The sequence below is a fragment of the Poecilia reticulata genome, chromosome 10, assembly GCF_904066995.2.
Source record: "Poecilia reticulata chromosome 10, P_reticulata-male-v2, whole genome shotgun sequence".
NCBI lineage: Eukaryota > Metazoa > Chordata > Actinopteri > Cyprinodontiformes > Poeciliidae > Poecilia > Poecilia reticulata.
This window is the reverse complement of record NC_088839.1, coordinates 15,598,056-15,670,144: the sequence shown is the minus strand read 5'-3', so window position 1 is coordinate 15,670,144 and position 72,089 is coordinate 15,598,056. Positions and strand designations below refer to the sequence as shown.

At 38.3% G+C, this 72,089-nt stretch overlaps 3 protein-coding genes across 5 annotated transcripts in view; 2 read left to right on the top strand and 1 right to left on the bottom strand.

Annotated features, from left to right (window-relative positions):
• adra2db (adrenergic, alpha-2D-, receptor b) overlaps nucleotides 1-1,635 on the bottom strand; it is a 2,958-nt gene extending 1,323 nt beyond the window's left edge. The window contains exon 1 of the mRNA XM_017307279.2: nucleotides 1-1,635. This exon is cut by the window's left edge and continues 1,323 nt beyond it. Within this exon, the coding sequence (XP_017162768.2) occupies nucleotides 1-1,174 (1,174 nt within the window). The 5' untranslated portion in view covers nucleotides 1,175-1,635.
• A 17,347-nt stretch (nucleotides 1,636-18,982) lies between these two features.
• Nucleotides 18,983-31,393, top strand: simc1 (SUMO interacting motifs containing 1). Of its 3 annotated transcripts, XM_008420145.3 has the most exons (12): nucleotides 20,209-20,465; nucleotides 20,714-20,852; nucleotides 22,225-23,475; nucleotides 24,034-24,075; nucleotides 24,171-24,418; nucleotides 24,521-24,614; nucleotides 24,790-24,950; nucleotides 26,831-26,923; nucleotides 27,014-27,145; nucleotides 27,393-27,549; nucleotides 28,880-28,964; nucleotides 31,007-31,393. In XM_008420145.3, exons 2-12 carry the CDS (start codon nucleotides 20,826-20,828, stop codon nucleotides 31,216-31,218), a joined length of 2,502 nt encoding a protein of 833 aa, XP_008418367.2. In that variant the 5' UTR covers nucleotides 20,209-20,465; nucleotides 20,714-20,825; the 3' UTR covers nucleotides 31,219-31,393. The 3 variants fall into 3 exon arrangements, with proteins under 3 accessions (XP_008418364.2, XP_008418365.2, XP_008418367.2); XM_008420142.3 differs by lacking the exons at nucleotides 20,209-20,465; nucleotides 20,714-20,852 and adding an exon at nucleotides 18,983-19,486; XM_008420143.3 differs by lacking the exons at nucleotides 20,209-20,465; nucleotides 20,714-20,852; nucleotides 24,034-24,075 and adding an exon at nucleotides 18,983-19,486.
• A 199-nt stretch (nucleotides 31,394-31,592) lies between these two features.
• On the top strand, nucleotides 31,593-48,422 carry cnot6a (CCR4-NOT transcription complex, subunit 6a). The gene is made up of 12 exons (XM_008420141.3): nucleotides 31,593-31,751; nucleotides 32,796-32,917; nucleotides 35,185-35,371; nucleotides 35,600-35,685; nucleotides 35,792-35,896; nucleotides 36,072-36,140; nucleotides 36,576-36,733; nucleotides 38,691-38,845; nucleotides 41,416-41,570; nucleotides 41,799-42,029; nucleotides 43,400-43,602; nucleotides 43,807-48,422. Exons 2-12 carry the CDS (start codon nucleotides 32,806-32,808, stop codon nucleotides 44,020-44,022), a joined length of 1,677 nt encoding a protein of 558 aa, XP_008418363.2. The 5' UTR covers nucleotides 31,593-31,751; nucleotides 32,796-32,805; the 3' UTR covers nucleotides 44,023-48,422.
• The last annotated feature ends 23,667 nt before the right edge of the window (nucleotides 48,423-72,089 follow it).

Here is a 72,089-nt window from a genome sequence, read left to right as displayed (position 1 = left end):
AGTAGCCAAACCAAAAGAAAAGTTTGAAAAGTGCGTCAGGGATGGTGCAGCTGTTTCTGCAGATCGCGTGGAGGCTGTAGGTGAAGAAAAAGGGGAACCAGCAGAGCACGAACACCCCCATCACCACCGCCAGCACGAAGGTAAAACGCTTCTCCCGCATCTGGGCCACTTTGGTCTTGTTAGCCGCGGCCAGCTGCTGTCGCTCGGCGGGGTTCTTCTGCTCCGGGTATGGCTGTGACGCCCGGGCCGAAGCCCACGAGAGGCGGCAGCTCTGCGGCGGGCAGCATTCCGACCCCTCCACCTTCCTGCGCTTGGTGAAGCGGTGATGGCGGGGCTTGGTGTCCGAGGAGTAACAGCTCTCTTCCAGGTCGATGTCGTCCAACTCCCCTTGCTTCTGCTGATGGCTGCCGGAGCTCAGGCTGCTGGGGCTCTCCACCTCGAACCGGTCCTTCCTGACGAAACAGGTCTCCGACTGGGAAGGTTCTCTCTCCAGGCCGTTCTTGGCCACAAACACGGAGGACGAGCGCTGCTTGGCCACTTTGTAGATCTTACAGTAAACCAGAATCATGATGAGACCCGGCGCGAAGAAGGACACCAGGCAGGACGAGAGGATGTACCAGGTCTCATCGTTCAGCTCGCACTTCCTCTCGTCGTGCTTGGTCATGAGAAGAGGGGGGAAGGAGATGATGGTAGATATCACCCACACCACAGTGATCATGGACTTGATGCGCTTCGGCGTTCGCTTCAGGTTGTAGCTCACAGCCTTCGTCACTGACCAGTAGCGGTCCAGACTGATGGCGCACAGGTGCACGATGGATGAGGTGCAAAACAACACGTCCAAAGCCAGGTAGAAGGCGCACCAAGTACTTCCAAAGAACCAGTAACCCATCACCTCATTGACTAAGGAGAACGGGATGACCAGCGTGGCAACCAGGATGTCCGCCGACGCCAGGGAGACCAAAAAAAGGTTCTGAGGCGCACGGAGTGCCCTGCTGGTCAAAACCGCAACAATAACTAACACATTGCCTACAATAGTCACAGAAATCATGACAATAACCACAAGTATGATGAGTGCCGTGGCTGCCTCCGGGTACGGCAGTGAGAGCGGCGCGTCGGTGGTGTTGCCATCCCTGGAAACGTTTTCCAGCAACACATTTAAATCCATCAAATCCATTCTGGCTGAAATCTGTTCTTTCGGATCATTTTTTAAAAATATATATATATATTTCCTCCCTCTTAAAAGAACTGAGGCCGGGCACGCTGTGCTGAGTCGCTACAGATCGGTGCTCCTCTGTGCGCAACGCTCCTGATCAGAGCAAACGCAGCGCATCACACAGAAGACTCCAAAGCTGCAAACACCACCGATTTCCTGAAATAGCATGGTTTGCATGAAAGTTCGTGAACACAGTTCTAGCACTCCCACCCGATCCCGAACGTAAAGGAAACATGTGAACAAAGTCGGTCCCTTGTTGTCACATTGCCCTGCGTAACGCTGGCTGCCTCTGTTTCCCTTTGGAGAGGAGCGGGGGAGCCACGCTGGGGGTGGAATGAACGTTCTCACAAGAGTGGGGTGACATCACAGCAAGTACCAGCCCATCTTCAAAACTACAGCACAGAGACAGAGACAGAGAGACAGAGACAGAGACAGAGACAGAGAGAGAGAGAGAGAGAGAGAGAGAGAGAGAGAGAGAGAGAGCAGATAACATTCTCTGCATGCCATTTCTCATGGGGTTGTTGTGTTTCATCTGTCCCCGCGGTGTTGTTTTTTGAAATATTTCGCAAAGTAAAAAAAAAAAAAAGTATAAGTTACAAAGTAAAGTTTGCCACACTCATTTTAAGTCGTGTGTATTTTTTCTTGTTTTCATTGGGCGTATTTCTTATTTTTATTTTATTTATTTGTTTATTGCTGGTTGCGCAACTGAACTCATAACTACCCCAACCCGACAGTTCTTTATATACACTGTTTAAAATGAATTTAGAAGAAGAGATAACAGTTTGTAACAAACATGAATTTGCCTATTTTATAGATTATTAGTCAATTTTTTGTGTGTTTTAAGTACGATTTTGCTCTTGATATGCCAACCCAAGATTATGGCCTTCATCAGAGCAGAACACCCCGCCCTTGGAAAGCTGATCTCATCTCATATGCTTAAAGTCAAATTGTTAACTTATTGCTGCGCATTAGGACCAGTTAAATAGACGTAATTCCTTGTATACTGCAACGTTTATGAGAGTAGATTTGTAGATAAACGAGTTATAGATTTTTGAGACATTTGTAAGCTTGCATATCAAGAGGACGTGTAAACCATTAACACAACTTTATCTAATTAACCAAGATGATGACAGATACTTTTTTAGTATCAGAATAATACAGACAACCTTTTTTAAAACCTCTCTGTCGCTAGAGGACCCAATGTTGGGTCCTCGGCGCTTGCCGCAACAAGATCAATTAAAAACACATGCTATACATTTATCAATATAGGCATATTGCATATCCACGTAAAGGGAAAAAGCTCTTCTAAATGATAGGATCGATATTTTCTTCCTCAACAACACCCAGAATGAACACTAAGCAGATTGAAAAAAGAAACGCAATTAGACCTAACGAGGCTAACGAGGCACACCGGTAAAAACGCAATAGTAAAAGAGCAAGGAGGCCCGATGTACAAAAACTATTAATCAGAGTAAAGCCGAAGCTCTGAGTTTTTAACAATACCAGAGTCACCAGCTACGTGCAAAACTCAATGAACCAGCAGCTAAAGAAGAAAAACAGAAATGGCTCATTTCACGAAGCTAAAATCAAAAATCCAGTCCTACCTTTGCCGTTCGTGGTCATAATCCATATTAGAGTAAATATTTCCACCTGGTCCGATAATCCCTTTTCCCTGAGTACATCTCAAATGGTTTTTGGTTAGGCGCAAAGGCATTTCCGTGTTTATGTGGATTCGCAAATGCCGGGTGAAACATGGTCAATTTACGTCACATGCCTTTTTTTCGCTGTAATTGGTGAATAACTTAGTTTCCGTATTAATGTCAACGCCCTCAGATTCTATTGGCTCTGACGGTTCGAACGACATGTCAATCGTCAAAATTGACCAATGGGTTCCCGAGAAACTGCCCCGCGTAGTTTTGAAAAAATGAATGGGGAATTGGGAGGTTTTACGCACAGAGCGCAGAGCGCAGCTATTGTAATGTAATTATGAGATATATTAGTTTTTACTTTGATCATATCATTTGACAACTTAGTTTTCATTGCTATTGCATTTCATTGTTGTATAATTCTATTTGAAGTGTTATTGTGAGTTAATCTGTTCCATTTTCAGTCTATTACAAATTGTCTATTTTTTCTCTTTTTATGAATGAATGCAATGTGGATTTTTCAAAAGAACCCCCAAAACAATTATTAGATGTAATTACTTATTTATGATAATAATAATTTATTATATGAAAAGAATAAATGATTAAAACAGACCCTACACAATAAAAACTAAGAAAGTTCAAATGGCACAAATTGTGCCAAAATGGCTCATTTGGAAGGTCCGCCTAGATTTTTATCTAGTAGTACCTCTCTAAAACTCATATGATTGACTTTTTTTTCATGAAACTTGGCACAGTAAAAGGTGAGATTGTGTACTGTTGTTGCTACTTTTTTTGGCTTTCACTGCATGTTTTGAAAGGAGCATTCATAGATTGAAGTGGTTTTTTTTAGGCGGAAATTGATTTTTTTCTTAATTTCTGCTGTTTATCATATTAATTCATTTTCCTCAGTAACAGGCAGGGTGGTTTTTAGAGCTGTAACATGTTCTCTAGGGTCTTGCCTTTGTTTTGATACCAAAACAATTAAAATAAACTCTGTAGTTCTTGAGATACATTCAATTCATTTTGGGCATGTTATTTTCAGCCATATTGCTCAAAAGGAGGCCTAGAGTCGAAGAGGTTAACTTGAAGCATTATGACTGAAAATGTCAACACAGAAAGAATATATATTATTCATGTGATTCATTCAATCATAGAATCATTCATTCTCATTGTTTCCACAACTGATCAATAAAAATTACTGTTCAAAAAATAAATTAAGGTTCAGTTCAGTCACCAACTCGTCTAGTCTCACATTTTGTTTTTACAATTGCAATTTTAGGGAACAGTCGTCCAGGTTTCTATCTCAAGGCGAAGCCCACTGTTGTTTATATGCACAATCGCTCTTCCATTATTCATGCAGTGTAATCTGGGGTCACTCTCTGCAGCCACACTGAAGCCGACTGTTATACCTGTTGCGGTTTTATCCGTTTGCTCTCAGTTATATCAGATGTGTGCTGCTGGGACAGATAGCTAGAGGGATATGTACTTGGATACAAATTGCAGGGGACTTAAAAAAAAATCACCATGTTTGGAGAGAAAAAAACAACAAAAAAAACATTACAGCTGATAAGAAAGAGACTCCCTGAAACACGCAGATCGCTAGTTCTGAGTTGAATATATATATATATATATATATATATATATAATTTTTTTTTTTACATAAACAGCATCTGCTGCGAGGCTATTGGGCTGGGATTTGTAACCCATCTGAAGATGCATGAAAGGGGTTCATTTGCAGAAATGTGCACGGTTGCATTCACTCTTGAGAGTGAGTTATGTGGAGGCTCAAGAAGAACATTGGCTGCTGTGAGATGAAACCTTAGAAAGCAGTTCCAGGGAATTTGATAGTGAAAGAGGAGGCGGATTCACTTTATCAAGCCTTTTTTTCTCTCTCTCTCTCCACTTTTTGCTGTGAAAATAAAACAATAACAAAATAAATTGTGTAAAGGTCATAAGCAGGCTCATGTCACATCACTAGCATGTGGACACCTGCCTTGAGGGTTTATCTCCGTTGTAAAATCAGGAAAACGCTGCCTCAGGTAACCAGCGTCCTCTAACACATGAATCATCTAAAGCAATGTCGTTTTTATAATTTTTTCCCATTATTTTATTACCCGAGGAACCAAGATATTGTGTCCAGTCATAACAAGCAGGTTGCACATATGATGAAAGATAGCCAGCTATTAAAACGGGTTCTTTCGTTGCTTTGTTTGAGCATTAAAGGGCAGCTGCAGATGAAAATTAGCTCAGAGCTGGAAGGGATGACACAAAATATATGAAATAGGATATTTTTGTAGGTAATTGTCAAATTTCATCTTCACAGTCGTTCCACCTTTTGTCTGTTTTATGGTACCCGTAGTTTTCCAAAGATGTAAATCCTTTTACATGCATTCATTACAACAGTGGCTATTATAGATGAGGCATTATTCAAAGGGGCTCAGCATGTTTATTGATAACAAATGCGAAGAGTTGAAACTGGCTCAACATCTGAACCCTGAAATAAATAAACACCTAGTTTACCTCTCAAAAAGAAGTCATAAAACACTTTGTCTAATTTCTTTTTGTGTACGTACATGCAAAGAAATGACCCAATTCAAATTCCTGAACTTTCTTCAAAGTTCTTGTGCAAAGTCCAGAGGCAGAAGACGTGAAAGAGAAGCTAAGCAGAAAATGTGTTAACTACAGCATGTCATCATGAAGAATCACCTCTGATCTCATCCTGGAAAATTACCATGTTGCTTAAAGCAGTTCAAACATGAAAATGGAAATTGGATACAAGTTTATTTGATTTATTCTCAGGGTCTGCTTCTTGAAATACAACTTTGACTCCCACATCTGTTTAGCTAAAAAAAAAAAACATCACACCGAATGAAGCGAGTACAGCACAAATCAAGGCATCCCACAAATGAAATACCATCCAAGAACACATTTTAATAGAAACTACAGCCATTTTGTTTAAGCAGAGAAAGTTGATGAGCTATTTGCCAGGCTGCATGTCGGATATCTTTGAGACACACATGACCCCGGAGTGACGCACATGCCAGATCCATTTTACCGTCACATTTTTTAAATATTATCAGTGGAGAGGCGTCGGAAGCAGCACAAATAGACACTCAATCAGCTTTAAACACGTCGACTCATCAATCATTAGATATGCGCAGTCATTTGACAACTTGTCCAACTGCCAGCAGGTAATGTTTTGAGTCATGTGGTTCTAGTGATAATTGCTGCCCTCAGAAATTATTCATTAGCTAGCTGAGAGCTGCATATTAGTATGCGACCCGAACATCCTGTTAAAGCAGAGCGACTCCAGCACATGTAGGTTCTCAGACTTTCTGAGGTCTCTGTGGAGCTGGTTGCGTTGTGTACAGGACTGCAGGACGTTAACAAGAATTGTAGACATTTCTGATCAGCCTGTATGGGGAGAAAGGGTTTTAAAAATATGTAGTTACGCTGACACTGGATGAAGCAGATAACACTGTTGTTTGGCAATACTAGACAGACTGGGTCAAGTTCACACAATATGCAGGCCTGTAACAAACCCACAAATATTGCACAAATATTCATTGATGATTTCTAAGCCTGCCTTGTGATGGGCTGACGACCCATCCACGGTGTACCCCTCTCACCCATTGATAGGCAGCTGGTTATAAGCAATATATTAATGGCTGGATTTTTAAGCAACAATCAATATTCATCCAATGCAGCAACTGTATTTGTATAATTTTGTTTACAAGAGTTCACATTCATATTGTGGCTTGAAATCACGACTACAGCTTAAATCCCAAAACTGAAAGGATAACAGAAGTTTGCGCTTTAATTTCACAGCAACAGATGCTGTTACAGGTGAAAGAAAAGAATGGACTGCAAATGTACCAGAAGGCTCTGCTTCAAAATGTTTGTGTGCTAAAAATGTTATTCCTACACTTTAATGTTCATATATTTGGCAAAAAAAAATGTCTACAGTGCTTAGAAAAAAAAAAACAATCCCAGATTACAGATTTCATTTTATTTTGTAAAATTCAAATGCTTCAAATTAATTTTAGTAACACAGATGACCAATTAAAAAAAATTATCAAAATTACAACACGACAGTGTTAAAGACTTATTGCAAGTCACCACAAATACCTAATAGCAGTTTTTGAAACCACGCATTGAACATGCATTAAGTTTGGGACGATGGAACAGATGGGTTTGATTATTTTATTTTTTTCCCCTAAATGCATGAAGCCAGAGCCGTGCAGAGACCACTTAGGGGGCAGGTGCTCAAAAAAAAGGGCGCATCTAACCGCATTCTAGGACAGACTATCAAAGCCACACAGCTTTCAGAGTTTAATAAACAATGATAAATTACAAAATTGTGATATACAATCAAAGCTAAGGAAAATATAGAGCATACAACTATGCATATGTAAGATATTTTATTAGTAATTTCTTTCTGCAGTTTTGTTATAGGAAAGTATTGCAATACTCAAACCTGCAATTTGGCAAGATATGTAAATCAGAGCTAGACCACCAGACATATTTTGTCTTTACAGAATTACACTATTAAAAATATAAACAAGGGCACAATGCAACCTTTTAGTGTACTGTACTGCACCCCCAGTCCCCCCTCTGCACGTGCCTGCATGAAACCATCAATTAAAACTGAATGTTGTAATTACTGAATCGTTCAATACTTGACAAAGAAGCAAAATAGTAATAAAAACAAATCTAACTTTATTTCTTCTATTAAACGCTCCTCTTCTTGATTGTGGATGTTAAAAGTTGAAAGGGTTTACCACTGAAAGAGGAAGAAGATCAGAGGTGACTTTGTTTTTCGTTCAAGAAATTATAACATTTGATTTTCTTGGTGGAAAATATTTTACCCAAAGAATTTGTTAGTAAGTTGAGAAAAATGCTGATATTTGTATGTTCTTGACTGCAAGGTTTTTGCAACCTTTGACAGAAAATCACATTTTGAAGGTCTCAGAATGAATGTCAGTATCAATCAACGGTCTGAAACCTTTAAGTCCATTTTAGATGGGACTGGTCTTCATTTTTACATCTTTTCACAGGATGTAGGAGCCAGGGAGTCAATGAGCCAATTATTTATGTAGAATCGTCTGCTAGAGTTGCATGTCTTTTTCCCCCTATTGCACATGAGTAACTATAAAATGCAGATAAGTGAATATAACTTCACTTTCTTCAAGGTTTTGCTAACAAAAGTCTGGTGAATTCTTGGGTGTACGGATTGTAATCAAGTGAATTAAGTGGATTTAACTTTTTTTCAGGTATAATTTGCATGTAATTTAAATAAGTTGACAGCCTTTTGAGGTAAAAAGTCTTTCAAAAATGTATTTGGTTCATTTGAACTAATGTATATTGAGTGATACCGAGGAGTGGCCTGCAAGGTATCCCACACTGCAGTAATAAACGGAGAATGTGACTGCAGAAAGTTTACATTTTTTGAAACAACTATTTCATTTATTCTAAAATTTAGCTTTAAGATATTTAGGGTGAGATAGTTGGTTAATAATCAGACATTATGTGGAGCACATTTCTAATTTGAAATGTGCTTCAGAGTTTTCGGAGCAGTGCACATTCACTAGTTTTACTAGCTATATTTTGGCAGGTATATTTATAGTAATAAAGCATTTTAATACAAATCAGAGTAAACCTAAGTCAGTGCAGTGTAAGCATATCATTATTTTGCATAAGGATAAGTATGAGATGGCACTGTGGACTAAAAAATATTTCTCTGCACTTTTAAAGTTAGGCAGGGTCAAATTAAAAATCTTCAAAAATCTTACTGAGTTTAAAAAATAAAAACTTTTCATTGTCAATTTAGGGAATTACAGCATGTTTATCAAGTTAAATTAATTTAACAAGTTACTGTTACTCAAACACTTCATGTACTGGACACTTTATTTCTTTAGGCAGGTTTTTATATGATTTTTTTTTAAATAAGGGAAACTAGATTTTACAATGTGGCAATTTGAATAGCATAAAAATACACTATGGTGCAAATGTGTCTGTTTTTGTGCCAGTGCACAACTGTAGTGCAATCATTATTGCACTAATGAAAACACAATTTCGACACACTACAAACAAGACTCTGTAGAGTGTCATGTAACAGATTTGAGAAAAACCCAATTCCTTTTGCAAGAAATGTTTTCCTGTTCATTAATTTACTCAAGGCAAAGCTTCTTAGCCATTGACGTACAGCTCTACTTCAGTATCTTTGCATTCTGCAATACAATACGTGTCAGTAGATAAACCAGATATATCCTGAGAGGGCACCTTGTTTGGTACAATTTGTTTTTTTTTTTACTGCTTTAATCCTCTCACCTCTCTGTCTTGTATTTTTCCTTCCAAAGGAGGCTATTTGGCTGGATGTGAACTGAACCCACTGCTGCCTTATGTAAGATTCCAGGAATAAACAACCTGCGGTGGTGTGTGGAAACCTTAGCTCAGGTTTCAGGTGATCTGCTATTGTGAACAATTTTTTAGTGCGATCAAGCTGACAAAATTCACCCAGGCTCAGTACGGCAGCTTACACACTGTAAAGACATCTTTATTTGCATTTGTGATTTAAAAGGTTCTTGGCTCAGGTTTGTCTGTTTACTTTTTGGAGTGGGAAGGAGTCTGTGAATCTGTGAGTTAGCCACACTGTGATTCTTTTTTTAAGTAATCTCGCTCTTCTGTATCTCCCACCTTCTCCCACTACTGCTGTCCGTGTTAGTGGCCTTGGCAGTTCAAAAGAAATACATGACACGACCTTTATTGTGCCCCCAAACAAACAAGATTTTCTTCAGATGTTTGTCACATGTGGGACCAAACTACACTGGAATGTGAACGTGTGACGAGCTTAATAAATCCCCAAAGGTCAGATTTGAGCTTTGAGTGTGATGTAGTCAAATAAATTTATTAACAATTACATTTAATTAATGATAAAACAATCAATTGTTTCATCTTTACATTTGAATGCCAAAAGCAAATACAAACAGGACAAGAAAGCTGGCTACGGTACTTCTCTCCTGATATTTGCTTATTTTTGCAAATACATGAATATAGTTTTGATGTTTAAAGCCTCAAAACTGTATTTTAAAGAATCTTTGGCTTACATGAGGTATCAGACTCGTCAGCTAAAACAGCTAACTGAGACAATAATTTACAGTCTTGGACAATGATAAACAGTAAAAGGTTGCCTTGCTCAAAGTATAGCAACTGTTACATTCAGGTAGTAGGGTCATACTTTGGTTTTTTTAAACAATATGGATGCTTGGATAGATCCTGAATTGAATTAATGATTGGGCCGCTAGTGGAAGTGATGCCTTGGACTACCAACCAAGTTTTGTTTGGATGCCACGTCCCACCTGAGCATTGTTTCGGAACACGTCGATTATGGATGATGTAAAACAGGAGATTCACATCATAGATGTGCAGCTGATAAATTTGCTGCAACTAAGTGATTCTGTAATATCAGTTTGGGCTAAATATTCAGAGGATGTTTCTGACGTATTGCTTAATGCTTGTAAATATGAGGTTATTCTTCATGGCAGAGATTTAACAAGATGTCAGAAATATTTCTGTGAGACTTTGGTCCACACTGGCATCATGCTGAGTCTGTGCCAGTAAGAATTAAGGCAACTCCGAGGGCTAAAAGTGGTTCCACACAGTACTTGCAATATGCAGAGGCAGGTATAACTTTTTTTTACAGTGCTTGCACTGAAGTAATACAATTCCTTTTTATTATCAGGTGTGCATTAAATGTGAACATGTTAATGTATGGAGAGCCTTTAAGTCGCCTTAGTGACAAAATAAAAGACATCACTTGAGTGAAAGAGGATGAAGCAAAGTGAGTCTTGTTTTGGCACCAGCTGTTTGATCAGTTTATGTAGGATGTGCCAGTGCATCATTTTACCCAAGATACCTTTAAAATATATCCATTCACTTCTCCATGAAGACACAGAAGAGTTAAAGCAGTGACTCAGTATTCAATAATAATTATAGTTGAGTTGTGCAGTCCAAAGATCAGAGGAAACATAATTACCAGTTTAATAGGATTTAATTGCATAACATTTTAGATGGCGTATGAAGGCTTTGACTGTGATCAATTGGGTATGAAGAGATTTTTAGGTAGAGGAAAGAGTTAAAGCTATATCCATTTATAAGTTATTTTACACCCTGGGATCTTAAAATGTGTAAAAAGAAAAAAAAGTGGATTAATTTGTACAAAAATCAAATTTGTACGTTTTCAAAGATCAGGTCACAATTTAAGGACAGGCCAGGGATAACTTCTAGCTGGAGGTGCCAGAGGATAGAAGAGGAACAAATCATGTCCTTACAATACATCAGTGACTGATGACTAACAGGCCCGCCAGCTACGTGACCAGGAAATGTCACAGTTGTAATGTGATTTGTTGAAGAGCAACAACAAATTCTCAGATTAAAAATTGTGAAGCCCTAATTTTGTTACAGGTCAGATAACAGATGACTGCACTCACACTTACATCAAAATATACAACAATAAGTGAAAAGCTGTATGTACCACAGGCTAGATGTAAGTCCTTACTCCATGACTAGGCCTTAATTTTACTCAAACAAAAACTGCACAACCTCAAGTAAATTGTTGTAAAAAAGTGTTTTGTGTATAAATCCTAAGGTGTTGTTATGTTTCAGCGGTGAGTATTTTACTATACTAATTGGTATGAGACACTTTGACTGCTTTAACAAAAGAAAAAAATATCCTCTGGTATGAAATGTATTGTGTAACTTTGCAAAATGTTGAGCAAAATATGACCTTAAGAGAGGTTCAATATCTTTTCAAAGTGCTGCATGCTTTCTTTTTGTTTCCTTTGGTTATTGCTTCTGTGTTTTCCAGTGACTGTTTGCATTTCTCCTTTTCTTGGTGTATATAGATATTTATTTACCCTTACTTCTGCTGGTTCCATTCAAGGAACAAGGAGGAGAGGAGGGCGTTAACAATTCTAAAATGAATTTTCAGTAAGATTTTTAAGTTCTTGCCCTGCGGTAGACTGGCGACCTGTCCAGGGTGACCCCGCCTCTCGCCCGGAACGTTAGCTGGAGATAGGCACCAGCAACCCTCCCGACCCCACCAGGGGACAAGGGTGTAAAGAAAATGGATGGATGGATTTTTAAGTTCTGTGAATGTAAAGTGAATTTCGTTCACACACCGTCACACGCTTTTAACCGTTTTAGTTTGAAATGTGTCTAATTTCTCCACATTAGGAGTCTGTGAATTAGATTTATTTGACCAATGTCCAGCAGTGACGGCTTTGAAAGCGAAGTAATTTCTCTCGAAACAACTATTGTTAGGTCTTAATCTACACAGTCCTCTGACTGCTGTATGCCTGACTTTAAAAAGACTGCTTAGTATTCGAGCCTGCTCTTTAAATCCTGCTGCCAACTCAACCATGAAGCCCTGATTTCTGAGTGGGACTTTGGTCTCAGTTCATGTTAATTCTGCCTCATCCTCTGTTTTCCAATTCCCTTTTCATTTTCACATTTGTCTTTGAGACAGCATTTCATCTTTAAAACTTTTTCTTCTTTTTCTTGTGTTGAAGAATAGAGTTAAGGCTTACATAAAGTTACATAAATTAAACTGAATTGAACTGGAATGATTCAGTTTGATCCAATGTTATTTAAATGTATCATAATACATAATATATATATATATTAAAGCCTCAACCGTTTAAAGCCTCAAAACTATATATAGTTTTCACATATATATATAAATATGTTAATTGAATGGAATTGAGTTAATTTTCTTGAAGTATAGATCTAAAGTATATTTTTTTAATGTATCTTTTAAAACTGAGTACTTAGACATTTTTTTTACTTCTTTATCTATGCTTACAATCTTGATCGCATAAAATCTTTAGAATATTTTTATTATAATTTAAACAGACTGGATTACCTTTACTCACTGTTTACACGTTTGACTACAATAGATTGCAAGTTTCTTTGAGTTACCGTTATAGCATTTAGTTGATCGTCGCTGTCATGTAAAGGATCCTGGTATGACACTCGTCACCCTCCGAGGTCACAGATTGCGGAGTGAGTCACTGGGCTCTGGTCCACGGTTAGCCTCTCCTGTCTCCCAATCTGGCATGCTCTGCCATTCAAATAAACCCTGTTAGGTGTGCTGAGCTGCTGCAAAGGCGCAAAAAAATGGGCCATACTGACATGCTTCTAGATTTGTGTGGCAAGCATGCCCTAAAGATCTTACTAGCGTGATGGGGCTCCAAGTAGCAATACAGGAATGTGAGAATGTGGCAGCTGGATAGTATCACCGGTGTTCTTTGCTTCACGACAGCTGGCACCTGATGCCTCTGGAAGTTGCTTTTTCACTTCGCCTCTCTCTACCTGCAGATCTATCTCACTATCCCTCTCGTGTTTTTCTTTTCTCACATCCCTGACCATCTGCTGGGGCGTTTTGGGATCCTCTGCCAGTCCTTTTTTGTGCTGCCCTGTGGCAACAAACAACAGCTACACATAATTCACCAGACACCCCATGAATGCACTATGAGCATCCGTGCACGAAGCTGCGTTCTGGTTTCAAACTGTCAGCCAACAGTGTCTTTTGGCATCGGATTTATTTTGATACTTGCTGTTTGGTAGAGGTTGTGTGTTTTTCGTTTTTGTTGTTGTTTGTTTCATTGATTTTATTTTTACCATAATCTCTGATCAAGCATCAGAAAGGTTTAAAGAAATTTGATGAAATGCGAAAACCATATCACAGCACTGACTGATTAAATGCATGAAGCTTAAATGCTTAACTGAAGCATTAGTGCACAAAGCAATCAACATGATGTGTTAGCTTAAATGGGAGCACACAGTTTAGTATACCAATTCGAGCCAGAGGTATGTTTTTAACAAAAATGAACTAGCTTCATGCAAACCGATGCTGTTGTCAGGTCATTAAATTCACAATATCCAACAAGCTCTTTTTTGGGGCCCAAAATGGGAGCCCATCAATTTGCTCTGTTTTGAGCAAACAGAGGAATGCAAAGAAGGCATAATGAATGAGGGGTTTCGGTAGCCTAATGATGCTGCAGAGTGTCTAGGGTTTGTCTGTGACATGATGGGACAAGCACAATTAATCCAGTGTGGAATAGACACTTTCTAAACTATTTTTGGTCTTACTTGCTCATCCCTTTATCTTGAGAAGAATGAAAGTAATCCTCTTTAAATTAAATTGGGCATCTCATCTGTTCATGTAAAACCTTCCCTTTCCTGCTTTAGAGTTTATTCAACTCTAGCTACAAAGCAGAGGCAGTTCTTGAATGAGGCAGTGATATGTCAAATTGACTTATTTTTTATTTTTTTAGCTGTACTTCATGTTATAATGTTACTCATCAAAAATATATCAGGAGTGTTGCTTTGATTCTTTCGTGCATGTTTGAGAAATCCTTTAATCTCGCTCTTTCTCTGGGTGCAGAGAAAGAGTGGCGTAACCAAGCGCCGCATTTTCGACAAGCTCCTCCCCCGAAGCTGCAGTCAGACAGAGGTCCAATTTCAAGGTGTAACATTGTGAAATTTCTTTAAAGTCATGTTTGATATGTACAGCATTTTTAGAACAACTGAAGGCAACATAGTCACTTGATTATGCTATAAAACTTTTCATGTTTAACTCAATATAGCATATCCAAGTGACCTTTTACTGTGTATAAATTCCAAGCAAATTTTGGTGTCATCATCCATGACAATATTCTCTTTTGTGCGAACCACAAAGGAGCACCTAGTCTGATTGATACACCATTAATGGAAACTAAAACCCTGGTTAGAAATCCATATTACTTACTTGATTATTTTTTTTTGTTGTTGTTAAATCTTTCAAAGTTAAAAAGCCTAAAGTAGTTAGGTTTGCAGAATTGCAAGTTGGATGCAGAATTTAGAAATGATAAATCCTTGTTGTAACAATATGAACATGTGCAATGCAGATAACATAACTCAACACAACTCAACTCAACTCAATGCAATGCAACATAATACAGGCTGACAGGATGATGCAACTCGTTGTTTTAAAGGTCAAGAAAAGATTGACTGTTTCAAACTATCTCTGTCCTAATTGTAGATTTAATAAGTGTTATTGTTTGATCAATAACTGTTTTTCTAACAGTTTACTGATTGCCAGAGTATTGTTTTGTTGAATGTGGTACTGTGAAATGTCAGGATGAATACTACATTATGCAACCATCTTCAAAAACACCTGACCTCCAGAAGAGGGGAGAGAAGAGGAGTTGAGTAGATCATATTGAGTGTAGGATATCTGCAAAAACAGCAGGCTCTATAAGGACTATATTCTATAATTCTGTCATGTTTTGGCCATTTCACATGTCATTCTATTTATTTCATTTTTTTGAGAAGAAGGCAAGATATGTCTCCTCCAAACAACCTGTCTTTTTTTCTTGTTTACGGAATCTTTTAGAAAGATTTCTAAATCTACCTTTTTCAGACGAAACATTAACAATGTACAACATATCCACCCATTGATAAGCACCAACATACCTTTGTTTACCTCTAAAACAGTATCCTATGATGGATGTTACGTATTTCCTCTTCAATGTGTGTTAATGTGTGCAAAACTGAGCATTTTAATGGGTTGTAAAGCTACTGTCATACTGTCTCTTATCTCAGCATGGATGCAGATGTACCTATGAACCTGTTTTACATGGGTTTAGACATGAATAAATTAAGCCCATTTTGTGAAATGTCAGTTCTTTGGATGTATATGACATTTATGTGACAGTAATGACAAACTCCTGATGTGATTTATCTTTTTCAAATGTAATGATTGCCTTACCAAGTGAATATCAAAGTTTAATTTTAGTCTATACAGTACAGAAGTCCCCCAAAGTGGTCAAATAGTTATTATTTGAATTTATTAGACAATAGGTCAGGCTGCCCTGCTGTTGAAGTCACATGAATGGTTTTGTATGGAAGTATGTTGTCATATTGCAACATGAGATTATAGGTTTTCTCTCAGCAATTGCTTTCACCAAAAACACAAATATAAAATTTTCATAATTTTTTTTACGTTTGTTTGCCAGAATTTTGTGTTGCTAGGTTTTGTAGGAACATAGTGCATACATACCAACCAACCAGAATCTCTTCTGAGGCTGAAGCGACTCCTCTGTTTCCAAAGTTGACAGCACAGAGACTGGCTGAAAATCCTTGTTATGCATACAGAAAAGCTATAGGTACATTGGTAGGAGTAAACAATGAGTCCTGTTTTCCCCTGAATAATAATTAAATAGCAAGGAATGAAAGAGTGGGTGACACAAGAAAAAAAAAGAGCTATAGTTGTCAGGTCTGGTGGCTAACGGTTATATTATCCAATAAATTGATTTACCCTGTTAAGTCTGAATGACAGTAATCGTGCTCAGCAAAGGTCAATATAAGTGTCCATAAAAATGATCAGTTAAAATAATACTGAAGTCTCAAACCTAAAGACACTGTAGACACAATTCTCAGCTGAACACCCACAAAATGCTCATCTCAACTCACATGATAACAGAAATTACTATAAATGACAAACATATTAATTTGGTCTGTCAAGGCTTGAGCTGCTCACAGTTCCAAGAACCCACTGTTGAATCCCAAGCATGTATTGTTCCAACTCTTCATGTGTCCAGACGATAGTATTATGAATTTTAACACTCCAAATCTGTCTCCAAAAGAATCCACTGTGATTTTCTGTTGACCTCCTTTCAATCTTCTGATCAGAAAACCTATTATGCTGACAAGTTTACAGCTGTTTACAACTGCTTGCTACGATGCCTTGTCGGCCATTTCATATCCATGTCAACACACAAAGTCTATAGATAGTGTCAAAAGGGGATTCATAGGTCGGAAGTACAATAAATATTAAAAAGAGGTGCACATACGGCCTTTTAAGGCACACTATTCTCAGGTGATTGCCTCACAATTTACATATCATTTGCATAAAATATGTAGCTGTAGCAATAGTATGTAGTATGCATGGTCTCTGAAAGTAGTGTGGCTCGAGCAGAAATGAAATTACATGTGCTACAGTATTAGATATGTAGAAAAAGAGTGAATTTCTTTAAACCCACAGAAACACAAGAACATGTAGAGCAATTTGGTTAGATGATTGCAGTTTTCTCCACAGCTCTAATGATCAAGCAAATGTAGTGCTAGCACTCACTCCCATTTATGTTGGATTTAAATTTTCTCATTTTTTTCATGTTCTTATGTCAAATAAACTGATCCAAATGACTCTGGACGGAAAACACTGCTGTGCAATTCATATAATTTTCCTCAATTTACACGTTGTTATATTAGTCTTACATTTTAGGCTAATTTTACGATGCAAAATTTGTACTGCAATTTTGTGATGCTAAAAAGGCTAAAGATGATTCCGAAGGCACACGCAATATGCAGATATAAACACAGCCTTTATGTATTAACCACCCTAATAAAGTCTTCACACTGCTGAATGGATGTCAGGAGGGTTGTGTGTGTGTGTGACGGCAGTGACTCATCCTGCCTGATATTTCCTCACAGCGTGAAATGGTTGGAGACATCTGAGGTTAATAACCCTTTTCATCCAATTACATGAGAGGCTGAAATCAAAATGTAAATTTCTTTGAAAAAAAGAATGACACGCAAAATCATTGTGTTTCTACAAACCAAGTGGGATTTAACAATGCGTGTAAGAAGAAATAGAATTCAAATAATAGTTAAATCAACAATTTGAAAACATGAAACCTCCAAGGCGGCAGTAATTTTGTGGGTGCAGGAGTTACAGCTTGAATTCTGGAGTTCACCTTCTTGATATTTGCCTGACAATTACATAAATGCGATTAATTTGTGAAATATTCGAGAAAAAGAGTCTTTTTTTTAACAGATAGCTACCATGGAGACAAATTAAAGAGAAAATTGAAGGGAGAATATTCACAGAAGTGCTTGAGAAAAGTTAGGAAAAGCAAAAGAAAAAGTGAAAGTCAGATTGGAGGAAGGGTTTTACGCTAAACTTGATATTTCTAAAAGGAGCATTATGTGCATGCATAAGACCTGCGGACGTTATTTCTCCATCTTTTGAACATCACGAGTGCCATCCAGTGGTGACAAATGAGACTACATATTCACTCAGAATAGAATAGAATAGAATAGAATAGAATAGAATAGAATAGAATAGAATATGTTGTATTGTCCCTTAGAGAAGAAAATTACGTGTACCAGCAGCAAAGTGACAGAAAAATTGATCACACAAATAATAGCAACGAAGAAGAAGAAGAAGAAGAAGAAGAAGAAGAAGAAGAAGAAGAAGAAATATGAGACTGTGAAATAACTGTGAATGACTGTGAAGTAATTTTGCAACATAAGAAAAAAAGAAATATGAGACTGTGAAATAACTGTGAATGACTGTGAAGTAATTTTGCAACATAAGAAAAAATAATAAAATACTGGGGGGGCATAGTATTATAACCATGTCTAGGAGCTGCTAGGAGGAATCACCTGAGATAATGCTCTTTTGTCTACCTAGAAGTAGTTTATTTCTGTAGGAGCTGTCTAGTTCTGCAGTTGTTTCATGTATGGTGTGGAGTGAAGTTGGGCTAGATTCCCTCTGTCTTCCACCACCCTTTGTGAAGGGGGCATTCTAGCACAGAAAAAAAAAATCGTTATAGCTTCCAGTCCATTGAGAAGAACTGATGGAATAATGATGATTTATTATCATTATACCATCATTATCTCATCAAGAAAAATGAAAATTACAGACCTTGTTCCCTTACTTTACAGCATTGAATGCTGTTAACTTTTTCAAGTAGAACTGCACTCTGTTACCATAGTTACCGTCACAAAAATGAAACCACAGAATTTTAACGGCAGTTACATTAAACACAAAATAACTGCACTCCCTTGGCCTTTACAGTGATATTTTTTACTAATGGGTAAATGTTTAATGATTGCTGAGGTCTTAAATATGAATGAATACTGTTTCTAAGCCCGGTGTTATGTATACCTGCATTGAATGGAAGGCTGACAAAAGCAGGGTATGCCTTTGCATTCCTGTACAGCAGGTGGAGGTAGCTGCAACTATAAAGTTTCATTTGACGCGTCATACAAAAGAGGAAAAAAAAAATGACAGAGGAAAACAAGGAAGCGGTAAAACGATACCTATCATTTTCGTGCTGCTGTTATGAGATTACAGCTTGCTAAAAAACGTTTTGAGGTGGTTTATTTGAACGCTGGAAATGCCCGACAACATTATGAGTGTGGCGTGGAATTCTAATCAGGAAATGCTAACTGTTTGACGCCTCGGCAGAGAAGTTGTCATGTGTTTTGTGAAAAACATGATGGGCATTTTCCCCATTCACGATAGATCGTCTTTGTTCGGGACAGTGCCAGGTGCCGCGGGTCTGCATGACAAGGTGAAGCTTGCGTGAGCGGCGGCCCTCCTGCTCCCGTAGGACCTTCTGCTTCGTGTGAGGCGCTGGATGACGTGGAAGAGATGGAAGAAGTGATCTCCCTCAGCTCAGACGACTCCGATCTAGAGATCGTCGGCTCTTACGGTGGCTTCACCAAGTCTGAGCCCCCGCCGCCGCTGTCAGAGGTTCGAGTGGATGTCGAAGCGGTAAACGTCAACATCCCACGGGTAAGCTAACATAGAACGTTGTTGCTATAGAAACTAGGGCGCGGAACCTTTAAACTAACACTGCGTTGGCGTTCGTTTGAAAAATCACACCACACCGGTGCTGAATGGGTAAGAACTTGTCTATAACGCAATACTTGTTCTTAATTTCTAAAAAAATAACTGCGCGTACTTCTTTATCTTGGGTCACAAAATGTTAGAAGCTGAAATTTACATAACAGCACGTATTGTAACTCGTTTGTCTGGCAAAGCACATTGTTTGAATTAGCAGGCTTGTTTTATTATATAAAGAGTCCGCAGCTCATGAGTTTACATCTCCTCTGTATTTAACTCCGCCCATCTTTCTATTAGATCTGTCCTATTGCAGACAGGTATTCCTCAGACAGGCATGGAGCTTCCACCACCATGTTTCACCATTGTTTGTTCAGGGTGATGTACAGTATTAGTGCTCCTCCACACATACAGTTGTTTTTCTGCCAAAAGCCTCAGAGCTCCTTTTTTCACATGTTTGTGTGGCCAGCCCCTACATACTTTGTAGGAACTCTATCCACCTTATTCCTGGGAGGCTGTAGAAACGATTATGGGTCTTACTTCCGGTGTCCACCGGAAGTAGCAGTCTGATTTTTTTAGATAGGGGGGAATGTTTCTACCATTATCCAAGAGCAGGATTTCATGTATATTGTTCTCAAAACTTTTAATACTTTTTGCTTACACGTTTATTTTGAAAGCAGGACTTCATGTCTTTCTTCTCAAAACTTGTAACGCTTGTACTCAAAACTTCTCGAGCTCGCCTTTTTGACAGATGCCTAGCGACCTCTCAGCCAATAGAATGAAAGCGTTGTGCTTGGGTGCGTTTGTTTCATTCAAGCCGGTGTGTCTGAGTGGCTACTATCGATTGTAGCAGAACCCTCAGCACCGCCGGATATTTTTGTTCATATCGACGGACTATTGACGTGAGATCTCGGGGGATAACGTTTCACAAGTAAGATGGACATATTACCGTTTATATTTTGTGAATAGAGTATTATTACACTGTATTTATGTCCACTGGCAAAATCCCAGTTAATATTGTGCTTGGTTTAATACCGGGGTTGAGCCCCCGCTATGAAGGCTAACCCCGATTTTGTAAATCTTAAAAAGTTTTAATTATACAAGGTGGCAAAGACTGTTATTTTTATGCAATTATTTCACTCTGTCTAAAGTAAGATAGCTTCCGTTTTTGTTTTGAAGGTTCCATAAAGACACGATGTGAGGAAGAGGTGGGAAATGTCCGAGCAGATACTAAGTGTGAGCGCGAGGAGAAGTTTTCAGTACAAGCGTTTCAAGTTTTGAGAAGACAGACATGAAGTCTTGCTTTCAAAATGAGCATGTAAGCAAAAGTATTACAGGTTTTGAGAACAAGACACCTGAAATCCTGCTCTCAGTCGGAAAATGTGTGCTCTTGGATAATGGCGGTAAAATTCCCCCATAATTTCACTGTAATTTGTAGAGATTTTTTTGTTTTTGTTTTTGCTCATCTTTATTCATGATAGAAGTGTTGCATATCTCTCTTTTCGGTTATTGAATTCAATTAGAAGATCGTAATTGTGAGTTTAATCGCGGGGACTGGAACATGAGCGTTAAGTTTTGTAATAGAATGAGCGTGAGTTAGCAGCGCTGCTAGCAGCTCGTTTCTCTGAAGAACTGATTAATAAAGAGAAAAGCAGAGAAGATGGTCAGAGTTTTGAGCTGCCGTTTTGCGCCGACAGTGTAAAACAGCAGAACTGCATAATATTAGCTTGGTGTGATGTGAATATTATTTTTCATGATCTGAGTCTTTATCATTATGCTTGGGTCAACAATAAATTTTTATAAGACTCAATAAAATATCTGGGTTTATTTAGTCCATCACAACCAGAACCTCGAGGTTCTCCTTCGACACTCTCCAGACCGCAATATGGAGAATCTCCCCACTGAACTAGAACCGAGAGCTACTTGCCACTGGGAAATGTGGCAAGATGCCCTTGCGGAGCTCGGGTAACTGTTGTGTTGTTCGTGGCTGTACTCTAATAATCAGACCAAGTTTAGTTTGTGGCTGCAGCAAGTGTGTTTTGAACGTTCTCCCAACACAAAAGCGGTAGTTTTCATCGCCTACCGACAGATGAGGAAACAAAAAGAGTTTGGCTAAAAATTCTAAACTTGGAGAGAACCCAAAATGCTTTATGTGTGCTCGTTTCATTGTGTGGACAAAAAGCCAACAGAAGAAAACTTGCATCTGCGTCCGAAGCAACTGAGTCAGTGTAGTAGTTAGATATGCTAGTGCGGGTTATTGCGGCCATTTCTTCAAGCCACCATCCCAACCCGCAGTAACTGTAGGTAGCGGTAAAACAATATTGCCACATTTAAGCTGTGATTGTTGGTGTTCCCACATATTTTATAGCGTAAAACTAAAGCGGTTATTGAGTTGCTAACATGTAAACAAATGGCGGTTCCGGTTTGCAGCGGAAGTCGCACCCATAAATCACGCAAAGCCTCATGGGGGCTAGGAATAATGTTGATGCACCAAATAGGTGACTTCTGAAGGTAGTGGCGGCACTGGGGTTTATTTAGAAGAGACTAAAATGGGCTATATACATAAGAGGGGCACATGTTTATTACACATTAGTTTTTTCATATGCCCATCTGTCCATTTGTTTTTCTTTTCTGTCACATTTTGCAAGTATTCTGCTCATTTTGGTGACATTTCCCCTCTTTTTCCCCAGCATTACATTGACCTCACTGATCCAAGATGGGCTTGTCCAGAGCTCAAGCTGCGCCCAAGGTTTAACATCCCAGGCTCACCAGTTATAGACTTGACCGCAAATGAGACAAAGCCAGAGACAAAGAGCTCTCTTGCCTTGACTGAGACAAGAGTGACAAAGCCAGAAATAAAGGGCTGCTTTGAAGTTGGTGACATTCAGTATAACCAAAGCCTTTTGAATAAAAATAATGTCTTAAATGGCCAAGGTCTTAAACTTCAAGAAAACTCTTCCGGACACTCCCACATCTTCCCTCTGCAGCAGGACTATGGCACTCAAAGTCCAAAGCAGAGACGATTGAATTCGCCGATGCAACCACAGAAGCAAAACCTTGCAATACAGCCCTCTCAGGATGCACCTGATGTGGAACTAGATCAATTGCCTTTTATCAAATCACATAGCAAGAATCTGAAAACATCAGGCAGTTGTGTTCAGCTAACCAAAGATTCTCCACAGATGTCACAGTGTTTTAAACCAAACAATCGCTTTGAAGCACAAGAATCTGCAACTAGTTCAGAAATATTTTCTTCTACATTGTATGTTTCTCTTACAGAACCTGCGGTCCCTAAGTGTCTTCCTATCATGTTGAAATCTACGACAAAAGAACATGAAACCCCCCAGGAATATACAAACAACTTGTTGCAAGATCAAGCAATGCAGGACCCACAAATTCCAACTGACTGTCCTAATGCGGGACATGATGATGCAAACTTAAAGCAGCACAAAACTATGGAAAATAAGCTAGATGGCTTTCATTCATCTGACATGATTCCATCATCAACTTCCTATCAAGATAAAATGCAAAAAGAAGCTATTTGCTCCAATTTGGAAAAGCTTGATTTAGATCATTTGGATTCTGGACAAAGATCTCCCGATCATCCTTCCTCTCATTATTCTCAAAGTTCTAAGGCTGACTTTGTCTCATACCCAAGTTCCAGTCCTCTCAATCATACAAACCGAGGTGGCCTATCACCCAGGTCTCCCTACATGCCTAGTGAAAAGTTGCATGAGTGGGAGCTGGAGTCACAGACCTATGAAGAGGATACCGGAGGTGATAGTCCGATGTCCTTGCCTTGGCAAGGAGAAAGCGATAGAGAAGACATGAATGAAGAGAGCAGATGTTGCACAGATTTCCGAGAGGCCAGTAGAGAGGATCGTAGACATGTGAGCCCAATCGCTCTTAAGAAATTAATGGCTGGACACCACCAAGTCCTGGTAGGAAACGCCATGTTTATGCTTTATTCTCTATAGCTCTCAAAGCTTCTTAATACAGATGCAAACAAATGTATTGGCTGCTTGTTAAAGGTGTAGAACGTTTTTCTCATTTTAGTTCAGTACCATATTCTTGCAATGATTTTGTTGAGAACAAAAAGAACCTTTAATTTCAGTTCATGATTTCAGTAGGAACCAAATCACATATTGAAGTGTATATTTCAAATAAAATCTCAAGTAATAAATTATTGGTTTATACGTCTGAGTTAGGCCTCGAGGGCCGGTCTCCTGCAGCTTTTAGGTGCATCTCTACTTCAACACACCTGAGTCAAATAATGAGGTCGTTAGCAGGACTCTGGAGAACTTGACTGCACTTAGGAGGTGATTCAGCTATTGGATTCAAGTGTGTTGGACCAGGGAGAATCTAAGAGTTCTAGGACACCAGCCCTCGAGGACCAGGATAGTCCACCCCTGGTGAAGTGTTTCTGTAATTTATACTTTTTAAGTTCGTCAGTGTTTTGATGAACTTACGCATTCTTTTTTGCTTCCCTTGGCTGTAAGAATGACATTTCTCTCTGTCACCTGCCACCAGTCGGAATGGAGGCAAGTTTATTTTCCTATCACACACACAGTGGACAGGGTTGCTTAAAAAGAAGATGAAACAAAGTAATTATTTTTAAAATATGTTTCTTTCGTAGATCGATAAAGATAATTTAAACCCTAAAGCTCCTGAGGTGCTGTGTCGTCAGAGCCTAAGTCTGGTCTATAGTACAATCGAGGAGAACTACCCAGAAGGCACTTTGCAGCTGCTGTCTGACCTATTGCAGCCTGGACACTATCCTCCCAAAGATATAACCACCCACCTTCTTCGTGGTATCCTGCTTGACCCACACTGTCCCTATCACCTCAGCATGCAGGCTTATAATCTTCTTATGAGGACTCAAAGGTCAGAGAAAAGCACAAGAAACGTTATTTTTCGAAACATTTAATATCTTTGTGTCAGAATTTTACTCTCAGCCTTTGATTTAAATGTGTTTTTTTATTCCAGACACCACCGGGCTAATAGATCCTCTGTTCCGTGGGATTGGGAGTTGCTTACCTTGGTTATGTCCAATCAGCTTGAGCAGAGCAAGCAACAAGATGTGAGAATATGTAGTCCATTAATATCACAGAGCAAAAATAAATGTAACATTCTATAATAAATTAATCTCAGATTTCATATTTATATTTAAATAGATTGTACTATTTCGTTGATATTTCTAATATGAAGTAAAAAAAAAATAAGCAGGTTTCTTTGTTGCCTTCTTTCACTGTTAGGATGGCAAAAAGGAACATCAATGGGACATTATCTGCCTGCTTTTGGAGTACTGTGTGCAGACGTTAGAGGATGACTTTACTGCCAGATGCTCTTCATCTTCCCTCAGCCATTCCATCGCAAAGGCAACTCTGTCATGTGATCGGCAGTTTTCTCGGGTCAGGTAAGATGAACAAGCCGAGGTCTGCATTTTAGAGAGGGTGTAGGCCCTGCCTTAAGTTCTGCATTTCTACTTCTGCTGCTGTTTTCACACCTAAGCAGCTGAAATGTTTACTGTGCAGTAAGAACTGCCCAGAGGGCACATTACAGCCATTGTGTTAACTTCTGCAGCCTGATTACCATCATTCCAAACATAAAACCATCCAACTGCTAACTTAGGGTAAGGCTGTCATTGATGGGTATTTTTTCTCAACCTACATAAAAGAACCACTGACAATGTATATCAATTTTCAACCAGGCTTTTGCAAAAGGAGAAAGTACAGTAAACCTCTTCTCCAAGCTGTTCACTGTATGTTCTGAAAACCTTCTGGTCAAAGCTTGTCTTTATTATCAAGAAAAGGGAGAGGGAGGGAGGAAATGCAAGAGGGGAAAACGGAAACTACTTCTGCATACAGGCAGTTTCACAAGTAAGGAGTATCCCGGTAGATAAGGATTCAAGGTTGAGGGAAAAGCAAGTTTTGTCTTTTCACACAGTTAATTCTTTCACATGAGGGTGGAAATCAAGATGGGGCCTCCTGTTATAATCATGTCACAAAGACATTCTTGTAAATAATGGGAAGACACAGGTTTCAACCTAATATCAGCTCACACATAGTAGAAAGCTAAAACCCTTTAAATAAAATAACTACTACTGTAAAAATGATGACACAATATTTCTAAGAATCATCTTAGCGTTGGTGACGATGTGATCTATTTACTTTGCTACATTGCTTCCCTTTGGATGCATTGGCAAACGAAAACAGACAGGTAGGGCTACCAAAAAAAACAAAAAAGCATGCACACACAGAATGAAGTTTTACATAATTTTTGTACATCAAATTTAGAGCTGCACAAGAAAAAAAAACATCACAGTGCTAAGGACACCTTAGATGTAATATTTGGTTGGATATAATTTTCCCCATGCCATACATTCATATTCTACATGGTAACAATATTTATGTGGAAGTGGATGGAAACTCTCAGAAAATAAATTATGAGGAAGGGAAAGAGTTGGGGAAATGTGAGTGAGTTGATCTCATGATCACGACATTATGCAGTAGTATCTGTTTTGCATGCTTTACTTATTCCTTATCAAATTCCAGAAAGTAAGAGTTGTCCGTTTATGAAAACTACAGTATACGTGGCGTAATGTAATGTAATGCCTGGGCTGCGAAATTCAATTCTAGTGATTTGAATGCTATAAATTACATTTTGGCTGATGGTCAATATCTAACACAGTTGTTATGGTTCAGTTTTCCTTTTACTCTCTGACACCAATAAAAAAAAAAAGGATAATGCACCTTAAAAATATAAACCAAATTCATTCTTAAAAATACATAGAAAGTCTATCTTAGAACTTTTTCAAATGGGACAGTTTTAAAAGAGTTTCAAGAGAACTCGTTTTATTATAACCAACTTGAAATAGTTTCCATTGGTTACATTGCCCAACTTCTTCCTCAGAAAGCATAAATTAGATGTAAATAAATCTTGCCAGTAAAAGAGCGAGGTCCAACTCCCTTTTGATGCAATGTGCTCTTCACTCACAATATTTTCAGTTTAATTTAAATGTAAATTTCCAAATTGAAAACCTTATTGTTTTGTACTTTTATTAATACATTTGAATGTGTGAGAGAAACGGTAAATCGGTGGAAGTAAAGGATGCAAATAATTTTTTTTTCATTTTGTTTAAAAAAAAAAAACAATTGCATGATTAGGAAGCAACCACATTTTTAAATATGTACTGTATATGATTTTCCCCATGCCATACATCTGGATTGGCAATGCTAGTTTTAAATTTATTTGGATAATCTTGAAATGTCTGTTTTGGCTTTTTCCTCTCAACAGAGATGTTATCAAGTGGCTGTTTTGTGTCATTATGAAAACAACTGAAAATGAAGACAGCAAAGAAGGAATCAAAATTAAGGACGAGCAAATAAGGTACAAAAACAAAACCTTAAATAAAAACATGTTCTTTCATTCTTTAGCTTTCTGCACACTTGCGTTCTGACTGCACTTTGTCCCCTGCAGAATAGTGTCCGTTTTCCAAAGGATGCTGTCTCTGGCCCTGGAGGTTGACCGTTCTCCTGCTCTGAACTCTGCCAAGCTTTCCGATGAGCTCTTCCATATGGTCCTCAGCCACATGCCTCTAAGAGCACACAGGTGACAAGCAGGCAAATAATGCTTAGGTCTACCATAAATTCATAACTACATTCTTCATTTAATGCTAAAATTAAATGAAGAATGTTTTGTTCTTTTTTTCCTTTTACATTATGAATGCTCAGAAAAGTAATACGTTCTAAGTCACATATGCAGATGAATGCACTGAATCACCTGAGTTGTTTTGCAACCATACTTGCACAGGGACTGGTTCCCAGTTTTTCAGTCTTTTCTGTTTGGTGATATGCAGGATGTTGTTGTTGGAGAGCCTACAGAGTAAGCTGCTGAGCTGTAAGCTGTTGGAACAGTTGCTGGACTATGCATGCCCAGAGAAGGTCTCTATTCCCATGTCGCTTAAGCTGCTGCTTCACTTTCTGAAGAACTGCACTCTGGCTGCAGACCCAACGGTGAATATCATGCTTGTGTATTTTCTTCTTTTACCATAATGACTTAATACTGCTTACAAATTTGGTAATAGTAGAACTTAATTTCAACTTTAAGGGCACACAATGCAGCTTTCAGAGAGCTCTCAGATTTGCAAAAGAGACTAAGAGATTTTGTTTCACAATTGAGAGACTGGGGATCAGACTTAAAAAAACTGCAGCTGCAGGGATCACAGAGTACAGGGCTTTTGAAACCAACTGAAGCCACTTGAACACATTAAACTCTCTTGGAAACTCTTTAGGGGGGAGATTTAAGAGGTAAACAAGCACACCAGCTGGCAGTAGAAATAAAGACTATTCCCAGAGTTCAGAGAGACTACTTTTTTCTTCTGATACCCTCTTAAAACAAAAGCGATGCAATATAAATACTTCACAGAATATCATTTAGTTCACAGCTGAATTTCTCCAATGAAAATTGCATTTGGTTAATATTAACTGTGTTTTCTGAAATACTTGTGTTGAGAAACATTTATTTTTTTTCTGTAGGGATGTTTGTTTTTGAACAAGTTTTAGTATTGGACTTATTCTTAAAATATTTGTTTCCATTTTAGCAGACAGCAATATATTGGTTAGGGTGAAAAAGATTGTGTTAAACAATTTAGCTCTAATTAGAAAATGTTTTATCCATAAATATATGGATTCCTTAAAACTAAGCTCTACCTGAACCACTGTCAAAACACTACTTGTTTTTATGTTATAAATGTATAACACATTACATTTTTAAAGTCCTTTATCTCACTTTTAACATTTTTACATGTTTTGTTAATTTTATAAACCTTCATTATTTATTTTAAATTTATATCTCTTAGTACTTTTGCAGGTGTTTGCGTTTTTTTGTTTATCATTAATGTGTGTTATATATCCCTGTTTTGAGTTTGTTTACAAGTAGAGTTAAAAAAAAATCACCTCTCATAGGTTGTCATCAAAGCGTTGGCACTTCAATTTCTAATCAGTTCACAAAACCCACTGCCTTCATTTACAGCTCAAAACATTTGTCTGACCGCAACTGAGGTCTGGTGTAGTTGGTCTGTTTCCCCTGACTCCCATCAAACTATTTTTTGTGCGAACTCACCCAAGTAGAGCAGACTGTTGCAGACTTGTACTGACTGTCCATTGTGAGAGAAGTTGGGCAGAAGAAATGGTGTATTGCCTTTTCAGCTATGTCTTTCTACATTGATTCAAACAAGAATGTGTAAGTCTTATCGAGAGAGTTGAGTTAAAGAGAAAACCAAGCAAATAAAGATGGTAAAACAAGTAAGTCTCTATAAAGCTGAAACATTAATATGTTTTCCAGGATGGCTTGGAACGCTGGCGAAAGTGGGAAGAGTTGATCCATCTTCTCTGGATGTTACTGCTCAGCTATAGCAAAGCAATGAAAGGTGAGCTGGTAGAAAAAAGGCCTCAGCAGCAAATGTTGCAGTGTACTGCACTGTATAGTGTGAGATCTTATAAATTTACAAAGAACTGAATTTGTGGTGTTGGCGAGGAGTTTTTCCCTGAGTGGTGGAATAAATGTTTTCTTTTTCTTCCACAAAACAAAAGTTAGCTAGTATTATTTTGGATAATTAAACTATCTATTTGTACCAAGCCTGTGTTGGTAATAGAATTTAAACCTGCAGGTTCACTGTGTTTCAAACAATGTTTGAAATGTCTGTCCTTCTAACACAACACGGTCTTCTCTAATGCTTCTGCAACATAAAAGTGATCTGTTGGAATGTCAGTTTCGATACTGAAAAGTAGAGTTGGTATTTAAATGCATCAAAAAATTAAACATCAGTCAGGTTGTTTGGGTAACTTGGTTAAACACATGCAAATGTGACCTCTGACGTGTCATATAACACTAATTATGTTGCAATTGAGACACCTATCAGACTGTGGGATGTAGTAGGCAGCACGCGGACATTTTGTTCTTGAATTTGGAGAATGGATTTGAGTGAGTTTTGACTGGGACCAGATCATGATGGTTCGGGATCATGAACGGCCAGTTTGGAGGAGCTCCAGAACACTAGCTTGTGTATATGCTGGCCCAAGTGTGCAGCAGTTGGTATCAGAAATGTTCCAGGGAAGTAACAGTGGTTAACCTGCCTTGAGATCATTGGCTGCTGAGAGCAAAGACTTTACCTTTGTAGTCTGATCCAAATTGCTAGAGAGGTTTATGCTGATTCTGTTAGAAAGGTGTCGGCACACAAGATCATCGTGGTTTGTTGTGTGTAAATTCACTTACTGTTTTGCTCACTTTCAGCAGGAAAATGTGCCTCTGCTACCAAGCAAAAATGGTTCAGTAACAATTTTATGAGAACAACATGTTTAACTACAAATTCCCCTGACGTCAGTCTAACAGGACATGTATGGGACGTGGCGAACAAACACGTCTCGACCTCGGAGTCCCACCTTGCATTTTACAGGACTTGAAGGATCTGCTGCTGACAACTTGGTCAGCACAGATACCGCAGCACATCTTCGTGGGTCTAATGAGTCCATATCTTGACAGATCGCTGCTGTTATGGCAGCATAAGAAAAACCAGAACACCATTAGTCAGATGAGCACAATGTTATACCTGATCAGTGTATTTCCTTTTCCTGCTCTCACCTTTATTGCCCACATTTTTTTTCCTGTCACAGTTGCAATTAAATTAAGTTGTAGATTTGGTTAGTGTGTTTTTTTGTGTACTTTTTTACTCGGTTATCTGTAATAAAATTTTGCTTTGCCAAGTGGTTTGTTAAATATTGACATGTAAACTGCAATGTTTGTTCCTAGTGAATGGACTCATATATGCTAACGTAACTTTTTTTTGCTGCTCATTTTACCACTTTTCTGAATATTGATTGTATATTAAAGGTCTAACTGGTCATTGTCACTTAACAATGATGTGCTCTTAGTTTGAAGAAGTCATAAATAGTATTACTTTTTACAAACTTAATTTTAGATATTTAGAAGTCTTAAAAGACCAGGTCAGAAAGTATATTTCACTGTTTCATATTTGTATACTTAATAAAGAATTGGGGCTTACACTGTGATGCATAAAATTAGGCTGATGCTGGTATTAACATTTAAGAAAAACATTTTTCATTTGAAATCATAATCAGCCAAAACTAGAATGAGCAGGTGAAAAAAAAAAAAAAAAACATAAATCAGTATTGAGCATAAAAACCCTAAATCAGAGTATCGTACCCTTGAAGCAAGAAAGCAAGCGGTCAAATTACATATTTCTAGGCAATCAGCCTGACCTCCATTTAATAGTAATTTTTTGCAAAAACTATTACCTAAATAATGTGTTCTGACTGCTGTGTATTTCCCATAATATACCGACAGCTGATAAACAGCCCCTCATAAAATTCTATCATTTATTCACAACCTCTGTTCTTCAACTTCTTGCTTTACTTTATTCCCTACTCACAGTTTGTCATCTGTTGTCCACAGGCTGTCTGACCAGCTCTACCTTTGAGCAAATAGGCAAAGAGGCCACATTAGTTTACAAGCCAGACGACATGGTGTCAAAGTCTGCTGTTCAAGAAGCAGTGAATGCTTTCCTGTCCAGATCCCAACAGGACATCGGTGAAGCCTTGCCTCTTCATGTGGAAGAGTCCCTAACTTATCTTCAGGATCACCTGTTAGATGTCTGTCAGTGTTGATTCTGAAAGAAAAAAAGACTTTCGGTTCAAGTTTTATTCACCAGATGAATGAAGAAGCATATTGTAATTTATATTTTTTTGTGTGTGTGTGTGTGCGTGTTCATTTGCACGGTTACTTGTTTTAAAGTTGTGACTTACTTAAAATGAAAATTAAAGTTTTAATTTATTTTGTTTATCAGGAAATCAAGAAGTTATTTACGGGTTCAGTTTCCTGTTTATGCCACACTACCTTCACACAGAGTTTTTGAATAAAGTGGTCCTTCAGGTGCATTTGTAAATTTATTGCACATCTCCGTGTTTGTCTATCCATCGCAAAATGGTCCACCAATCTAAAAGCATAGGTTTCTATTTATTGTGGTTCAACAGCTGGTTGGACCTTCTCGACGGCAGCCAATAGGATGCAGCGCTGTTATCGAGCGAGAGAAAAAAAAATCCTTACAGTCGCCATGATACAGCAGCGGAAACGGGGAAGAAGTAGCTAGAAAACAAAAGAGAACACGCAGTCGTCCTCGCGATTTGGTATGCTCTTGCAGGTAAAATGAAACCCTCTGTTGTACCCTCGTATTCATGTAAACATATTCTTTCTCATCGTATCAAACGTCGTTGTCTTTAATGTACACAGCTCTCCTTTCGTGTAACAAAGTATTTCAGTAGGAACTCGGTCAGCTTCAAATAATTGAGATGTTAGCTTTTAGCTTGTAGGCTAGCCAGGCTAAGCTAAATAGCTCGCAGTTGCTTTCAAGTTAATCGTTTCGGGCCTGTTTTAAGAGCGCAGGTGCTTGTTTTTTTCATTTAGTAGCAATTATTGTTTTTGAAAAAAATAGTAGGCGAAAGTGGTGGTTTGCGTGTATTCGTGGCCTTGTGTTTATGCGCAATTCAGTGCTTTGCCATTATGTAAACAACAAGTGCACACTATATTTTCAAATTAGTCCAGCATATTATTTTTAACGTTTTTCGAAAGGGCTTCGGACTATGGTAACTAAGGTTTAATACTAATTTAAGTTGGCCTTTTCACCAGATTGCTAGTCTGCGAGGTAGTTGGGGATCTGGCTTTGTTATGTAGTCCGATAGCTGCCAATTTAGGTTAAGCTAGGCTAATCAGTTAGCGTCACCGAGGAGAACAATCGGTGACAGCAGCGTTGTTTATCTAAGCTTTTTATCTGTCCAGTTTCTTATTTTATCCAGAACAAAACCTTGTTTTGTTGTAAAATTGCCGTTTTTCTAAATCTGGCGGGAAGATTCTATAATGTATTCTCTAGGTGTTCCGTTTTTAACTTATGTAACAACAAAGAAATCAGTCTTTATAGCAATCTGTGGCACGTTTAACTTAGTAAATATTGCTTCTGATGCACAGTTAGTTCATGATCTTGATAACATTTTTTGAACGGTTTTCATAAGTGTTGACATTTGTCTGCAGATTTGTTAAATAATAAAATTGACAGCCACATCATCCTGTAGATAGGGTTACTGAACTACGGTTTCAGGCCAAAACCATAGGCTATGTCTTGCAATTTATTGCATATTGACGGACTTTTTATATTTACCACTGACAGCTTTATTACACACGATTTCTGTAGTGTTATAGGAATGCCCAAGGAAAAATATGACCCGCCGGATCCCAGGCGGATGTACACAATTATGTCCAGCGAGGAGGCAGCAAATGGGAAGAAGTCATACTGGGCTGAGCTGGAAATTAGTGGTAAGTATCTTCTCATGTAGGAAATGCAGAGAATCTTGCCGTGATTGTTTTGTGCTTCCGACCGGAAAACCTTTATTCTGTCTGCAACCTTTAAGACTGAGGGTTTCAATTGTTTCTCAGTTAAATGTGTTGTGCGTGTCATTAGCAAATTAATTTTTTGTCAGTTGATTTCTTGGCTATATTTTCAACACTTATGTCAAAACAAAGGATTATGACTATAAGGAGATTTAAATACCCCAAATAATTCCAGCAATGTGTGATGAAAAATTTTGATAGCCACACAATATGAAAAGTAAAAATTTGATTTTTTTATGTTCCTTAATTTACTTTAGAGGATCTAAGGTGAATGACACGTAATAGCCCTATTATTCAACAAAAAGTTCATATTTGTTACTTCACAATATTTTCTTACTTTTATTAAAAGCAACATAGTATTCTGCAATATACAAAAAGGTATTCAGTGTGTATTCATTGCAAACAATATAACTAATCCTAACATTGTAAGTTATGTCCATTTATGGATGGTATTAAACATCTGTAGAATACCATCAAAGTAATGAACTAATATCTCAAATCAGTTTTATTTTTTCATATTGAGGAAAACATTACCTGGCACACACGCAAGTTGCTTTAATACATTCCATTTATGTAAATTTGAACACAATTTTATCAAACCGAAACTTTAAAAAAAAAAAAAAAAAAACACGAAGAGAATTTTTTTTCTGTTATCATGAAATCTCAAAATTTCAGATCAAATTAGGCAATAAAAAGTTTTTCAGTAGAAGTCACAGTTGGTACCATCATCCTCGATGAACGCATTAGAGGGCAAAAGCCAGCTATGTACTCACTGATGTTATTTATATATGTTTTGTAATCAGAAGAACATGTATAAATAAACCCCAATTTTTTTTTGTCATACTAATATGTATTCCTTTTTTTAATATGTCAACATAAAATGGTATGATTTTATTGCTTATTTTACATTATGAAAATAACAGAATTGTTGCTGCTGGAGGATGTTCAGTGAGTTTTACTTTCTTGCTGTAAAAACTCTTTTAATAATTTGCCAAAATAATTACAGAATTTTTTTTAAATCAAGAAGGTAAATAACACAATGTTTTGATAGGGGGAAAAAAGTCAAGTTCTGAATGCTTGAAATTCACTAATGAAATGATTTTTCATCGGTCATGTTCCTCAGATGGAGTCTTGTAATCCTCTTTACCTTCAATTTTCACCAGAAGTTCTAAAATAGATTGAGATCTGGGCCGTTTGCTGGTTATATGATTGATGGTCTTTGCTTTCCCATATGCTGCATTAGTATCATAAAAATGATTATGTGGCATATTGTCAGTTGGTGGAATGAGAAAAATGTTTAAATTTCAGTGTCTGCCTGTGTGTCTTTCGTAGAGGTATTGAGTGCCATCTGCTCCGATCTGACACAAAACTCCATATTGATGAAAACTCTTGCCAAGAGATTGCTCAGAAGATTTTTTTTTTAATTTGTGGGAGGAGGGTTGTCATGGTAAATATTTATAATGGTTGTTGCGCTACAAAAGTGTAACCAGAAAAATAACCAATTTTTCTGTGTGAATCTGAGTTTGTATGTAAACAGAAAAGTGAGCTTCATTGCATATGTGTCTGTTTTTAAAGACCGGGGAGCAAAAACATTTCTCCAAATGTTGTATTGTCCTTCTGATTCGATGTTTCAAAGACCAGCATTTGGCCTTTAGGTTTACCCTGCAACCCCTGCTTGTCAAGATAATGCCACCATGGACAACTACAGTGTTCCCAAAGATCTCAACTTAAATCTTAGTGTAATAAATGTCCAGATGCTTGTTTTAGCAAGCATTATTTATTTACTGTGGAAGTATGGCATCATTGCAAATGTATATAATTGCTTAGTTTTTTAGGTGCTCTATAATGATCGAGTCATATCTGCCAATATCCAGCATCGATTTGTAGGTTCATTGGTAGGTCAGAAGAGGACAGTGAGAAGTGGATCGTTTATAATTTAATATGAATGTAATATTTTCATACACAACTTGGATCTGCTTGTTTTGTGGAGTATCTTAGAATATTTATAGCGTTTTTTTTTTTTTTCATTATTTTTATTATAGTAATCTTAAATTATGCAGTTGTTTAAATTACCCCCACTTTTTTTTTGTCTTTTTTAGCTGTAGTTGAAAAATGTCTAATTGTGTCCAAACAAGATTTAAGACGCAGTAAATGCATTTATATTTTTATCTTTTTGCGTTTTTTTTCTTTAGGCCGAGTAAGGAGTCTCAGCACAGCCCTGTGGTCTCTCACCCACCTCACTGCCCTGCACCTCAGTGACAACTCTCTGTCACGCATCCCGCCAGACATTGCCAAACTACACAACCTGGTGTACCTGGATCTCTCATCCAACAAGATCAGGAGCCTGCCGGCAGAGCTCGGCAACATGGTGTCTCTCAGGTCGGTGATGCCAGGTTACATAATGCAATTAGTGCAGAGATAAAGAGGGCAGCCACCACAAGTTGCTTGTGCATTTGGACTCTGTTTATTATTTAATTACATTAACGCTGAGAAGTGTGGAGGTTTTGGTCCAAATCTTGACACAGGGAGTGTGGCAAACGGTCTCCAAGATAATAATAATTTATTTATTTATTTATTTTTTATCTAATCCTTATTTGTCCTCTGCAGGGAATTGCTTTTAAATAACAACCAGTTGCGAGTTCTCCCGTTTGAATTGGGAAAACTTTTTCAGTTACAGACACTGGGGTTAAAAGGTAAGTGGCTTACACAAGTTATTTTTATTCTTTTAAGGCCATAAATCCTGGTTTTTTTGTTTTTTTTTGGGTACTTGATACAGGCCGATTATCTCTTCCTTTCCAGGAAACCCACTTGCACAAGAAATTATGAGCCTCTATCAGGAACCTGATGGCACACGGAGACTGCTCAGCTACTTGTTAGACAATCTGGCAGGGGCTATTAAGCGCAGTGAGTATTTAGCATCCTCTGCTAACCCGAGACTGGAGCCAGAAGTGTTTTTTTTGGTTTTCTTTTGTAATATTATGTGCATAAAAAAAATTCAAATTTCTGCATTCAAAAACAAAATTTAAACGCGTCAATTTTTTGTTTTTCTATATTGACCTGTTTTCCTTCTTTTGAACAGTACCAACAGAGCAGCCACCAGCCAGGTCATGGATCTCACTCCAGGAACCAGACCGAACACATCCAGCAAGTAAGGCTGATGTACACACATCGTAACTTTAAACAAATGTTAGACATGTTTTTTTTCCCCTTTGTTTCATGTTATTACTGTTTTGTTTTTTGTTGTTGTGTTTTCCCACCCTCCCCCTTTCTTACATTTTATACATGTTGAAGCAAGATCAGGTTTATTTTCATCTGCGGAACCTTGATGGTTTTTGTTGCTATTGAAAATGTATCACAAAAATAAGGCTGATGTATACATTTCAAAGTGAAAGTCAATTTGTCTAATTAGTATAACATATTATCATACTAATATTTAATATTTTCTGGAGCAACTCTGTTTTATGGCACAATTTAAAGCTACAGAGTGTTTCTTCTTTTCTGTATAAATCAGCAACGTATGAAGACTTGGCTCATTTCTGTTCAACTAAGTGCATTTCTTTTGGTGTCTGTTTCCCTTTCCTAGCACTGTTCTCAGTTATGTGTTACAATGTGCTGTGCGATAAGTATGCCACACGACAGCTATACGGCTACTGCCCCACCTGGGCTCTGAACTGGGAGTACAGGAAGAAATCTATCATGCAGGAAATCCTCGGCTGCAACGCAGACATCATCAGTTTGCAGGTAAGAAAAAAAAAAGGATGCTTAACGTTCAAAAAGTTGTTTTGTTCATTAAATGAATACCAAAAAGTTTTTAAAAACAACTTTTTGTGAAAAGAGACCATTTTGGACCCTACATCACATGATTACACTAAGTGTCACTCCCCATGATGTGGTGCCTTATGTAACAGTTGTTGCTCAAAAAAAAAAAAAAAAAACAATGTTTAATAAATGTGTTAAGTGATGAGTCTTCACATAATATTAGCATAAAAATTTAAGCTGTTGGCTTTCAATTTGAGACACTTTACTAAAACGTCTTTTTTGTTATTTCTGATGGCTTTTTTCATGGGATAAATATTTTTTTTCCTCCTGACCACTCTGTTAGGTGACGGTTCATTCTCCTGTAAATTTCTCAGTTTCTTTGGGGCTTATAAAGAGCCATATTCTTCTGTACCCAGACAGTTTTGAATTGTTTAAATTATAGCTTAGTTACGTTCCATAAGCAGCCACTTGATTAGGATATGTAAATGCTTTGTGTAGTTTTGTGTTTCCATCTGCCAATCTCGACTGGGGTTTAATACTATTGAAAATAGTATTAAATCATACTATACATGTATACAATCATAGAAAAATCTAATTGTTATAGTTCATAAATATAGGTAGATACAATTTCTGAAATAAACACACGGCTCCTATTGCTTTGTACATTCACCTGCCAGGAAATGAACAAAAAGGTTGTGTGAGCTGAACCTATGAAATCAGTAACTTTTAGAATCGTCGTTAGCAGCTGATGACGATCGTCTGTGACCTCTTTAGTCTTTCACATCATCTTTTCAACAAAATCAAGGTTGTTAGTGAGTTTTTTTGCACAACTCTACTAAACAGAACAGCTGCCTTTTGGCTAACGCTGACTGCTGTTTGTTCTGCCTGCAGTGAGGATAAGAAAAAAAAAAAAAAGCTTTAGATGTTTTCCTTGTGTAGTTTAGTGAGTTTTAGCAGTTTGTGCTCTTTGGAAGATGAAATTTCCCCACCTTAGTTTAAGCACCGTCTTCTGTGTCAGTTTGAGATAATGTGTTTAATGGGCAATCAAAAAATCAGAAGTTTTAACTTGTGTCATAACTGAATATGGTTTTTATGCATTTCATTTTATGTTAATGCTAACTAAATCCTAACACAATTCAACTGCGTAATTATGAAGACGGGTAACAAATTCTTCCCCTTATCACAAGTTATTTCATGAAGCTGAAGGAGAAAGGAGAAATCCAAGTGAGGTCAGAGCGAGAGCTTAGAACTACAATGCATAGAATTTGACCTCCGGACAATCCTACGATCTTTCTGCTGCTAATGATTCACAAACTAAACGTAGTCATGTTGCCCAGGTTGTGGTCCCTTTTTCTAAGGACTATAAAACACACAAACTCAGGTGTTTAAACTTACATGAGATCCATTTGAGATTATAATTATTAACCACAAAGAGAGGGAGAAATCGCCTAGGTGTTCTATATATAGGAGCTCAAACTTGGAATACACTGGATAGACAAAGGGATTACAAAGTTATTCACATTTATGCGATGAAGTATATGCACAGTTTCTACAGCACAATCCAGTTTTTTTTTTTGTTGTTGTTTCCAAATAGCAAAACAAAATGGTCAAATTCAAACATTGTTGTCCCTAAGTAAATCTGAACAATTGTTAAATGGAGAATATGCCTTAATTATTTTTCCCCAGATATTAGGGTCTCTGCTCCAACGTCATCATAACACTTTTCTAGAGCTAGATACATTTTCTGCCTTAAATCATGTAATTCCTCTACAGGGATATCGTTCATAGTTGTCGAGTAATTTCTGAACATGTTTCAATACATAGTAATGTCTTGGTAAAACATGCTGTAGCTAACATTTAATATACGGATGGGTTTGTTTGGGGTTTCAGAAATGTGCACTGTCCTATTAGCAATTTATTTTATCTTGTTAATTCGCAGGAAGTGGAAACGGAGCAGTACTTCAATTTCTTCTTACCAGAGTTGAAAGAGCAGGGATACGACGGGTTCTTCAGTCCAAAGTCACGAGCTAGAACGATGTCCGAGTCGGATCGTAAACATGTGGACGGATGTGCAATCTTCTTCAAAACAGAAAAGTAAGTAGTACCAACATTATTCCTGTAGTGCTGGAAATATAAATTGAGGGGGGAAAAAAGTCTGTTGGCGGCCATTTTATTTTTGAATCAGAACTTTGGCTGTCAGAATATTTAAAGAAATCTATAAAACAATAGATTTCTTTCTTTTGAGAAGAAAATAATCAGCATTTTTCCTTTCAACTTGGATTATGTTTTTTTTATACCTTCAGTCTTGACATTCTGACACCATTTTGAATGAAATGTCAACAGGTTTTCAAGTTATGAATTAACATACATGTGCAGTGCCACATCTGGGAAAACGAGAACGAGTCTAATTAAGCTAATTTTATTTGTGCTAATAAATAAAACAACATAAAAATTCCAAATGTAAATATGATTAAATCAAAGAAGAAATTAACAGAAATAAGTCCTGGTTCAGTCACAATACAGCTCCAGAGGAGAAAATATTTCTATTAAACATTAAGTTAAATTGTAATGGTATTAAAAAGACAAAAAACTTTAAAAGGCTCTAAAAACTTAAGAGGTATTAATTAGGCATTTGTCTTGTTAAAAGTTAATTAATTTAGGCATTCACAGTGAGTTCACAGTTCACAATTATTAAATGTAACTTTTATAAGCAAGATGAAGTGAAAATAATTTTGGCTTCTGCATAAGGTCGACATATTAACTGCATCCATATGGGCAGCATAGGTGGGTAATTAAATTACATTTGCTTGAGCAAGTTTTTGGGGAAAAAAATCATTGTAAGAGTAGTTTTACTACACAGTACTTTAGACTTGAGTAACATTATGTGAAATATTTCTACTTGAGTAAAGAGTTTTTTTTTTTTGTTTGAACACCAGTGCTGTTGTTCTGATGTTAGTTTGTATCTCGGATATGTGAAAGTGAAATACAGTAAACGCTCTCAGTGGAAGTTCTTTACCCTGTTCTAACATCCGTTTGCATTACTTATTGTATTGCTTTAAGTTTTATATCAAAAACATATGCCGTATTTTTCGCACTATAGGGCGCACCGGATTATAAGGCGCACCTTCAATGAATGGCCTATTTTAAAACTTTTTTCATATATAAGGCGCACTGCATTATAAAGCGCATAGAATAGACGCTACGGTTGCCACCCGTCTCGTATTGAACCTTTACGGGATGCGATTTGTTCCGTACTCTACAAATGTGGATGTGTAATAATAAAGAAATGGTCCAGAGTACTTTATATAGTAGGCTATCCCAGTCATTGTTTCACTCACGGTGTTGGTGTTGCGATATTGTGCCCAACTGCTTTCTGGGTAACACAGACCAACCGATACGTTGCCACCGCAGTCTCTGTCTCTCTCCCCCGGCTTTAAATGTATAGGGGCTGGTCCCTTGGTAACCCTAGTTGAAGCCCCCCGGATGAATCTAAAGCCACTTTGTTGACATAAAGAATGTCAACAAAACAGTCCGACTCCGGTTGGCGAGGAGAACCTTCCGCGACTGGGCCGGAGAGTGGCCGAACGATGGTCACCCTTCTCCGTTCGCACACAGCATGTTTGTGGAGAATGTGGTGCTAAATGACCTGCAGACGACCTGATTACCAGGTCGGTAGGTAGATGAGTCAGTCAAACTTTATTAACAAACCAGCATTCTGACAACTATCCCAGCATGCACCACACGCTTCTTCTTCTACAGGCGAAAATGAAGTCGGCGGCTGCTTACCGTTGTTGCTAGACCTGTGGTGGCTCAATATTGGTCCATATATAAGGCGCACCGGATTATAAGGCTCACTGTCGGCTTTTGAGGAAATTGAAGGTTTTTAGGTGCGCCTTATAGTGCGGAAAATAGGGTAAATTTTTTTTTATTATTTGTCTTGAAAATACCAAAGTTTGTGCATAAATTTATGCTGTTTGTCTGACATCATTTTTAAATGTTAAGTCAGACGTTCTAATCAGTTTTTCAGTCCTTGAGCAGCACTTATACCAAATACTTTTTTCCTCGAGTAATTTCTTGAATAGAAACTTTTTACTTTTACTTGAGTAAAAAGTTTCAAAAAGCTGTGCCACTCGTACTTCAATATAATTTTTATGTTCTCTACCAAACTCTGGTGTTAAACAAACATGTTAGCATTCAGCAGCTTAAGAAAAAGCATCATTAAATGTTTGGTTTTTTTTTTGGGTTTTTTTTCTGGCTCATCAGCAGTCATTTCTGTAGCTTTCTCTGCACTCTGCTGCTGCTCTCCATGCCTGAGCTTTTAGAGCACACAGACCTCTATTTATATTTTATTTTGTTACTTGAGACGTTTTAAAAATCTTGTTCGTTAAGAAGTAATTAATGCATTGAGAGCCAACAAAGAGCTTTTCTCCTTTCAAAACATGTTCAAAAGTATTTGAAAATACTTTTCAAAACTATAAAAGCAAAAAAAGAGAAAAAACCCTTTTGAATCATTTTGAGCGCCCATCATTTAAACCATAGTTAAAATTTTCAATGACCTGGATTACATCCTTTTGCAACATATCATAAAAGATGTACTTGGTTTTAAAAACATTTATTCTTCCAATTGCCTTCAAAATGGTTTGTATTTCTTCCTTTCACTCTAGATTCAGCGCTGTGCAGAAGCACACAGTGGAGTTCAACCAGCTGGCCATGGCTAACTCCGAAGGCTCAGAGGCGATGCTGAACAGGGTGATGACCAAGGACAACATCGGAGTAGCTGTGCTGCTTGAAGTCCGCAAAGAGATGATGGAAATGTCTTGTGAGTAGTTTTTTTTTTTCCCCCCTCATCTTTATTATTTGAATTCTTGCATATTTTGACCTCCTATGTCTTAGATTTGCTTTTACTATTGTTCCTTGTGTGGCTTTTGTCTATAACTCAAACTATTGTAGTTTAAGGAGGCCTATGATGGCCTATGAGGCCTATGATGTAAATGCGTTTTCTGTTATGAGAACATGTTGTAAATATGCTCGCGATTGATCTTTTTAGCTGGTAAGTCACTCCACGGCCTGGACAAGCAGCTCCTGCTGGTGGCAAACGCCCACATGCACTGGGATCCCGAGTACTCGGATGTCAAGCTGGTCCAGACCATGATGTTCCTGTCAGAGGTGAAGAATATCGTGGACAAGGCAACACGCAGCTTCAAGCTGTCCACCTCTGGTGAGACCAATGCCATTCCACTGGTGCTGTGTGCTGACCTCAACTCCTTACCCGACTCTGGTAAGTAAGCCAGAGCAACAGTTTTATATGACCATTATAAATATGGGGATGTGGGTGTTTTTAATTGATCCCACAGCTTCCATTCAAGAACTGCCTTTTCTTTCTGGTATCGCCATATTGCTCTGTTAATTATGACTTTGCATTTGTGCCACCATTCAGAGCGCGTGCAGCGAGATTGATGTGAGCGCATGTCTATATTTCAACAAGCAATCATTTGTGGCGCTTGCTTATAAATTTTACGCTCGCTCACTCAAAATGTGTTCTGGCGCTTGCACCTTCTCATGGGTGTAAGTGCCACCCGTGAGTCAAATGCACTTAAAACCCCACGTCTGCATTCACAATTTATCAAAGTGCATGTTAATGAACCAGTCATAAACACAGTTTTGGATGAAAACGCTGAAAAAGCACAAAGCGTCTATAAAACGCGTTACATGCATCGCCCTCCCCGTGTTTTCCCCTTTAAGCTGCAGGCAGCAGCAAACCTCACCAGAGGGAGGAATGATGATCAAGTTTCACATTGCAGAAGAACTTCTCGTTACTAAGTTTAAGTATGACATAATTCTTTCATCTAAAAATGGCTTGACCGTAGCGAGATGTTCCGCTTGATATGTTCGTGTTGAAACATTTGGACTCATTTAGATTTTCTTTTGTTTCTTCATATAATTTTTATTTATTTTATCTTGATGACATCCAGTCTTGTGCAATTCTGATTCAAGACAATATGTTTACTAGATAATAAATCAGCTACGAATCAATGTTACCTTTATGGACAGTAATAATAATAAAAAAAAAAAAAAACCTGTGATGTTAAATTTGATGTGTTTGAAGATTTGAGTGGTTGTTCCTGGTGCTCCAAAAAAAAACAAAAAAGCCCCAGTGCAAGAAGTCAGACTAGATGTCTGGTTAGACCAAGCAGAATAACCAAAAGGAAACATTTGCTGGACTTAAAAACTTGTGTAATTCCATTCACTTCATTGTTGTTTTCTGTTTTAAACAAGTCAATTGATACTCAAGATTATTACACCATGAAACTTGTAAGAAATATATATTTGGTATTGTATTTCTGGAAGAGGTAAGCTATGTTTTCTTCTAACTGTGGTAAACTTTTCAAAACAAAGGTTGCTTCTGGGGACATTTGCTCTATTGACCCTGCATAAACCAGGAAAAAGGCAGATTAGGTTAGAAATTAGAAATGCAGAAAACCGGAGTATAGCCAACTCCTAATGTCTTGTAGTGAACCTCTTCTTTTCAAAATGAAAAGAACAAGCAGAGCGGATCGTCAGGGCTGATTTTCCCCTCCATCCAGGACAGACCAGCAGACCAGCACAGTAGGAAACATATCAGATCATGTGTCACGTTCTTTTCCTCAGGTGTAGTCGAGTACCTGAGTACAGGCGGAGTGGACTGCACCCACAAGGACTTCAAGGAGCTTCGCTACAGCGACAGCCTGACCAAATTCAACTGCAACGGCAAGAACAGCACTTCTAATGGCAGGATCACCCACGGCTTCAAGCTCAAGAGCGCTTATGAGAACGGCCTAATGCCTTACACCAATTACACCTTCGACTTTAAGGTAATTGGATAAATAAAACACACGTTTGTCCCCTTTTTTTCCCCCCCCTTGTCTTTAATCTTTTATCTTTTTCTTTAAAACCAAGACTCGGGTACCATTTTTAGCCATTCGGCAATTATGCCAGAGGCAGCTACAAAACGTTTATACAACTCTTGAGCAGCACAAAGCGTTTTGTTTGCTCACTGTAATCCTTCTGTCTCACAGGGTGTCATCGACTATATTTTCTACTCCAAGCCTCATCTGAACGTGTTGGGCATCTTGGGCCCCCTGGACCCTCACTGGCTCTTAGAGAACAATGTCAGCGGCTGCCCACACCCCCACATCCCCTCTGACCACTTCTCCCTCTATGCTCAGCTGGAGTTGCTCCTGCCCAGTGTGCCCTCCCAGGTCAACGGGCTGCACCTGCCCGCACGCAGGTAGTGAGACCCTGCCATGCCACCAGGGGGAGCTGCGACCACAGCTTCCCCCTCTACCAGCTCTTACCTCCACCGCCTCTGGAGGAGGAAGACCGAAAAACAACACAACCTGTAAAATATTCGTACAGTGAGGTCTGGCTGACAGGGATTTCGTATAAAATGTTATAGATATTCTATATTTTTCTTTTTTTCTTTGTTTTTGTTTTTTTTTTTCCCCCCCTTCTTTTTACGCCCTTTTTTAACTGCTTGGTTCAGTCCTGTTTATGTATCACGTGTTTTGGACTCCCTCTTCTCATCCGGTTCACAAACCCCCCCTCAACCCCTTCATACATTTTTTTTTTCTGTCTTTCAAGCTAGAGGGGATGGTAGCTCATTCAGATTCATCACATGAGGCTCTGTGTGGTTTTAATGGGGAAGCTTAAAAAAGCGGCTGCGTGGGTGACATTGAGCTGAGAAGCTGCAGAGCTGTCTGTCTGTCCCTGTATAAATCCAAAACCAGCAAAGACAGCAGACTTGTCAGTCTCAGTCCCTCCATGTTCGGCTCGTGCTCGCTATCCATCTGTACTCTGGGCAGCCGGCGTAGATTCTCGGCCTCTCCAAGATGCGCACATTTGGGCTTCGGGTTGAAGCAACTTTTCATCTCTAGCTAAGCATCCCAGCAAGCGGATGCGGCGCAGCTGATCCGAGGGGATCTTTCCTGCTGTCATTCTGTGGTGCTCAGGCCTTTTTTGTGTGGTCACGGCCTCCTGCGGTGCTACAAGATAGTCCACACCTCTGACCCCCTGGTCCTGGTGCATAAGAAGCAGAATTACGTGACATCGGCAGTTCGGAGAAAAAGTGAGAAACTGAGATCAGCTACCATCCTGTTTGCAGACAGTTTCACCCTGGCTTGTACAGTTGTTATGCTAGTCATGTGCTTAGGAGCTCATGTGGCCCAAGAATCACCTTTTTTAGAGTAAGGAGCGAGGGAGCTAGGCCGACCGGCGAAGCGGTGGGAGGTAGGGGGGCTGTCACAGACCTTTTCATTGACGTCATTTGCGTTTTGCCAGAGAGTGGAAAAATGGCTGACGAGTAAAACCAGCATTCCTCCCTCTACCAGGAGATGACCTCCAACTTCACTCATGCAACATCACACACACACACATACGCAGGTAATTTTCAGGCAGATGTGTAGCACTGTCTCCAAGGCCAGTAGTGACTCCTCCCTCCTACCCCCCTCACCCCCAGCCATACCTTCACACATAGAAGCAGTGATTTTTCACGAGTGTTTGTACAGAATAGAAACCTAGACTCAGTCTTTACATGATTGTATATGAACCACAAAAAGACCTGTTTTCTGGCATTTTTTTGTACGAAGAGTAAATTATGGTCAGATTAAGAAGAAGAAGAAAAAAAAAAAAGATTGTATTGTAAACTATGGCTAAATTTTTATCCAGTTAATGTTGAGATGAATTAATATTACCAGCTTGTACAAAAGACGTAAGAGGAGGCTGCTCGCCGCGTTCGCCGTCACTTCTTTGCACTCCCGAGAGATTAACTGTAACGCATCAGTATTGTTTTGGCTGATTTGCTTTGATGTAAATAGACAGTCGATTTGATTTTTTACCTGTTGCTTTCTGCCCATTAACAAAGCCAACGATCCAGGCTGCTGCCGGCGGTTTGGACGAAACGACACGCAGCACCGATTCGCATCTGTTCATCTGGCTCCAAAGCGAAGTGTAAACGACACAACACGGAGAAGTCCCGCGCGTACGCCCCGTACTCACTGTAGCAGTTGATGTTGTCTTGCACTATTTACATGCGGCGAACGCCCGAGCAGCCTCCTCTCCTTTTATTTTTAAATACTGTTGAGACATTTGTGAAGATTTTATGTCCTTTTTTTTTTTTTCTTTTCTTTTTGTTAATGTTTATTTCATTTTTTTAATGAGATGTGACAATGTAATGATGATGTGTATATCCTTCCTATTCATTGAGCTCTCTAGTAATCAGGTATGCTTTCTCCACCCACCCACACCCACCCCCTCTCCTCCACTGTGCGGAACATGAGCGGGGTCGTCTTTATAAATTCACTTGGATTTTTTATTTTTATTTTTTTGCCCCCAGATTACCTAATCCCTCCTATCCTTCCTGGCCACAAATAGCCCTGAGCTTTTATCCATCACCCCCACCATAAAACCATCCAACCTCAGACTTTTTCTGCTACTCTTCTAAAAAATTTTATTATTTTTTTTAACCTCCCTTAGCCCACTTTTTTTTTTCTTTTCTTTTTTTTTTTTGTATAGATTTTCTACAATTGTCATTGCAGCTATAGTGCCATTTGTGGACCACCCCGGCCTCTTGCCTTTGCATTGGAAAGGGTGGAAGAGCCCATTTATTCCTTTTATTCCTGCTGTTTCTGTCAAAATGGCCAGCCTGTCAAACGGCCAGCCTGTCAAGTTTCTGTTAATCAAATTTGTTCCATCTCAAAAACAAGTTGAAATCGGTTAAATGTGAGATTATTATTATTTGAAATGCACTTAAATGATTTGAATGCAGCTCTTACTATACTCCAACAAGAACTTTTTTATGTCGAATAAGCAAGAAAATGGGAAGTGTCAACTTGGTCCCTCTCTTGTTATTTCCCCTTTTTCCTTTGGTGAAAATCAATGTGTCCCAATTGTTTTCTTTCCTGAATGGCATTAGTATTGTAGTAGATTTAAAGGGTAGCTTCTTTTTTTTTTTTGTCTTTTTTTTTGTAAAAGTGTGAATAAAAGATGTACTTCTTATTTCCTTTCTAAAAAGACAGAATTTTTGGTGTTTGTGTAAATCATGATTTCTACAATGACAATGATGATCTGCTGCATTGTTTTTACCCTTCTTTGACTTTTCTTAATCCCTTCCACCACAAACCAAATCCTCTGTCAAAATCACGACACGTTGTCTCGATGGGTTGATTGGAGAGGTCGAAGGTTTCCGAAGATGCGTCGCAGAAGGAAGTAACTATCAGTTAAAACCTGACCCACGGATGTTTTTTTTCTTCTTTTTTTTTTTCTTTTTTTTAGCTTTTCAGCTTTACTTTGGCTGTCTCTTTGCACTAGCTGGAGAGTGCTGGTGTCCGTAGGTTAGGGCAGCAGGGCTGTCTCACTAGTGACTGCAGTTCAGTACTAGCAAATACTTTTTGACGGGTGTTAAAAAAAAATTACAAAAGAGTAAAAAAACGTGTTTGTACGGCAAATGCTAATGATGTGCCGCTAGACCGGTCCTGTGATTTTTTTCCTTTTTTTCCCGTACATCTAGTCCCATCTCATTCTGATCTTGTGCTTTACAGTGGTTCAGTCTGTTAAACTAGCTAGTGATGGTATCGATTCACAAATCTGTTTCTTTGTTACTTCTCTTATTTCCTCTAAAGATCTGTCAAATTAGAGCTGGATTTGTCACCAAGTGGGTCATCACGTTGCAAGCTTTTTATTTGTTCAGGCTTATTTAGCTTAGTGGTTTTTTTTATTTTGTCTGCTGGCTGCATCTTTTTGTAACGGTGCAAACCAAAGCTGCTTGTAGTACAGTTGTGTTGTAGAGGAAACTCTTAAACCAATCAACCCTTTTCATTTCTCTCATTTAAAAAAAAAAATATATATACATATATAAAATAAAAAACAAACCTCCATCTTCATGCAAAGTAGGGCTGTAAGAAAAGCAAAGTCGTTTTCTCTCTCATCCCATTTAATTTGTCCTTCCATCAGCTAAACTTGGCAATAATAATCGGAAACTTTCACATTCAGCCATTTTGTTTTAATCTTTAAAATGTAGCCGTTTAATCCTTAAAAACTGTTTTGCGCATCTTAAATTTGCCTACCTGAACCCTTTTTGCCCCCTCCTCCCCAACACTTCCTCTCTCTTTTATCACCCATTTTGTATATTTGCTCATCTCCTTGCCAATTTTAGTGGTAGTTGTTCAATGATCAGGATTGTCTATCTGTAGTCAGCTGAGTACATATATTGATCTGTGTCACTGTGTTTATGCACTGGACCAACTATTGTTTACCATTCATAAAATACCAGCAAAAAAAAGGAAGAAAAAAAAAAGATGAACACTTGCACAATGTTGTAGAATGTCCATTAACCCAGATGAGAAATCAAGGCAGCTGTTTTCAAATCAACACATACTGTTTAAACCTGCAACTGAATGGTAAACAATGCTTTCTGTTGTATCCTTTAGCCGTCCTTTTTATTCTCTTTGGACTAGTTTTATTCTTTTATTATACTTTTTTTTTTTTTCCTTTTGACTACAGGTTCTGCTTGTTTCCTTTACACCTATCTATGTATTTTCCTACTTCTGGTTGAAAAATAAATTCTGTATTATCTGTTTCAAGCTGTGTCACCTCCTATTCTTTGCAATGGATATTGAGAATAAATTCTATATCTGTTCTCCTCGTTTAGCCTGTTTTTCATCCTAATTTTGTTTCCTCCAAGGCTTATTTTGTCAATGGATGCATTATGCCTTCATTGCAAATCTTTTTTTTTTTCCTCATTATTCATATTTTAGTATTGCATTTTTAGTCTTTTAAGCATTTTAGTAGATGCTCAAACCCAATGAACTTGTTCATAATTCCACAGATGAGAAGCCTAACTTTCCAAAACTTTTTATTGGGGTTTTATTCGACAAAGCAACACAATTTTGTGCCTGGTTTTTAAGCGGAATGAAAAAGACATGGTTTTGAAAATATTTTGCAAATAAAAATCTAAAACGTGTGCATTTCTAGTTAACCCCACTGAATCTACGTTTTGTGGGACCTGAATCTATATTTTGTTTCATTTGACCCAGTGTCTCTCCCACATCTATACAGGTTGAAGTTTTTGCTTTTTATCAAAAGCTGAAGTAAAATCAGCTTCCCAGTTGGAGTAAGGTCTTTGAGTAGGCCGCGAATCCTCAACTCCAGGCTGTGGGAGCGAGTTGTACAGTCATGGCCAAAAGTTTTGAGAATGATTCAAATGTTAATATTTATAAAGTCTACTGCTTCAGTTTTTATAATGGCAATTTGCATATACTCCAGAATGTTAAAGAGTGATCAGCTTAACAGCAATTAATTCCAAAGTCAATATTTGCCTAGAAAATGAACTTTATCCCCCAAAACACATTTCAACTTCATTGCAGCCCTGCCTTAAAAGGACCAGCTAACATCGTTTCAGTGATTGCTCCATTAACACAGGTGTGGGTGTTGATGAGGACAGGGCTGGAGATCAATCTGTCAAGATTAAGTAAGAATGACACCACTGGACACTTTAAAAGGAGGCTGGTGCTTGGCATCACTGCTTCTCTTCTGTGTACCATGGTTATCTCTGAAGAAACACGTGCAGTCATCATTGCACTGCACAAAAATGGCCTAACAGTGAAGAGTATCGCAGCTAGAAAGATTGCACCTCAGTCAACAATCTATCGCATCATCAAGAACTTCAAGGAGAGAGGTTCCATTGTTGCCAAAAAGGCTCCATGGCGCCCAAGAAAGACCAGCAAGCACCAGGACCGTCTCTTAAAAGTGTTTCAGCTGTGGGATCGGGCTACCAGCAGTGCAGAGCTTGCTCAGGAATGGCAGCAGGCAGGTGTGAGTGCATCTGCATACACTGTGAGGCGGAGACTCTTGGAGCAAGGTCTGGTCTCAAGGAGGGCAGTAAAGAAGCCACTTCTCTACAGGAAAAACATCAGGGACACACTGATATTCTGCAAAAGGTACAGGGAGCGGACTGCTGAGGACTGGGGGAAAGTCATTTTCTCTGATGAATCCCCTTTCCGATTGTTTGGGACATCTGGAAAACGGCTTGTTCGGAGAAGACGAGGTGAGCGCTACCACCAGTCTTGTCTCATGCCAACTGTAAAGCATCCTGAAACCATTCATGTGTGGGGTTGCTTCTCAGCCAAGGGAGTCGGCTCTCTCACAGTCTTGCCTAAAAACACAGCCATGAATAAAGAACGGTACCAGAATGTCCTCCGAGAGCAATTTCTCCCAACCGTCCAAGAGCAGTTTGGTGATGAACAATACCTTTTCCAGCATGATGGAGCACTTTGCCATAAAGCAAAGGTGATAACTAACTGGCTCAGGGAACAAAACGTAGAGATTTTGGGTCCATGGCCTGGAAACTCCCCAGATCTTAATCCCATTGAAAACTTGTCAAGAGACGGGTGGACAAACAAAAACCTAGGAATTCTGACAAAATGCAAGCATTGATTGTGTAAGAATGGACTGCTATCAGTCAGGATTTGGTCCAGAAGTTGATTGAGAGCATGCCAGGGAGAATTGCAGAGGTCCTGAAGAAGAGGGGTCAACACTTCAAATATTGACTTGCTGCATTAACTCATTCTAACTGTCAATAAAAGCTTTTGTTACTCATGATTGCAATTGTATTTCTGTATGTGATGAAAACATCTGACATACACATGAAAACCAGAGGGCAGCAGATTATGTGAAAATATAATATTTGTGTCATTCTCAAAACTTTTGGCCATGACTGTAGATGTGTCTCTGTTTCAACACACCTGTGTCAAATAATTAGGCCATTAGCAGGACTGTGGAGAACGTGGCAGCATCTTGAAACGCTACACCTGTGAGGTAGGACGGTTTATCGGTGTATGGTGACGTGGGCGTAGTTTGAACAGGCTAACATACTTAATTGTTGAATGTAACTTTTATTCAAGCCTTTAAAACCATGTATTTCGTCCCTCTAACTTGAACCGCAGTAACTATCTTTGTCAGTAAAACATGACGAAAAAATACTCATTGTAAAAGAAATAATCAAATCAACTCGACGACACCAGTTGTCTTGACGTCAAATACTATTATGCTAAGCTAAACGTCGAGTCTGACCTTTTAATTTCTTTATTTTTCATGAGCTATTCATGTGAAAATAGACACGTTTCCCTTTAGTTTCTGCTAAACTTTTAACACGTTACATCTTTTGCAGGCTGGGGGTGATTTCTTTGTGGTCACATGGTGGAGCCAGAGGATCAGCTTTAGACGAGCAGCGGGATCTGGTCTGCATGCGTGTCGCCCTCTGACAGAGCTGACCTTTTCAGATTGACAGGTATGAAACAGTTGGGACTTTTCACCTTTAACGCTTGAAAAAATGTTTTTCATCAGAAAATGAGTACTGTCTTGCCTCAAAACTTTCATTCAATGAAAGCTGCTCTTTTTTTGACATCGAAGATAAAAAATAATACAAAATTCATGTTTGCAGTGTGTAGAATTCAGTTTTCTAGGTTCAGCACAAGTGAATTTGGTGGTTCTATCAAGATATTTAATATTGCTTGCTTTAGCTCTTGTGGTGTGAAGTCGTGCTTTGCATCCTTGTAGAGAAATGACTGACTCTCAGCCTAATGTTAAAATATCAAGCTGACCTATTAGAAGTCGTCCTCTTTAATTAACAAATAAACCTCCAGATCTTGTTCGGTGTGTTACTAGAAGTTTAGCTTTTTACCTGTAATGTTTTTTACTTTCTGTTTTTGCCCTCCTAATCTGGTATCTGAGCTGCTTTAAGAAAACTCAGGTCCCAGAGCACCATACACTCTCCACCATGCAACTTGGATGCCACCGTCTTATAAAGGGACCTTTATAAGACACTTTTATAGCATTATATTATCTCGTAACATATCAATATAGGAGAGAGTGCTGCTTTATATATACAAGTTTTGCTACTGAAATGAATTGATTGTCATTAGGCGTTTAATTTTGAGAGGTTTTGTAGAGAGATGTTGCATTTTAAAAAATATTTTCACAATAATTTTGCCAGTTATTTTTCTTTTTCTTTAACAAAAATTGCAAGAGCAGAAATGATTATGCCTCTTTGGTAAATGTACGAAGCCCGAGGGCCATAGGCCCACAGCAAAGTTCAATGTCTCTGTTTTATTAGAGGGAGAGTTTCAGAAATGATGAGAGGAACAACAATAAAGCAAAAAGCAAGTTCTCTGATTTAACCATTCCTGTACCCTTTCATACCCAAGACCTGAACTCTATACAAACTTTTTTTTTTCAAAGTAACTAAACCCTAAAATGCCCCACCATAAAAGCAACACCTTTTATGGTTGCTGTTTTTCTTTTGAAAAAGTGACAAGACGGTCCCTTTTTAGTTTTAGGTTTTGTTTAAAAGCTTTGGCAGTTTTATTGAATTGTTCTTGTATCAATATACTCTATTAAAGAATTTAGACCATCTACATAAACTATTATTTATATATATATATATATATATATGCAATGTAAAGCTTTGTAGTTTTCACTTGTCACATTTAATACGTCATATCTTAAAGAATAGCAATACTATATGTAGGCAGCACGTTCAACATCCACTCATCAGTCTGTATAAAATACATCACTGCAACAAAAAGAAAATCAGAGAATATCTAAGATACATTTTGTCCCATCTTTATTGTTGTTCTATGCAAATGTTATGTTTTTAGTAAAGGTGATGAAATGCAAACCAGAGAGATTTTTTTCCCATGTCTTAGGTCAGTCAGGATGACCTAAATTATCTCAAACATGCAGCTTTGTTGTGTGACAACATGTGTAAATCAAAGGAAATCTGTAATCAGGAAGAGGTCTTTGGACCCTCACAAGTCTAGTCCACATGACTGCAGATGCCAAATTCATCTGTTCAAGCAATTATATACAAGTATACTATTGATTGATACTGCATCTCTTCAGACTGTTCTACTACGAATAGGCATACAACCATGGGTCGTTTTGGAAACACTTATACAGTCTGCTTACATGTCTCGTCTCATTGGTGAACAGCTGCCATTTAATAACGGAGATGACTGTAGTGAGAGCTCCGGTCGATCAACCTCTGATCTGTGCAGTTTCTACTTCTTTGTGTTTTTCTTTCAAACGCCAAGAAGAACATTTTGCACACATAAACGCCAATGCTTGAGAACTGCAGCTGCGTCCTTGAAATGAGCACCGGTGAACAGACCTCGAGGGAAGAGAGCCACCATCTCTCCTACATCGACGATGTGCACAATGAAGAAGAGGGGAAACTAATCCAAGAAATGCAAGCAGACCTTTACCAGATGCCCACAGGAGAGACACCAACTCATAATGAGACTGCAACTGCTCTGCAGTGCAATATAACTGTTGGTAATGTGTTCTGGTCTCAGCTCTTTACACAAAGTCAATGAAACCTTATTTAACAGAATACAGAAACGCATTGTTTCCCATATTTCCCCTGAAATGGATTGCGACACTGCATGCAATTCTAACCTGACTTTGTTTGGGTGGGAAAAAGAGGGGTGGGGAGCTTTAAAGACACGCTGTGTTTATTCTGTGGAGTTAATCTGCTTTAAATGAGAGCTCAGAAGTTGGAAGATGACATGAAGAACTTTCCAAGAAGCAGCTGTTCCTCTGAGGACGTGAACTGTTTCTTATTTTAAATCAATTTTTTTTTTCCGAATGTTTAGCCAAATGTTATCCGGCATCAGTGTGTAAAGTTTGTTGACAGTTTTTAAAAAAAAAAACAAACAAGAGCAAACCAGATCCTTCCTTACTTTGCCGTTACTGGGCTGTCTGTCTGGTGTTGACGTGGCCTCAGACACTATAAATTTTTTACGCTCTCTTGCGATCTCTCCTTTTTATTTGCTTCTTTTCTTGGATCCGATGTTTTCACTCCTCCCTTCTTCGACCATTGTTTTTAAAGTAAATTCCTCCAAAATTCCAGCTGGGGTGTTTCTGTAGTGTGTGTGTGCGTGTGCTGTGTGTGCTGTGATAACTACTAGGCCCGTTTCCTGTGTGATGTTTAGCCAATTCCTCCCTCGCTAAACCACTTTGGGCTCCATGGCTGTGGATTTGAGCTATAAAGGCGCAAAAATCGAGCACATAAACATGTCTGACTGGGTATAGGATGAGCCAGACCAGACGCATTTCCAACACGGAGGGATTCGAGCTGGTAATGTTCCTGAAGTTGTTCACTGAGTGAAGTTGACCTCTCTGTGCTATAAGAGTGAGACTGATGCAATCTGAAGCCAATCTGACCAAAAGGTTTTTACTGCTGATGGAATAACACCTGACGATTTGCCTCTCTGCAGACACCACATGTTCACGCTCATGTGTGTATTTTATTAATCTCCGAAAGTTTTGGGGCATGGCTTTGTGGTTTTAAAGGGAAAGTAAAACCTGACAGCCACCAAGACAGGAAAAGCTTTGCATACAGATTTGGACTGCAGAAAAAAAAATTGAATAAATCAAAGTGTTTCTATTTTTTTTTAGAACTCAGGGAAATTTATTCTGTAAATTTAAATGATTTAGACGTCTATTGTAAGTTGTATTTAAAAAAAAATCAATTGCACCATCCATCCATTTTCTGCACCTGGTGAAACCTAGGGCTATCTATCTCCAGGGATTAATGGATGAGAATCCAGGATTCATTGTCAGTCCGTTGCACAGAGCTCAGAAACGCACACAAACATTCACACATCTGGTAGCAATAGGTGGATTCAACACAAAGGCGGTGCACACTTAGCCCCATGTAAACCTACAATATGGAAAGTTTTCACTAAGATTTAAATAAAGGGTTTAATGCAGCCTCTTGGGTATTTTGCCCAATAAAAGCATAAAATAAACAAATGTGCTTTGTGAGTTTTTAGGAGCTTGGATGTCTGTTGACAAATAATGTTTCTTCTGTTCACTGATTTTCAAAATTTTGAAAACAAATAATTGGACAAAGTTTTTTGCTTAAGACTGCCTCAACAGATTAGATTTGAGGAGATAGACTATGCTTTATTCATTATGTAAATTACATGTCTATCGGGAGCTTCATTTCAGGGAGGTTATTTTATTTTGGACCTTTTTTTTTAAACTGCTGACATTTTGAAAGGACAATTATTTAATTTGTAAATTAAGAACTGGCTCATTAGTTTATTAAAAAAAAAAAGCTATTTTCCAAGTTTCATATTCATCCATTAATAGATTGCCTAGAAACTCAATGAAATTGCTCTATCTTTATACTGTACGTTTCTCTTTCTCTCTGTAATTATCATTAGTTTAAACATGGCTACCTATAGTGACATACATTTTAATGAAATGAACCCTGGGATGCCTTAAATTTTGTGTTCAACATGCATTCTAATAAAAAAAAAACAATTCCGAAGTTTTGCTGTATCTTTTACATTTTATATGCTTGTGGGTTTGAAGGCATTGTCTCAGAGACCAAGCCGACCACACGACGCCGTTGAGTAGGTGTGAGCTGTCAGAGTAATGTCATTAACCTCGCCAAACCAGAACTCTAAAAACAATTAAAACTCAAATGGGAGCTGCTGCTGTAGTGTGAACTGCTACGTGTGAATAATTTACTGCTTAATGGGAAGTGATATGAACTTCAAGAGTTATGTTTAGGCTATTTTTTTCCATCTGAGCTTCATTGTTCTGATTCTGGATGAACGTTCTTAAATATATTCTTGAAGTCATGCGCCGTTTATGACAGCGGCAATAAAAACATCATAAAATGTCTGCACGAAGCCTACTGACAGCTTAAGCATGTTTTCTGCAGGACAGCTTTGCTGCAGAAGTTAATGTTTTCAGCTGTCAGTTCTGACATAAATTATACCATTCTGCTAATTTTGCCAAATTAAGCGTATGACTCCTCCTCGCAGTCATTAGCTATTAAATAAATTTAAAAAAAAAGCTGTTGTGTTCTGAATACTAAATCATTTGATGGAACCCAGTTTGGTTATCTTTTGAAATTCATAGTTTCATGTTAGCAGGGAAGAGTAAATTAACCTTGACCTGCCAAATGCATTTAGCAGGAGAACATTAAGGGAATGACAAAAACACGTGGAACAGACGGATGTGATGAAGATGGAGGATTCAGTAACCGAACAAACAACCCCCACCTCCTTGCAAACTGCACACAACCTGCAACCTTTTGAGCAGCAACAGCTCTGCCATTGACACATATAATCCACAGAAAGAGAAAACCAGGCTGTTTATCTGTGAAGTCATGCCAGGAATTCACAGCATGAACTTCATGAAAAAAATAAATAAGATTGCCTGCTCTGATTTGTGTCTAAATGGTGCAATATGATGTGGCCGTGGTTTGTTTGTAATGAAACGAAAAGCGGTCAAATGGGAAAAGCATGTTTGTCATTATGCTATTTGGTCATGTATGACAATTATTAAAGAACGGTTTTGTTTGCTTTACCAGATGCTAATGGTGGTGATGCAAGTCTTACTGCATGGAAGGAACACATGCTGATGAAGTTATAATAAGGCTCTGACTCTTTGGGACTGCTGTGGAATAGGTAAAGTCTCTGTTATACCTCCATCTCTTCCAGTCTATGAATGTGTTTTAAAATGTAGACCTCTTTCTGAAACTTTGCACTGTAGCGGGATAGAATACCTTAATTTTTCTGCAGTAAATTGTTACCATATGACGGCATCACCTCTTTATATCCGGCAGTGTAAAGACATGAGAATATGAAGCTATTCTAACTGGAATATTTATATCTTTTCAACTTTTTTTCATTCGGGCAATGTCTGTGATTGGCCAATGCAGGACATAAAAAGGGAACATTGTTTTCAACATAAAAATCACAATCTCCATAGTGTAGCAGTTGAGCCATTTTCTTTTTCAGATGATGAATAAAACATGTTAATTTTTTGTGGATAGAAATTGCTCAGTGGAAAGGTGATATTTGTCCTTTAGATTTTTGAGATCTTGAAACCATTTTATTTTTGATAGATAATTAGACAGTTTGGGTTAATATTATTGTAGCTAAATTGTGATAGAGTATTACCTAACAGCTGGACTCCATTTACTACTGAAGAATGTGTAGACATTTGCCAATAAACACAGTGTGTGATGACAATTTCATGCAGGAACTAAGTAATACTCCTTGGACCATAGACGTGTTTTTTTGTGACTCCATTTGTTTTGTAAGTCTGACACTTACTTGTTACACCATTGACCCCAAAATTATTCATAGCTTTTTGAGAATTGGATTTGAAGGAATTTTGATCTTACCAAAATCTTTCTTTTGACTCTAAAACATGTTAACATTGCAGAATGCCCTAGTCAAAGTCCTGACTTTAATCTGGTAGCAATTTTATGGAGGCATCTAAAGATTAAGGTGGTGATGAGGAGGCCTTATGACTTTGACGAATTGGACCTGATCATTTTAGGCTTATCTGTACAGGCAGTTTGCAAGATGTGGTGGCTTTGCTTTTTTTCCCATAAATTTTTGATTGTAGAATTGCCAGAATCTCAAAACTGGCGGGCATTCAATTCGATCAGACACATTAAACAGAAAACAGATACTTCAGCAGGAAAAGTAAAATCGGAGAACCCACTCTGTGTTTGATAGAAACAGACCTCATCCATGCAAACAGTTCTCTGGTGCAAGGTAAGTTTAAGCCTAGTTTAATTGTGTGGATCCGATTGCTGAGTTGGCTTCTGCTGCTGTCATTGCTGTCACTGTTAGCGCTGATGCTGCTGTTGCTGCTGTTGCTGCTTGGGTTTGTGGGAGAGGGCTGAACGTCTGATGTGAGAAGCTTCTGGTTGCGGTTGTCCCTTTGTTTACTGTTGTTTAGTCTCCTGTATTTATAGATTCTCTGCTGCCTGCTTCGGCTAATTATACCATGGATGCCATAGGGATAATTGCAGTAATGAATGGTTGGCTTCCCGAAGAATTCAGGTTTTTTTCCTCTCAAATCATTTTGCCTTGCACAATAAGTCCCAACTTCAGCAACTCAGTTTGTGTTAGACATTCCTTTGCACATACATCTCCTTGCGTGCTTGGAGCCACATATGTTTTTGCCTTAATTCATGCCAACTCACTGTGAGTGAATACCTCAGAGCGGCGCCGTTTAGCTTTTTAAATTTTTTTATAAGAACATATAATTCATGCACTGCTTTGAAATTGCCCATTTGATAGGGGCACAGGTCTCTTACTACCTCCACAGCTCACTTAACATGCAGAAACAGAAGCCAGGAATGTTCTTTAATCAACCTTAATTATGGTTTCCCAGACTCTGCTGCTCTAAGGTCAGCTGTTAATCCTCGCTCCAGGTTCACAAGTTCAAAGTGTCATTAGCTTAGACAGTGAGGCTCTCTAAACACGCCACGTGTAAAATACTAAACAATATCAGCACCCACAGAACTTGCATTTATCATAATGTCCACATCTGCACGGCAACATAATAATGCCCTATTAGCCTGATGTTGGAGCTGAAGAATGCGGGGCTCTGTTTCTATGCGGATGTTTCATTTTTGCTGTTCTCCTCAAATCTTGTTCTTAACCGCAGCTCTTTATTGGGCAATGCAGGTGGTCGCAGGTAGTGCACATTCTAACTAATGCACATGTTAGTGTGTCACTGCTGTGTTTTCTCATGTGTAAACGGCAAACATTTCTGATATGCTCTTGCACTGAGGACTACAGGGAGCTCATATGAAAACAATGCATGAAAAACCAGACCAGATCCAGTTGAAAACACACACACACGCACACGCACGCACACACACACACACACACACACACACACACACACACACACACACACATGTGGAGCACGTATGCTCTTGATATTGTTTGGAAGAACAGCTGCGAGCCTGGCAGAAAGTGTCCTGAAAAGGTCAGTGAGGTTTGACGGGGGGAAAAAAACAGTCTGGTTAGAGCTGGTAATTTAGATCCCTGTCTGGCTTCAAACTCGCAACCTCTAGAGCCTCTGTGTTTACACATGAACAACTCAGATGGAAACATTTTATAGAAGAGATGTCAAACGCTCTGGCATTTGTGACTTAAACTGTCACTAAAAATTAGAAATGTAAATTTTTGTATTTAAACAAATTTCACAAAAGTATTTGAGTGTGACTTGGATATTTATCAAAACAGCAATTTGCCATAGTTGAAAAGTGTAAAACTTATAAAGTGAGTCTTAACATATAAACTTTTGGGAAATTTGAAAAGCTGAAACATAGAAAATACAGTACATGTGATGAATTACTTTAAATAAGACATACCTATATTTTGTAGCTTTATGTAATTGGCTGTAGTGCTGGGAACAATCTAGTCTGAGCAACTCTTTTATTGACTTAAATCTATGCTGGGTTATTTTCCTCAAAGGTTGGGCTTTGGATCAGGAATTGATACCATACAAGATCCAAGTGCTTTTCAGTTGTAATTATTTATTTTAAAGTACTTTTCTACATTTTATGCTTTCATACATTAAATGATTATTAACTTTGATTAGTATTACAATTCACTATCATTGTTTGAGCTTCAAAATAAAAGTCTGGACCAGCCAACTCATATGCCATTGCATAAAGTCACAGATGAGTGAGTTTTGCTGTATAATATCTTCGCACATAGTTTTGTTCTGAACATTATTTTTTATTTTGTAATCATGAAGAACTGAAGTATGTTTGTGACTCTTTCTGAACTTGAGTGGTAAATGTCATGAAGAGTTATTTAACTATTATCCATCAGCTTTGTGTTAGTAATGTCTCTCTGATAATTAAAAATGCTCACATGTTGTTGCTCATTTTGTGATAAAAAGCACTTTTGCTCTTCAGATATGCAAATGTTCTTGTTGCATAATTCAAAAAAGCAGGCTTTGGTTGGCTTTGGACAAGGGACAGTTTAGTCAACAGTATCTATTGACCATGTTTCCTTGCCAGAGCAGGAAATGTATTTTCAGCTGGTAGCTGGGATACAAGTCAGTTTACAACAATGTACTACAAACTGTTTTACTGGACTTACATCACTTCTTAACAGAGTGGAAAAAAATACTTTATTTCTGGCACAGGTATTTACTGGCATGCTTGCTTTCTTTTTGTCACTAGGCTCCATGCTTCTTGTTTTCATTCATGATTATTGTAAAAAATTGTTTTTCTTTGCTCCAAAATTCAAAATTAGATTTGTAATTTTTATTCTTTCATTTATCCAGAAAATTTGATTTTTAAAAAGTAGGGGTTATAATGCTTACTTTATTTGAATGGTTATTGTGGCTATAAAAAAAAGAAAAACTTGCATTAGAGCTGACCTGCTTTGATGTCAGTTTTATGACTGAAGCGACCTCTGTGATGCTCTAAAGATGAGGTTGAAACATTTCCTTTTTGGGCCTCTGGTGTTGTCCTGGTAACTTGTGTACCAGATCTTGTGTTTGATTATTTAGTTTTAAAACGATGATCAAAGCCTTGGCCATGATAGAAGGACTACATGCGGGCTGTAATTCACTTTCCTCCTTTTGACTTTTGTTGCTGTGGAAAACAAAAGTTTTACTTTAAGTACGGCAAAGAATATTTTTCTTATGATGAGCCTGAGTTGATATTTCAAAGTTATTTGCTGAGATGATGAACTGCAGTGGGACAAAGAGGAGCAGAAGAGCTAACAGGACAAGAAATAATGATGCAGCTGGTGTGTGTGTGTGTGTGAGCCCCTGAGATTTCTGGGAAAAGCACCTCTGCGTGTTGGGGCAGAAATTGCATGTAAGCGTCATTGTCATGAGAGCAGGTAAAGGGCTTTGACACCAGACAAATGTCAGCATTGATTAGTAATTCTTACCTTCAACATTTTTCTAAAATATAACATTGTTTTGATTCGGTGCTGATCTCATTTGCTCAATGTAGATTTATCCATTTGTTAGCCAGCTGCTTCTGGGATTGTGGAAGCACAATTCTATAAAACTCGGAACGCCTGCTGATTGTTTATTATATTTTACCATTATGTTCCACATTGCGCAGCACTGAATTCTCGTAAATACTAACCTCACTAAGCCATGAAATTCTTTTAATTGAATCCTTAAACTTAATTGAGATACACTGTGAATAACCTGTATACTTCCTCTGTTTCCATCTGTTGGCAAGTGGCAGATGCTCAACCTTGACTCTGCTCAAGAGCACTTTTGAAGGCGACCACAATTCGTTAGGCATCAACAAGCTCATTCAGTGAGAAGTTTGTTTCATGGGCCACAGCCAAATCAAGGATTTAGTGAGAAATTTATGAAGCTGTAAGGCAGTTAAAACTCAATTAGATTATATTAATCTTCATTCATTGATCTGAGACAAAACTTCATTGAAAATCAACATGACAAGCAAATACATTTGTTTTTCAGGACACATTACTTAAGGGGGAGGGGAATCACAATTGAGTTACAAACATAAAAGAGCTGATTTGTTGAGTAGAAATTAAGAATTAATCAACAATCGATTCTGTTTGATTGCTAGTTACTAGACATGTTTGGCAAGTTTACTGCTTAAACTTTACAAAATTAATTAAACATGGCTTCAGTACATCTATACTATGAAGGACCAAAACTGACATAATTAAGAAATCTATATATCCATCCATCCATTTTCTTGCACCCTTGTCCCTCCGTGGGGTCGGGAGGGTTGCTGGTGCCTATCTCCAGCTAGCGTACCGGGCGAGAGGCGGGGTACACCCTGGACAGGTCGCCAGTCTGTCGCAGGGCAACACAGAGACACACAGGACACACAACCATGCACACACAACCATGCACACACACACTCACACCTAGGGGCAATTTGGAGAGGCCAATTAACCTCAGTCATGTTTTTGGACTGTGGGAGGAAACCAGAGTACCCGGAGAAAACCCACGCATGCACAGGGAGAACATGCAAACTCCATGCAGAAAGACCAGGGCCGGGAATCGAACCCAGAACCTTATTGCTGCAAGGCAACAGCTCTACCAACTGCGCCACTGTGCAGCCCCTGAAATCTATATATATTTCTGCTTTTACCTTTGTCGATTCTGATCCTCCATATTTTTTGAGGTAAGGGTTTCACCCTTTAGTTTAGTTTTCCCCGTCTGTAATTCTGCTACCATGTTGCATGAGAAAACAACATATTCAAATTAATGTTCAGTGTTGCACATAGTATTTTGCATCTTGGTTTAAAAATAAAAACAAGTTGCGTTTTGGTTTAATCTTTTACATGTTTGCTCCGTTCCCTAAATGACAGCAAACAGGCTTTCTTAAGGCTTCCTTTCAGCAATAGTTTTGTTCTTATCTCTCTTCCATGAAGGTCATATTTATGGCACTCACAACTAATAACGTTCCTATCAATGGACTCTCAAGCCACATCTTGGGGTCTCTGCAGCTTCCCCAGAAGTGCTGCAGGCTTGGTGACTGCTTGTCTGATTAATGCTCTTGTTGTCCCTCTTGTTTGTTTGGGTCATGTCTTGATAGGTTTGCACTCATGTCACCCTCTTCTTATATCCAAAGAATTAAACTTAACAGTGTTCCTTGACATAATCAAAACTTGGCATATTGTTTTATAAGCTAGCCCTGCCAAAAATTTCCCCCTGACCAGTCCGCTGTGTTCCCTGATCTTCTTGAAGCTCTTTATTCCCTAATGTTCCCTAGTAAATCTCTGAGCTCTTTGCAGAATTACTAGATTTATACTGAGATTAAATTACAAACAGTTGTGGTCGATTTACAAAATCAAGTTACTTTAGACAGTAAATTCTTTGCACTTCATGCCATTTATAGTATGATAGTGAAAAGAGCTGATTAGTAGTAGATATCGCATTTTTAAATTAAGATACACTGAAATAAAGCAGGAACACCTCACTGAGCTTTTTTAAAACCAGCAGAAAGATAATAATAATACTAAAGAAAATGACTTTAAACTGCATTATTTTGACATGTACTGACATGCATCTAAATAAATCAGGCTTCTTATAGTCAGAAACATTGCATTTGGTTATGGTTTATATTTTGTGGAAATTGGTGTCATTATCTTTAAGATACAAGACTATTCCACCTTGGTGACGTTGCATGATGGTCAGACTTGGATATATATGTTCTCTGTGTATGTACAACTATGTAAAAAGCCTGTTTTTTGCGCTTCAGTAGTGCTGCATTATGAATTATAAGTTTGTGGATCAAACTTAAACCCAGATTGGTTGTAGAAATGACTAATTCCTGGAACTGTGGTGCATTCTCTGACACAAAAACAACTCAGACTAAAAACACCTGCAATATAAGGTGCTAACAGGGTCCCTAGGACATCATAATTAACTTGCTCTCTGAAAATGTACAGTCATGGCCAAACGTTTTGAGAATGACACAAATATTATATTTTCACATGATCTGCTGCCCTCTGGTTTTCATGTGTGTATGTCAGATGTTTTCATCACATACAGAAATACAATTGCAATCATATTATGAGTAACAAAAGCTTTTATTGACAGTTAGAATGAGTTAATGCAGCAAGTCAATAGTTGAAGTGTTGACCCCTCTTCTTCAGGACCTCAGCAATTCTCCCTGGCATGCTCTCAATCAACTTCTGGACCAAATTCTGACTGATAGCAGTCCATTCTTGCACAATCAATGCTTGCATTTTGTCAGAATTCCTAGGTTTTTGTTTGTCCAAACATCTCTTGATGATTGACCACAGGTTTTCAATGGGATTAAGATCTGGGGAGTTTCCAGGCCATGGACCCAAAATCTCTACGTTTTGTTCCCTGAGCCAGTTAGTTATCACCTTTGCTTTATGGCAAGGTGCTCCATCATGCTGGAAAAGGCATTGTTCATCACCAAACTGCTCTTGGACGGTTGGGAGAAGTTGCTCTCGGAGGACATTCTGGTACCGTTCTTTATTCATGGCTGTGTTTTTAGGCAAGACTGTGAGAGAGCCGACTCCCTTGGCTGAGAAGCAACCCCACACATGCATGGTTTCAGGATGCTTTACAGTTGGCATGAGACAAGACTGGTGGTAGCGCTCACTCTTCCCTGTTAGGCCATTTTTGTGCAGTGCAATGATGACTGCACGTGTTTCTTCAGAGATAACCATGGTACACAGAAGAGAAGCAGTGATGCCAAGCACCAGCCTCCTTTTAAAGTGTCCAGTGGTGTCATTCTTACTTAATCATGACAGATTGATCTCCAGCCCTGTCCTCATCAACACCCACACCTGTGTTAATGGAGCAATCACTGAAACGATGTTAGCTGGTCCTTTTAAGGCAGGGCTGCAATGAAGTTGAAATGTGTTTTGGGGGATAAAGTTCATTTTCTAGGCAAATATTGACTTTGCAATTAATTGCTGTTAAGCTGATCACTCTTTATAACATTCTGGAGTATATGCAAATTGCCATTATAAAAACTGAAGCTGTAGACTTTGTAAATATTAACATTTGAATCATTCTCAAAACTTTTGGCCATGACTGTACACCTCCAAACTTTTTTCTGTGGAAGCTAAAGGCAATTGCCGGCTTCTTTTAAAAATGAACATGTTCCTACAGTGGTGCATTGAAGCGGCGTAACACGGTTACAGACAGCACAGAGGTCTGAGATGTCTGTTGTGTAAGCAGTGGGGAGTCTTTGAACTTACTTTTCCTGTTGCGCAACCACTGAGGGCACCTGTACTTGCTGTCCTGCTATGTCTTTAACCTGTGCTTGGCGACACCGGAGTGTTTGTTCTCAGACAGCAGTGTATTAGTTTGACCTTTGGTCTGTTCCTGCAGAAATGGCAGCCTTTTCCATCATATTGCTGCTCAGCCTTGCAAATCCCAGCAGCCGGTGAAAATACCAGGTAACGCCGAGATGGCTCACTCTGTTCCTCTTTCTCTGTGACCTCCAAGAAGTTGAAAGAGAAATGTTACTGAGCACAGGATGAGAGTGGAAGGTGATGGATAGCCCTAAGCAGTGTAATGGTGTTGCCCTTCTGTATTGAAAGAGAACAAATATCTTCCTGGGCTGTATGATGTGTGGCCTCTGCTCGCATCATACGTTGTGCCGGGCTGTCTCATGTGGCTTTCTTCGGATGTTCTGTAGATGCTGGGGAAAAAAAAAAAAACAACAAAAAAAAGACAGAGCCATGCGGACAAAAACGATGGGAGGCTTGAGGAGGAAAATGAGATGAGACAAAAAGAAAATGCACCAGGGATGGAGCAGCTATGGTGTGACATTGAGAGGCAGAGAAGAGAGATCTCAGCTCTGTCAGGCTTCTTGTCTTCACACGGCGCTGAAAGATGGTCCATGGCTTTTTCCTGGTCTAATGATCACCCTGCAGGCTTGACATCTTATTTCTGAAAGTAGGTAGCATTTTCAAAATCTCACACAACCCTACAACCATACAAATTTTTTTCCCTTTTGTAGTCGAGGATAGGCTAAACAAAGAATTCAAATCAAATTTTCTTGAGTCCTTTGTCTTAATCTAAACCCTGGGCACAATCTTTGATCTATATTTTAGACGGTCAGAGTACGTGTCCAGAATAGATAAAGGTATCGCAAACTTGACACTCCTGTCTCATAAAACCAAGCAACGCTGTTCATAAATTATTGCAAGCCAAGGAGAACTGTGGCCCTGAGGGATTTGGAGGAGACCTTTAGCAGAGCAGAGACTGCTTTACACCTGTAATATAAATTAAGTGTGGAAAGGGGAGGGGAAGGGATGGACACCTGAACCTGGGAAGCAATAGATGCGGCTTGACTTTAGCAGCGCATGATTTATTGTTGATGGTTGAAGCAAGGCTCTGTTCAGAATCCTACAGCTCTCCTGCTTTAACTTCACGAGGAATGTTTCTCTTAAAAGGTTTACTATTATGCAAAATTCACTTTACGCATTTTTCTGTACTTCCAATGGGGATCTACTGCTCCTGCTGTTTTTTGGGGAATAAGTAAATGTTCTGTTGGTGTCTGCTAAACTACCTGCTTCAGAGACCATTAAATTGTTGCCATAATTTTTTTATTTTTATCTTTTGTTCTTTTTACGTAGTAACCCTAAACCAAACCCTGAACCTTCACCAGGCAACTAAAGTGGAGCTCCACCTACTTCACTTCAAGGCAATGCTATGTTTGTTCTGCTGGTCTTACTGCTGTACAATGGTTGCTGGAAAAGAAAAATGTTTTGTCTGCTCCAATACACAGCTTGTGTCCATGTATTTTCTCAGTCATGGAGAACAGAGTTGCGTGACTTCATTTTATTTTTGCTTACAATGTCCCTGCAACATTGCCAAAGAAAGTTGTAGTTTTGGCAAATCAGTTTAAGACGGAGTCGTTTGAAAGCTACCAACAGTACACTGCAAGATTTGTTAAATGCTTGAACTGAAGGAAAGTTCTGTCCCTACTGTTCATCATCGTCACAAACCTGCACACAATGGTGATGTGTTGTGTCGAACATTTCCATCATCGTCTGAATATATTTCTTTTTATGTGTTGAGATGAGTGCTTCTTCTAATCTCGTAAGTGTATATTTAAAAAAAGGTAGTATTTGTGGGAAAAAAACCCATCTGTGCTGAAACAATGATATAAATGTGCATCAGAGCCTCAGTGTTTCATCCTTCAGTGGTTGTGGCTTGATGGTTGATCAGGAGGCTCCACTTGCTTCTGAATCTGCTTCAGGATCAGAGATATGATTGTACCATTGTGCATCTGCTTGTTGTAGCCATTTGTTTTCAGGTGTTTGAGGGGCAAATGTAAACACTGAGATGGGAGGGCTTTGCCAGCTTATCTGCATCATCGTGATGTAGCGCTAAAACAGCGCATTCATAAATGAGCTCAAAACGGTCAGAATTGATCGGGTGAAATCTCAATATCTGAGAGTGATTTTGTATAATACATGTAATGACCATGTTTTGTATAGCCTACAGACCTGACCTAGCTTGTTCAAGGAAGCATAATGTTTCAAGCATTTAAAGCTGCACTGACAGTGGAAGTGGCATAAGATAATGAGTAGCAAATGATTAACAATGCTGCAAAAAGCCTTAAATAATTTGTATTTGTATTTTTCTAAAAATTAAGAAAAATACAACATTTTAATCATAGAGAGGAAAATCTCAAATCATGAAAAAAAGGATATTGTAGTAACTGGAGAGAAGATAAATATGGGCCTATTGGCCACTAGCCAAAATACATAAGCTCCTTTGTCGAGTCATATTTATTCGATGGGGAAAACGGCAAATCAAGGATTCTTCATTTATGCAGAAATTATTCATGATTTATCAGTACAGCCAATTTACAATTTATATAAATCCTAAGCCAGTGAGACTATTGATAATACTGTTGGTTAAGACTTGCAATGTTAGTCCTGTTCCATCTCAGGAGAAACTCCAAGTCAGCTGAGTGCTTTAACCTGAAGAAGTACTTCACTCTGGGACAAGATGTCTGCCAACCTAAAGTTGATCATGATTGTGTCCACATTCTCTAGTAAAGACAGTCCTTCAGGTGAACAGGGGTCTGAATTGGAATGCTGTGCTGTGACTATAAAATGAGAAACATAAAAAAAAAAAAACACAGCAAAACTACAGGTAACAAACACACACCACTGTGACACTGATTGAATACCAGGTGATCATTTTATTAGAAGTCACCAAGTGTGGCAAAATCCCATGAATTATGACTCTATAACTACACTTTCCTGAGCACTCAGCCGTTCTTGTTTTGCTTTGGTGTGAAGAGACTGGACACTAAATAATTCTGCTGAGTTTCTGTGATGACTCTTTACACATGGAATAAAAAAAAAAAAAAAAAAAAAAAACGCATCTATCCTTTCTTCTGGGTGAGTCATTATTCTCAGAAATTTTTTTTTCTAATTAAATATTACAGATTACTATTACAATTGTGATAAAACCACATAGGGAGCTAGATAAGGCAACAGGTGGATTATCTGACCTAAGACAAAACCAGCACTGCTACTTGGAAACACAAAATATAAAAAATTCTCATTCAAAATGCAGAAAGCCTAAACTTTGTGACGTAGTTGTATAGTTCATGCTATTTTGAAACAGAGTTATGTACTCTTTTACTTAGCTGCATTGATCTGTATTGCTTAGGATTCATACAGTTAGTAATGGGAACTCTCGCAAAGGTTTAACTATTACTGCCTTTGTAAATTTTCACAGACAACATTGGACAAGAAACCAAGAGATTAGCAACAAATTTAAGTCCTTAAATCTGACTTATATCAGGGCCCTATAATCTTGAAATATTTTTAATCTTAATTTCTGAAAATCTGAAGTGACGTTTGACATGCTGAAGTTATCTAACCAGTTTTAAATGAGGACAGTCTTTCCAAAATGTCTAAGACATGTCTGAGATTCTTCCTCATCATGTTGATGGCATTAATATTAAGATAGAACATTACCTTTTTGAATTAAATCTTAAGCAAGCGAGGATGAAACAATTGGAAATTTTGCCTGTCATGGCCTCATTCCCCCCCCACCACCACCCCCACCCCATTTCCCTGCTGCGAATGTTTGCTCAATGTGGGAGAAACAATCAGCAGTTCTGGAAGATTCCAGGGAGCCTCCATGAAAAAATCATGACTCAATTAGGGCTTGTTCAAAATTTCAAACAGAGCAATCATTAAAAATTCACCGGGACTTCTGACTGCCACTTTTAAATACATCGTTCGTATTGCTTTAGCTGCTGAGGACTGGGTCAGGCTGAGCTCACCACCTAGACGCTTGATCTTTTGATTTGTTATCAAGTTGTTGTCATGGTTCATTTAAGGTCCCTTGAGAAAAGGATTAATGTTGGCAGAGCTGCAACTTTTTATCACAATATTAAACCTCTGCTAAAGCCATTTGTTCTTTTTTTCCGTTTAACCAAAATTTAACACTATTTATCTTGTACATCTTTAAAATCTCTCTTTACTCAGATTTAATGAGAACAGCCAGGTATTAAGAATGAAGTGAGGACTGCAAGGTGCAAGCACTTCCTTACCTGCATACACTCTTATGCTTTTTTTCTTTCTTGTGCATGCCAGCTCTTACACAGGCACAAACACACTTTCACACACTATCTCCCTGCTTTCCCCTGGTTTCCATGGTGAAGGACCGGAGAATTCAAGGACAGGTATGTTTGCAAATGAGACTTTGCTAGCATTATATGTCCACTCACTGATTCACCTCGCACCATGATTCTCAAAGGCAGGCTGAGTTTGTCTGAAAGTGAGGGAGATTTGAAAGTGTCCAACCCAAAGAACACGACACATGTTGGTATTTGTCTGTTGGCCTGCTGCAAGCTCTGTACATCTGCAGTCCATGCTGTGTTTGCATGTTTGCGTGTGCGAGTGAGAGCGTGTGTGGACCACGTGTTTGGCTGCTTCCACATACAAGAACAGACACAAACACAGACATGCTCCAATATGGTCTCTGATTAGGAGAGCAGACTGCCCCGACTTAAATCTCAACATAAAAACAACTACACAAGAAGGGTAATGTAGAATGTGAACAGTTGCATCAAGTACATAACATTCGCAGTTTGTCACTAAGCATTCAATGCACTCAAGTAAGAATAGCTCAATTTCAAGGAGGTAAAAAGGCTGCTTAATCTGATTTCATTTGGAAAAATTATGTAATTATACACCAGAGAAAATATTACATTATTTGCAGGTTCCAGTACTTAAGAAAGATCAAATAAAAAAACTAATCAAAATAAATCACATCTTTGCAAATGATAAAATTTGGATAGAACGCTATCTAACACCAACACCACTATTGGACACTGAGCTTTTGGCTAATCATCTAAGCTAATCATCTTCAAATAACTCACGACAATCGATAACATTTTACAAGATGAAAAGCTTTGTTTCCAAAGATACATTTGCTCATCAGTTAAATTTATTGATCTAATTCAACTCCCTGTAACAATGCTGTGTTACAGACAAACTTCATGACAAGATTCTAACCTGAAAAATTTCAATTAACACAGACTGAGACTTGAACTTTGGTAAAATACTTTTTAGGCTTACGTTGGAATTACTCTGTAATGCAGATATAGCTGAAATAGGACATTTCAAACTGAGGGGAGAGTTGTTCTAAAAGATGTAAATGAATCAGTCCTCTGATGGTGATTTTTGTGACATTGCTATCATTTAAAATTTCATGTGTTATTGTGTAACGTGTGCTCATTAACAATATTGTTACACTTTAAAAAGAATGAAAATGGTTACAGATACAGCGTTTAATTTTTTCAAACATAAGTCACTTCAGTTCTAAAAAAAAAAAAAGAAATGCATTTTGATGCATATCAACATCCTAAAGTTGTCCCATTGGAAACTAATTGTGTAAGTAAATAAAAGTAAGTGGTGGGAATAACTTTGCTACTTTACAATGTATTTGTCATTGCATTTGTCCCATCTTCAATGGCTGATCTTGTTACTATGCTCTCAATGTTATGGGCTGCATACCTCCTGTAATGCACAAATGTATCCACAAGCTGTTCTGCCCCCCTATAGCACTCTAAACCATATGTCACCCCTGGAGGAACAGCTATCCCACACTGCTGTCTCTGACTGTGAGTTTTCTCCGTGTCATGCTGCAAACACCACAATACAGACGTCGCACACTGTGGTTTTACTTGCATGTAACTGTGTATCTGTACGTTTGTGTGTGTCCCGACTCTTCGGTCTGTCATCACACTTGTGTCATATATATCCAACGTCGGTGTGAGCTCCAGAGTTAACAGGCTTGATTTTTTTTTTTTTTTCTCTGTGTGATGGGTTGAAAACTGGAAGGAAGGGATTTTCACATCTTCAACACATCTGCATGACAAGCTACTTGTCTGTCTTTGTATTCTCTTGTTCATCCTCATTAACTCAGTGTCATACTTATAACACATTAGTTATTCTTGAGATTACAAGAAGAAATTGTGGCTCAAAAGAATATTAGTTTAAAGGTGTGCACATTTATGTATGGAAGCAACACACCCGCTATATTTCAGTCATTATTCCAGGATAAAGGAGTAATTATCTTGCCATCTCACTTTTTTGAAACTCTTCCTTGTGGTAATCACTCACATTTAAATGTGACTAGTATTGACATAAAACTCTTTGTGGATCGTACTAGTTTCACGTGTTGCTCATTTACATAGTCCGCATTAATGATTAGAGTGAATCGGATCCCTCCAATACTTTCTTTGATCTTATCTTACTTAAAACCTTTTCTCTTCCCTTTTGTGGAAAACCCCTCCCATACTGCTTCATTATTTCATGTTCCAATGGGTGACTGTTATATAATGTGTGCCATAATATAGCATAAAATGTTTATTTATCTTTCTAGGTCTGTCTGGCACCTGTAAAAGGCCACATGTGGCCTAGTTGCTGTAAAATACCTACATCTAAAGTAAACTCTGTTGTTGTTCTGGGCTCCTAATCAGTGTTCCAAGCAATTTCACTACATCTAGATAATTTGAAATCAGGGTTAAATTGTCTGTGATACTTAAAGTGGTTTTAAAATGCTAAGGAAAAAAACTGGAACTACTTTGAAGCTGTAACAAAGTAGGCAACCTTTATAAACATATATACATATATAAAGGTTAGTTGAAGCTTATGTAGTGACAGATTATGTGTGGAAAAATGATGCCTCCTCTCTCTGTTGCTACTTTCATCTGGAGAATTATACCCAGGCTGAAACCACCAATCAGAACCAGGAGGAATGTTTTAGCACTGTCCATCATGCTTGTTTACGTGTTGCTCACCCCTCCATCTTGCTCTCTGCTAGATGCAGCCTGCTGTGAATACACAGGCTAGTTAGCATGACTACTGATGATGTTAGATAGCAGTTGTCACTATTAGCAAGGCAGCATACACTCTGTCACATAGTAATAAATATGTAAAAAAACAAAAACTAATTAGCAGCTTTAAAGCTGTGTGGGAGCAGTACTTAAACTTAATTTGCAGAGGTGTAAGTGTTTTGTATTTGTGACAGACTGAAGAAAATCTACAATTTCTTTTCAGAAGAATGTTTTTTTGGTTCGCTATTGACCAAAAAGCACAGCAGCATAATGGGGAAAGTAAAAAATCTTGGCACAAGCATTGTCAGCATGGTAGTGGAGGGCTGATGGCTTGTTTTACAGCCACAAAAGTCCTGGGCACCTTTTAACCATTGAATGGAAAAAAATAACTTTTCTCTAAATTAGTCAAAGGTGAGGCTATTTGACAGCTGATGCTTGTTAAAGATTGAATCATACAGCAAATCTGTGTCAAAATGGCTGAGAAGTAGAAAACAAAGCTGTAGTAAAGGCTCGGCCTAGTCTTTGTGTCCCAGCCTTCAATTTAACTGTGCTGCTTTGGCAGTAAATTTAAAGAGCTTTGGATGAATGACAGCCTAGTAACCTAAAACAAACTAAAGCAACAAGTGTCTGCAAAATACAAAT

What these genes read in the sequence shown, in the direction of transcription:
- simc1 (XM_008420142.3), top strand. Translation starts at nt 19,343, where the DNA reads ATGGAAGAAGTGATCTCCCTCAGCTCAGACGACTCCGATCTAGAGATC. An exon ending in TGCCACCAGTCGGAATGGAG is followed by an intron (nt 24,076 to 24,170) that starts GCAAGTTTATTT and finishes TTTCTTTCGTAG; the next exon opens with ATCGATAAAGATAATTTAAA. An exon ending in CGGCAGTTTTCTCGGGTCAG is followed by an intron (nt 24,951 to 26,830) that starts GTAAGATGAACA and finishes TCCTCTCAACAG; the next exon opens with AGATGTTATCAAGTGGCTGT.
- cnot6a (XM_008420141.3), top strand. Translation starts at nt 32,806, where the DNA reads ATGCCCAAGGAAAAATATGACCCGCCGGATCCCAGGCGGATGTACACA. An exon ending in GGCAACATGGTGTCTCTCAG is followed by an intron (nt 35,372 to 35,599) that starts GTCGGTGATGCC and finishes TGTCCTCTGCAG; the next exon opens with GGAATTGCTTTTAAATAACA. An exon ending in AGAGATGATGGAAATGTCTT is followed by an intron (nt 41,571 to 41,798) that starts GTGAGTAGTTTT and finishes TGATCTTTTTAG; the next exon opens with CTGGTAAGTCACTCCACGGC.